Below are 71,544 nucleotides of genomic sequence, written 5' to 3'. Positions count from 1 at the left end.
GCGTGTGCCCCCTCCGCGTACGCGCGTCTCTGTGCACGCGCGCGCGCTGGGTGTTGGGTGTGTGGGATTTTTTTTTATCATTCCCCCCCCCTCCACCCCCCCCTCCCCCCCCCCCCGCCGCTTGCTCCAGGTTTTACTTCTGGTTGCCTGTAAGGGTTTTGCTCCTCCCTTCTGAAATCCTATATTAGCTGTGGCCAAAGCTGGGTAAGAAACACAGCTCATTGTTGGCAAGTGCCGATGAGCCTCGCCGAGGAGTGAAAAACAGCTCTGGGGCTGCGGCAGCGATCGCAGCGCCGGCACGTAAGCGGCGAGGAGAGAGCCGGGGAAGCCCTCTCTATGCGGGGTGACTTTTACTGACTGCTTTCACCGCCACCTTTGAAGCAAAAGAAGAAAGAAGCCGGGAGGTGAGTGCGGCGGTTCTCGGAGCCGGTGCCGGGTGTCTCTTTTGTGTGCAACGGGGAAAATGTGACTGTTTAAACGCGCGGGGAAAGGTATTCCTCAGCCGCCCGGCTTTACCTCCTCACCCGCCCCTTAGAGCGTTTATACCGAAATAATCGGGACTTGATGCCAAAAGTTGCTGACAGCGGCTAGGGTGGGACTTGCCAGTTCTTCGCGTGTTGCCCGCAAGTTAGCGGGAGCGCCGTGGAAACCCGCCGCTTCCCCGGCGGAGCCGGGGGGCTCGGGCGCCTTTTGAACGCGCGGGGAGGAGGCGGCTGCTGCCGTATGCAACACTTTCCGCTGATAGGTATGCACAAGTTGGGGTGGGAAGGCGTGTGCTGCTCGCCGGATTAGCGGAGGGGACAGGGATTTTCGTACCGCAGGCTCCCCTTTTATTTTTCCCTTTGTACTCCACGGTAGAGCCGCGGTTGGAGATAGATACATTTTATCTTTACCCCCCCTCCCCGCCCCGCCGTGCAAGAGTGAACGGCGGGACCAGCCAAGTCTTTTTCCCAGGGCCAGGCAGACGCAGCCGGTCCGGGAGAGGGCGGCTGGATGTCCGAGGGTGTTGTATTTTCTTAATGTATTCACACGCTAACTTTCCAGGTGGGCAATGGCAGACCACATGATGGCCATGAACCACGGGCGATTCCCCGACGGATCCGGCGGGCTTCACCACCACCCTGCGCATCGGATGGGCATGGGGCAGTTTCCCACCCCCCATCACCACCACCAGCAGCAGCAGGCGCCGCAGCAGCACGCCTTCAGCGCCCTGATGGGTGACCATATACATTACGGAGCTGGGAATATGAACGCGAGCAGCGGGGTGAGGCACGCCATGGGGCCGGGCAGCGTGAGCGGAGGGCACCCGGCCGGCAGCATGCCGCCCCCCGCCCGCTTCAGCGGCTCCCAGTTCATGGCTCCCCCCGTCGCCAGCCCGGGAGGGCAGCTGAGCGCCAGCATGCAGCTCCAGAAGCTGAACAACCAGTACTTCAGCCACCACCCCTACCCCCACAGCCACTACATGCCGGACTTGCACCCCGGCAGCCACCAGCTGAACGGCAGCAGCCAGCAGCATTTCAGGGACTGCAACCCCAAGCACGGCGGCAGCGGCGGCGGCAGCGGCTTGCCGCCCGCCGTCCCCCACGTCCCCGCGGCAATGCTGCCGCCCAATGTCATAGACACTGACTTCATCGACGAGGAGGTCCTCATGTCCTTAGTCATCGAAATGGGGCTGGATCGCATCAAGGAGCTTCCCGAGCTGTGGTTGGGACAGAACGAGTTTGACTTCATGACAGACTTCGTTTGCAAACAGCAGCCCAGCAGGGTGAGCTGCTGATTCATTTAAAACAAACAAAGGACTTTCTATCGGTGCGAATGAAAACATTCCCCTAGACACGGTGTCTCACTTTTCAGGGCTTGAAAAGGTGAGAATCTGGAAAGCAGAGTCAACTATGCGCTTGTATAAATTTTTTTCTTTTTTTTTTTTCCCTTCTTAAATCGCTGCCACTTTTTTTTTTTTTAATTTTTTTTTGGTAGCTTTGACATTCACGCCCCCTCCCGTAGTACCCATTTCTAGGGAACTCTGCCTTTTTGCCTTGGTTTCCCCCTCCCTCCCCTCGTCTTTAATTTCCTCGCAGTAACGTGCCCATAATTCCCACAGTGCTGAACTGTTAGATATTAATCTTGGCAAATTGCTTAATCTTGTGGATTTTGTAAACGATGATTTCCAGTGACTTGAACTGCATTCAAATTCTGAGTGAACAGGGAAAAAAAAAATAATAAATTGCATTAGTTGGTTGCATGAACTTTGAAGGGCAGATACAACTGCACAAATGCTGCCATCTTGCTTAATTTTTAACTATGCATTGCAGTGCAGACTAATTTTTTTTTTTTTCTTAAATATGCTAAACTGGAAGCTTAACAGATGTGGGCCAAACCTTTCCAGATCAGGAAAATTAATACTGTTACTTAAAAGTCTGCTACCCATTCTCCCTCCCCCATATGTACAGACAATAATATGGTGTGGATGGAATGTTGACTAGTGGCAAACATTTCACAGATTATTTTTTTTTTATATTATTATTATTTTGTTTCTGTCTTCAGCATTTTGACACTGTGCTAATATAGTTTATTCAGTACATGAAAAGATACTACTGTGTTGAAAGCTTTTCAGGAAATTTTGACAGTATTTTTGTACAAAACATTTTTTTGAGAAAATATTGTTAATTTATTCTATTTTAATTTGCCAATGTCAATAAAAAGTTAAGAAATGCTTTAGTTTTTCTAGAAGTCATTTACCAGTATTTTTCTTCAAATCTCTTCCCCACTGTCCTTGGTAAGTAGAACATCTATCTGTACAACCGTGTTGGTGTGCAAAAAGACATTCCAAAATAGAAAGTACACTACACCCATATATATGTCATGGTGAACTCAGTAGGTGAGCGGGATTTGAACATACTTACAGCATAAAGCCTCATACGTAACATTGTAATATGCCTGTCAGTGTGGTTTTATGAGAAATAAAGTTGCTGAGGCGCAACTTTTTTGTGACTTGCCAACATACTTGCTTTAAATGTAGTTGTCCAGAGTTATGATGCATAAAAGTATTTATTATATTTATCTATTAAACATGTAATTTTATAAATCTGCTTTCATTTATATAGTAGACTTTGTTCGTTTGTATATTTATTCTCTCACCTGCATGAGCGCTATGTAAAAAGACCCCAGGGCTTGTGACATGCAAGTATTTGTAACTTGGGAACCGAGGGTGGTGGGTGTCATCCCGTCCCTCTCACCTCGCAAGGTTGACACAGGAGCTTGCATCAATCCAGACCTGCATCTCACCAGAAACCGCTGTGTTCCATTTCCAGCGATTTAGGAGAAGGGGAATATCCTTAAGAACGTCCTTCAAATACTCCACCGTGGGACATCTCTGTCCCCTCTCTCCTAGAAACTGCTGCCTAAAGCCACTGAGGCATTTCCATAGAGGTCTACTTTAAATATTGGGAGAAAAATCCCCACTATTATAGAAGCAATTGATGTCTTGTCTTGCTCCTTCCGTGACAACTGTTGCAACCTTCTGCCCCCACTCAGCCTTTGGCAAAGCTCCTGCACAAGTTATTACTTCAGCGAGGACTGCTGGATTGGGACCCTAATAATACATGTAACCCCAGCTAGCCACGCTCCCCGAGTTCGATACGACAGCAATACCACCACGCTTCCCTTTTGCTTAATTGTTTTTTTTTAGCTGCTTCTTCTGAATTTACTAGGAAGAAAAGCAGTATGGTGGATGCAATTGCATTTTAAACCTGGGCACGTAAACAGGGGAGGATATGACCACACAATGGGAATGTAAATAGCAGTGTTTTGAAGCAAGCTGGGAAATTAAACTGATTACTATTGCTAAAATTGTCCCAGCTGGTGAGAAAAGTGATACTTGGCCTTCTTTGCCTTACAGACATGAAGCAGCTAATACGTTTTAGGAATGTAAAAAAAAAAACCCCACAAAACAAAACAAAAAAGAAAGAAAAAGCATGTATTAAAGTATTAGCAAAAGTAGAAAGATGGAAGCATACTCTTCTGGGAAAACCTGATGACAAAATGCTCTCTGCAGGCAGTAACAGCCCCTTCTTAGACAACTCTCAGCACCCAAGAATTTAAAAAAAGCCACCTTCTGGTTTCAGCCAGTGATCACTAATGTTTTGTCATTGCAAATTTAATAGCAAATGGCAGTGAATCATAATTTAACCAGTTCAGCAATAATGTAAAGGTGTTGAGAAGACTACAGCTGTAGTTTTAAGAGCCACTGCCCAACTTGCCACTATATAAATCCTTTTTCCATTTCAAAGCCGTTTGATCTGCACACATTGCATTGCCCTCTTCTGGAGTGTGGGAGGGTGATTTTTTCTGATTCTAATCAACTTCTTGTAAAACAGACTATCAAATTATGTGTATACCAAATTGCATAGATGTTTTAAAACCTCCACAATCTCCTAAAACAAAAGGGAATACTCTCACTTCACTTTAATGATAAGCACTTTTGCTTCATAAAGTTGGTTAAACCACAGCTTCTTCACAGTTGAGACATCACTGCTTAAAAGTCTGTCAACATTAAATCCTTCCATAGAAGCTCTTCCAAGAACAGGCAGTTTCACGGGCATGCTGGTAGAGTCTTATTTGTGCAGGACTACTTGCAGAACTGAGAGCTGCTGCCTCTAAACAACAGCAGCTGCAGAAAGCACTGGCTTTGGGCAAGGCATCAAGGACTTGTAGGAGTTCTTAAAAAAGCAGACCCTGGGGAAATCTGCAAAACAATCATATTGCCTACTTTGTCCCTTAATTTCTAATGAAGAGTCAGGTCCTGGTGGGTATCACAACTACGTTAGTTTCTCATTCATAACATCATCCACCAAGTAGTACCGGGGGCGTGACCCACACCTTCCTGACATGAACCCCATGGCAACCCTCCCACTGGCTCCCATGGCCAAAGCAGTAACGGGCCTTCAAGTAGATCCTCTCTAGCCCCCACACTGTTTAGAAATAGGCTGAAGTAATCTGTTATTTGAACCCAGCGACGAAGGAGGAACGCAGAGTGACCCAGTTTCCCAGCTTCCACCAGATCCTTGCGAAGGATGTTGCCGTCTTGCGTCCCATTAAGTTGCTGTCAGGACAGGAAACTTGACCTCTGTACTCTGGCGGTTTTTCAAGAACTTCCAACGCGGTACATGAGATCTGCGCCTCTCTAAGCTACGGCCATAAATAGACGCTGGGCTTTATTTGGAAGGGAGATCAGCCCTAAGCCGCCCCGCCACGCAAGACACGCTCGGTGGAAAATTAGGTGCCGATGAACGCAACGCTCTGCCTGGTTTCCCGGGAATAAAGAATTCAGGAGCGGGCGCTGGGACGGGCGATCGAGGCGGGCAGCTGCCCCCTCACCGGCGGGTATCCGCTGCTTCATGCCGGGGCCTGGGGCCTGCGGACTGCGCGGCCCGGCTGCCGCAGCCACCTGCGCGGCGCGGCCGGCGGCACCACGGCGCCCCCATGTGGGCGGCCGCCTTCCCTGCCGCCGCCCTCCCGCCGCCGGTCTTCGCGGAGGGGAGGGCTCGGGGATCCGCAGGGCTCGGGAGGCGCCCCTCAAGCTGGGGAGCTTCGTCTCCACCGCGGCGTTGGGCGTGGGGGGAGAGAGGGCCGCGCGGAGCCATGCGGGAGGGAGAGCAGGGGCACGGCCTGCGGCGGGGGGGAGCCGGCCGCGTGTCCTTGCGGCGCCGGTGCACGGCACAGCCCTGCGTGAGGCACCAGGGAGGACCCGCCGGGCGAGCGGTGCCCGCAGGCACCCGGCCGCCCGGCACGGCACGGAACAGCATGGCGGCCCGAGGGCGTGCGGGGCCCCCCGAAGTTTCGCGGCGTGGGTTGAGGGAACGAGCCAGGCAGCCCTGTGAAACGTGCCTGTCAGTCGCAGGGTTTGTTTAAAAAAAAAAGTTACATAAAAGAGGATTATCCCCTGCTTATCTTGTCTCGCTAGGGGGACCGGAAAGTTCCAACATCTGGATTTGCAGAGCTCTTTTCATTGGTTTCTTTTTTTATTCCCCCCTTTTCCCTCCAGGAGATGTTTTCCACACTCTGGAAGAAGTTGGCTACGAAGCCCCATGGATCACTGGTGTTTGGCCAAAGGCTATGGCATGTGTCAGTGGAGACACATGGTAATACTTCTTCAGGGCGTAGGCAACTTCTGCATCGGTGTCTTGCTGCAGGAACCATCCTGTTCCTGCCCTCTGCCTTTGCTCCCTCCCTCTGTGTGGCAGAGCAGGGTTTAATGTGTAAGCTAGTACCCAAAGGACGGATACCCCCTTACATGAGAGACCTCAGCAAAACTGGGGTGGGCATGGGCATAGAGGGAAGGGAAATGAAGTCTGGAAAAGCAGTTCTTGTGCCTGACCCTACAGCTATCCTTTTTGAAGTCTTCATTTCCTCCAAAATGCTCGCTGCAGGGCTACCACAGACAGGAATAAGAAATGCCAATGTTACAGATCTGGGCTACACACGCTGACCTTAACCTGAGCTATTTCTGTATCATCACTCATAGGGATAGCAGTGCGAACAAGGACTAAGTAACATTGACAAGAGCTGTTTAAATGATAAGACAAAATATTTTTTAAAATAGTCAGGCATGTATATTTGTCAGATAACACTGCGTGCGCAGTAAAACTAAGATGAAGAATCAAAGGAATTTGGAACCCAAGGCGGCAGCATTTTCTCAGGGTTTCATGTATTCTAAGTGCATCATTTTGTCAGTACAGAGGAGGTGTTTTACATAGTTTCCACAAATATATTTACACATTTCAATATGGTGCCACTATTGTGCTCACACACAAGATAAAGCTGAGTCTGAGTAAGTGCAACAATAATGAGATACGTCAAATGACTGAACAGATGAGCCACTGTTATGGGAGGTTCTCTGTTATTCTCTTTGCCTCATTTTAGAAAGAAATTTGCAACACAAAGTTTTTAATAGAGATGGATCAGGTATTGCTGTCCCTCTCCATCTGCTGTGGACCTTCCCTCTCTTAAAAAATTACAGAGGGGCAATTCAATCACAAGCCTGAAACAGATTTTGAAAGATATATTTGCCATGTTAAAAATAAGCAAAAGATTTTCCAGCTTATCAGGCTTTGTAAAATGCTGACCGCTTTTCTCACTGTTTTCTTTCGCCAGGCCATTTTGTTATCTCTGTCTATTGGCATGTTCCTATGGCAATATATTCTCTGCTTTACCAGCAATAAAGCAAAATAAAATAAACATTCAGAATGGCCAAGCTCTGAAAGCTGTGGCCAGAGTAGCAAGTGTGATTACCCAGCATTTCTTAAGCTCAAGACCTGAATATTTAGCAGATAATTGCCCCAGTAAGATGCTGAAGGTGCATCTACCTGCATTCAGTTTTGACCAAGAGCCTCCTAACAGTTGCACTGTGAGTTTTCTACTGCAGCCTCTTTTATTAACACACAGGAGAGGGTGAAGTTTCTTAAAGTGTATAAAATGTCTTATCTGCTGCTATTCAAACAGAAGTAGCACAGAGAATTTCAGATTTCACTCTCTATCTCCCTATGGGATAAGTATTCAAAGTTTTGTTACTCAAAATCTTTTGTGTTTTCTTCCAGCTACATTATTTGGTTTAATAATGGATATTATCCCTGTCTGAAAACCTTGTACAGCTCTATGTCCTCCATCAGTGTTATAGAGAGTATGTATTGAAGGTAGGAATGGATTCCTTGGATATTCCAGTGAAAGGAAATGACACAGAGCCTCTGCACATCTGCTTTGTACAGAAGCTAAGTAGTTATGCTGTGGCTTGCTTGTAGGATTACAAGGGTTGTATAGTTATATTTTGGGCTGCTTCTGGATTGCTTATCAGCAGGCTGCACTGAGGTTAACGTGGTCTGACAAGGAGATGAAGGGCAAGGTGTGACTACAGGTATGGAGATGAATATAAAGCTTTTCTAAGTAGTAGGAAAAAAAAAAAAGAATCAGTTATGATCATCACTCAGGTGGCTTTAGGGGATAGGTCTGAAAACCTGTTATCCCCAACTCACAAGCTCTAAGCAGATGCCTGTCTGTGGAGTGACGGGGACAGCTTGATTCTGTTTGCCGTGTCTGATGCAGCACAACACTGAACACCAGAGAATCTGAGAAAACATAAGGTGTTAACCTTCTTCACAGACTATTATTTCAATGTAAACCTGAATTTGTGGAGATAAGTGAGCAGAGCTGTCGTTGGATGGATCTGAAGAAGCCTGTGGTCCTATGTTCTGGCTGTTCTTCTCTTGAGCACGGACACAGGAACTGTGCCCTTGCTCTTGGAAGATGAGTAGGGAGCATTCCTGTGCTTAATCAGCTACCACACTGAAAACCGACACAGCCAAAACATGGATTTGAAGCCTGTGCTTAGTCCCGTTTCTGAAAAACCACCTTCTCTCTTTTTAAATCACCTGTAATCCATTATCTGAGCCTCATCTGGTGGGTTTCTTTTCAGTACCCAGGAAGCACCAAGGCATTGAAAGCTTTTGAGGCAGCAGCTTATTTGCTTTGGGATGTGTGGTCAGCCAGTGCAGTGGCTTCTTGCAGCCATGCCACAGGATGGTAGGGGATGGCGACAGCTGGTCTGTCACAAGTCACCTTGGGTGTGACTTTGCCCTATAAGGATGGGAACAACTTCTGACAGGTGTCTCGCTCCACCACCAGCTTCCCAGGCAGGGACCCGCTGAAGGGCAGCCCACCGTCCCTTGCGGGGCTGCTTCTTCCCTTCCTCAGCTCTCACCTTTTGAGGCAGCGTCCCCTTTCCCCACTTTTTAATCAAGTGCTTTGCGCGAAAGACAGCAGCGCACAGATACCCACACAGATTTTCGGAAGGAGCTGTTTAAGTGACTTGGGGGATGCTTAATGTCAGTTCAGAGTTTATTTATTTTTATATATGTCTGGAAAAAGAGCCGGAGTAATTGAACGTGAAGGACGAAGCCAGGCCGGGGCGGCCGCAGAGGCTGCATGCAGTACGGGCAGCTCGGCCACTAGGGGTAGCTGGAGGCCTGCGCGTCTCGCTGCTTAAAGGCTTTAGGAGAGCAGCGGCCTCTTCATTTGTTTTATTACCTACGTTTTAACCAAATGGAAGCTGTCCTGAGTGAACAGCGGTGGACGCTTACAGAGCACAGCCTTTGCCTAACGTGAGAGTTACATCTCAGCAATTCCACTGTGCCATGACAAAAACTGGTCGATAGGCACAGGGTTCCTCTCCTCCAGACCTTCCAGGCCCAGAGGTTTTTTTGACACGACTCATTTTACATGTAAATGTGACAAGCAATAAAGTCCCCTCCATAGAAAGGTGCTAGAAGAATTGGGTTTGGTCGCGTGTTTCCCCCCAGGTTCTGTTACCAAGAGCCCTGTTTAGAAGGGGAGCTTGGTTCTGCAGAAACCAGTGAGGCAGAGCACTTCTGTATTCCCAAGCTGAAGTCTCAGTATTTTGGCCTAAGGAAGAATGCTTTGCTTCCTTGCCTCTCTTACAGATCTCCCTAGCTCTTCCTGTACATTACAACCTTGCCCTGAACGGTATCCTCATAACTTTGATTGAAAATAAGGCAAAACAAGAAGACCTGGTGTGTAAGCTAAGTTCAAGAAGTCTGATCCCCATTTTACTTTTTTAATGGTTAGCTTTCAAAAAGCAGTGATCTTGATTTATAAATTGTGAAGACTAACAGGAATTAAGGTTATTATTTACCTTTTATTTCCCCAGATAAGCTTCATCATCAAGATCTAGATCAGTGATGCTCTGGGTCTAGTTCAGACCTAGGTAATTGCTTGACCAGTGGTGTCCCATAACAAAAATCAAGGTTTGACTGATGGTTTACCCAGTATAGCCATACCCTTGGGGTTCCTTTTGGAGTGCAAGAAGTACTTTATACCAAAACTGCATTGCACATCTCAGTCTAACACAGTTAATTCAGTTGCCCGTAAGTCATCCCACCAGCATCAGTCAGCCTAAAAGTGCTCTGAACACATTACTCATTTAGGAGGACTGCACATTGCTTGGCCAGGGTATGCTGTAGTGGTGTAAATCAGACTCAGGTCTTGTTAAGTCCCTCCTGAGACTCTGGGGTGGTGTTGCTGGGGTTCCTGCTTGAACAAGTTCAAGCATTGCAATAAGCACAGCACTGTAGCTGCAGACACAAAGCATCCACTGTAACTCCAACACCTTGTGTTATGATGATGATGTCAGATTGGAGTAAGTTGTAATTCACAATTACTATGATGAGCCGGAGCCTCTCTGAGGTCCTTATTAACTTAATTAAAACATAATGTCACATGTTTGAATATATTCTTAATGTGGTTTTTAGGCCAGGAATGGATTAGGGTATTTTTTGATTCATACTTTACTCTGACATTAGTTTATTTTATTTTTTCTTCAACAAAGATGAAATGAACTGAAAACATCTTCTTCCTTAGTTTTGGAGTTTTTTATCACCCTGGTAGCAAGTGGCCTTTAACTACTGAAAAGGAAAGAAAGGCAGATGGAAAGCTGAGTTACATGTGTTCTGCTAAATCTGATTAACTAACATTTTCATAGGTTTTTTTTTTCTTCCTCCACAAAAATGAAGACCTCCAAACTTGATTTGGTCAGTGACTTTTGCCAGCCTCTTTCATTGTGAGGAAATTGCATATTACTTTATAAGGAAACCTAACTACATGCATGCTGAGGTCTCTGCTTCCTTCCTTACTCTTTCTGGTTGTTCTCCTAAAACAGTGAAGAAATAGACATATATAGCATTTAATGTCCTGACCAATCCATGTTGCCAGTAAAGCATCCATTGTCAGGGGGTTTTCATACTTGCCTTTAGAAAAGCAAGTTGCCAGCTTATATCTGCTTGTGCCAGCAGTTATACAGTTCGTGATTCCTCAGCATTTGTTGCTTGAGATGGATGATCATGCCAAAATGCTGCGTATCTCTCTTCTTCCACTCTTTAATCAAGGTTACCTGGAAGATTGATGACCTGTGAGTATCCTTGACACCTCTCAGGCTAGGAAGGAACAAGATGACAGAGTAGGACTTTGAAATTGATAAAGTGTCAGAAGCACCCAGCTAGTCAAACATTAGTTGGTGACACAAAGGGAAAGACAAAACAGACCAAGCCAAAGAACTGTATCTTCTCCTTGTTTGCTGCTGGCTGGCACATAAGAGGTTCCTGCCAGTGTGCTCTCCAATAGCCTAGTCCTTTTTGGACAGATAAACAAGGACTAAAGACAGATTTTACTTTTTCCATTCCTGGGTTGGTGAAACGTTCCACAATCTTACAAGTGGTGACTGTCCTTTCTGCCTGCTCTGCTAGATGATCTCCTAGGGAGGAAAGGTTACAGCACAGAAGTGAACACTCAAGAGCCTGGAGGTCCAGCCAGAGAAAGGAGCCTTCTGTGCTGGGAGAGTGTAAGCTTGCAACAGAAAGGCAGCCCTGGGGGACTTGCACCCTGGCGGTCTTACAAGACAGGGAAGGCAGGTGAGAGACCAAGTGATGAGGAACATAAGAAAACAAAATGAAAAAAGATAATCTATACTAGCTATTAGAATGACAATATGACAGATCCAGGACTTAATTTACATTATCCTATGCCAGTTGTTGAAATGGCTCAGAGATCTCACAGATGTCTTATGAAGTTAATAAAAACTGGAATTTAAATTTCCCATGGTCATGTGAAGTACAGTTGCTTTGTGCAGGGAAGATTGCGTTATGTTGGCTAACATTTAGGCCCTACAGTTTACCTAACTTAGCCCACCTTTGTGCACATCAGTGCAGTTCGTAGGCCATCTTTATTCATGCTGACTAGCCGGATCCTGTGAATTTCACAGCTGATGCAAACCCTTTGCAGAAAGGGGAAGCACATAAAGAACATAAACACACTGTACATTTTTATGAGGTGGACCTCCCTTTCACTCTGAGCATGCAACTCCAGTCCTCGTGTGTAAAGCAAGCACGGCGCAATTAAAGCAGGAAAGAATCTGAGCACATCTTGTTCCCATCTGTATGACCTTGGGCAAGTCATTATTTATTGTGTATTAACATGTAACACTTTATGTCTCAGTTTAACCTTTCAGATAATGAGTACAATGTGCTTTTTGCAGTTCATTGCTGCTTGATGTTGAACTCGCTCAATAGATTATATTAGATCCTTGCATGCAAGGAACTACACGACTGGAAATCAGTGCCACAGGAATGTGTTCCTACATCTTTTCATTCTAAAAGTTTGATCTAAATATTTTAACCACAGAAAACAGAAATAACAGCCTAAGGAAAAAATCACAAGGTAAAGAGTAACTAGTGATGTTTCTTGCAATGCTGTAGGAACATGGACAATATTATAGATTATCTCAATATTACAGATTATCTAGTAATGATTTCAGAGTATCTGAGTGAAGTGGAATTGAATTGTTGTCTCTGATTCCAAGAGGGTTGAGAAATAGTTGATTTTTCCCTGGTTTAGCAATTCCCCATACTACAACGGGTTTGGGAGTCTCCAAATTATACACCCACTTTGAGGCTGTTGAGAAGCACTGCGATCTAATGCCCTGTCTTTCAGAGTGCCATTAGAGGAAAAATACTTACAAATTCATAGCAGTAGAGTTTTTGGAGACATGTCTGAAGATGACTAAGACTAAATGCTGTGCATATATCTGTCTGTATACTCCTATTCAAGTCCAGGATCTAAACTGGAGATGAATTTGCCTTTCACAATAACTGTGACTCACCTAGGCTTTTTATGTACACAAAATGAAGGTCTAATAAATGCTAACAAATTGGTGACATTGGTGCCACCTCTCATGTTTGTCTTTCAGCTTAGTAAAATATGAAAGATACTCTCACCTATCTTTTCTTTATTCGTCCTTTCATCTCTTGGGTTTTATTTTCTTCTTCACTCACTTGGTGCTCCAAACATTGTTATGTTTAATAAGGTGATTCTAGTTAGACAGCTAGAAAATGCTTATTAAAAAATCCAATTAACACCATTTCACAGTTTTGATCTGTTAATGCCAGTATACCTTTTGCATCCTTTTGTGTTTTCCACACAGTGTTTCCACGCATGTCTTAAAATAGGTCATTGGTGTTTACATCAGCAGTGGTTTCAGACATCACAGGGTAATGCTGCCAGCTCTGCAGATGACTGCCTGGTTCCTTCTGAGCTAACAGTTCATCAGCCACACTGTCATTATCCTATAAAATACGGTTCTCGTTAGGACTTAGTTCGCTATGACTGTCTCTATTGCTCCCCTCCCCCCCGCCCCTTTCTTTCTACACACCTTTATCTTTCAGCACAAATGTCCCCCTCATTTCCAAGGGTTTTTTTAAGTGTTATCTCAATCAGTGTTGTTCCCATTGGGTCAGTCCCTATTCCCTATTCTTTCCTCCTTAGAGAGGTTAGTCGCAACCTCAGTGCTGCTCAGCCCCTCCACCCCCCACCCCCCAGCTCAGTTACGATTGTCAGCAGAATCTGGACCTTGTTCTTTCCAGAGAAAAATGTTTGCCTCAAATTACAAGATGTTTTACCACTCGTGTGCAGCCCGTACAGCTGAGAGAGATAGCCTTCAATTTCTAATTTGCTTGATTCTTTGTGCTGCTCACCAGCAGGTGCTGCTTGGGAAATCAATGGCAGTTCCACGCCGAGCAGCTGCAGGACTGAGCCTTTACCAACTCTTTTCCATCTCTAATTTTTCCAAGCCAGCTAGCAGTAAGAAAAAAAAAAAAAAAAAAAAAAAAAAAGGTGCATATTGATGATGAAACTGATGCAAGTGAACATTACAACATTGCTGGCAAATGGAAGGGGCTGGGAAAAGGAGGGAAAGACGAAAAGCTACCTCATGCGGAGCAAATCAGTTTATCTTACTGGAATAGAGATAATTTTGTCTCTACAGCTCATCTTTGCCCACCGTAACACTGACATTTAAAAGACTTCTAAATGACACCTGATACATTATTTGCAGTGTGATCACACCTGAATTGGGCCCAGAGATTTCCCCTGGCACATTCACAAAATATCCAAGGTTGATGGTTGGCTTGGCCCAACTCTGTTCCCACACTCTGTCGGTAGGTAATTTTTAGCTAGAGAGGCACAATCTTTAAATTAAATTAGATTAAAATTAGTTGTGGAATTCAGTACTTTTCTGAAGTTTCACACTAGATTTCATATTAGCTTATAATGGTGTAAATCAGCAGTAACTTCATTGCAATACCAGAATAACTGGAAACAGCTAATGCCGCTCTGCTCCTTCCCAATGAATTACCTGTATAAATTGGAGAGGAGCTGTTTCCAAACTGCAGGGATGCAGTCAGATGTGGCTGCATGCCTCACCTGAGGGACTTTCTTACTTTATGTGTGAATTGTCAAGCAAAGCTATTCTCCACTTTGCCAAAGTCTTCAAATAGCACATAGCATAATGTATTTATGGAGAGTCTATCTCTTGGGCAAGCTGAAGCGGTGGAAATTGCCTGGAGAAAATTGAAACCCTGATAATTGATTTTGCTTGCTCTTAAGGTTTCAAAAGACTTGAATCTTTCCAAGAATAAATCAAAAGCTGTTCAGTAGCAAACCATGGGGAATTCCTCCAGATTCTTAGAGTGGTTTCCTTGCTAAATTTCAGAAATTATATTCTTACTGATGTAGATTAAGAATTAAATTATTTGCTTAAAATAGTTAAGTCTGTTGCCTACTGGGATTTTTCTGTGTCAGCTAATTTCACTGTGTTATTAACTGCCATTGGTAGCCAGGATCTTTGAGCTGTAGGAGAAAAAAACCTGGCAAACCACAGGTATATGACAAGCCCTTCGGGCCATAAAATCTTATTAGATGGCAAATTGTAACCTCCCAACCCTTTTGAGATTGATTTGAAGCTAGGAAATATGTAGAAAATTGATGCAGTGTGGAACACCTGCTTTGTGTATGCAAATAAATGCAAATATGTGGGGTTTTTTTCCTTTTTTTTTTTTCAGGGACACAGTACTAAGCAAGAGAGAAATGATTCCCAGGAGGTCACCGTGCAAAATGTCTGATTGGTCCAGATGTTTGTGACATTTCCATAGAAGTAAATTAAACCCAGTGGAGATCTGTCTTGGCAGATTTTGCCTGGGGACTTCGCAGGACCTGTTACAAGTATATTATATAATATGTAATGGCATAAGTATATTATGGTATGTATTGAAACAGAATGGATCTATTTTGTTTCCAATATAATTAACTGAATTAGTGTTTTTATAGGAATTTGTTCTGCCCAGGTACACTATTCTTGAAAGAATTGTATCTTTCCAAAAATAAACTAAAGAAAAGGTTCTGCAGGAAAGCTGTGAAGAACTCCTCCAGGTTTTTAGCAGGATTTCCTTGCTAGAATCCAACTGAAGTGACAGTCCATTATAGTCTGCCACATCCCCACGTGTGATGTGATCAGGAATGGTTGTCTCCAGATTTCCTTGTGTGCTGACAAGCAGCTCATGGAGCAGAGCAGCTACAATTTTCAGAAGGGTACAGAATGCCCTTTTCTGGCCCTTGCAGAAGGCAGGAGACCCTCTCCGGCCTTGTCACCTTCTGCAAGAGACTGACCTGCAGGCCAAATCAGGCTGTATGGCATCCAGGGGATGTTAGGGCTTCTTCAGAAATTAAGTTTCCGTTTAGATGGAAGAAGAAATAAAGGCTTGACATTGCTGGTGGTGAAAAAGAAAACCCAGAACCTTTTAAAGTGCCTTTAATCAACAGTTCAGGCAGAGTTTGCATTTTTTAAAGCCCTTGAGCATTTGAGAGGGGAAACTCTAAACTTGAGCTGCCAGTCTTACACTTTAACCCTCCCACGGCACACAAAAAGAATACCTAAAACTCCCCAAACTAACTATTTCAATGCCAGTAGCATTACTACTGGAGGGAGAAGGGAGAGCAGCAGCAGGTGAGAGCTGAATTTTGCAGTGGAGGAAAATGTTCCGGTGAAAGAAAATGCTACCCACATACTCAGTAATACTGACTTTATTTGACCCTTTCCAGTCCCTGACTGTACCAGAGACTCATAATGATTAGCTTTGGATTTCTTGTACCTAATTTTTACAGTGATGACCCCAACTAATTTTCTGTTATCAGTACACTCTGACATCCCAATGACATGGCCAGATTCCACACTGCCCAGTGAATCCTTACATGTCTTTTGAGATGTGGTAAGGGTCTGTGTGCATGTTGACTGGCTGTTGCAAAAGTGAGCTATCGAGTAATAGCTTTAACCCCAGTGAAAGAGAGCAAAGCTGAGTGTGTCTTGCTTTGTGTTTGCCAAGGAGTAAGCATATGCCGGAGTAACTTTCTGCAGCTCAGCTGTTGCTTCGCTCCTTCATAGCTCAGTTGTGCATTTTGATCTCAGAAACCCTGGAGCTGATTTTATTTCAAAAGAAAAAAAATGGAGAGAGGACTGGAACAGGAGAACTCTCCAGTCCAAAGAGAATAAGCACAAGGACACTGCACACTCTCATCTTCAGTATTCTGCTTGCTCACACTGCCCTGTCATAAGCAAACTCAGAGCTTTATCTTCTCTCAAAACACATGCAGAGGGTTTCCAACCCCCTCCAAAAGATTTGCAGCAGAAACCCCTGACCTTGCAAGCTCCCTTTCATTATCCTTAAATCTGTGAGTTCCTTCGGAGCACTGCCGAGCAACCACCATTGTCTGAAGAAGATTTGAAGAATTGATCTTTCCTTAAGCCACGATATCCATGCATCCCCAGGGAATATGAGCTGCCTTTTCCAAGTAGAGAAATAAGACTAATGAGAAACCACCTCAAGTATGTTCTTTCTGCCCACAGATACTGTCTCCACAAATTTAGCAGGCCCTTGATTCCTCTCCAGTGAAAGTCCAAGATGCTGCTAACACATGGACTATTTCTGAACCAGTACTTCTTGAAACTGTACCACCCAGCACCATTTTCTCTAATAACTCTCATAAATCAGGTGCAAAAAATTTCTGGTTCCTCTAGTGCTATTCATTGTAGCATCCATGCGTTTTTCCTCCTATTGTTGTTCTGAGCCTTATTTTTTTTCCACTGGAGCCACTTCCAGTACCAGCCTATCACTTATCACTTGTTTGCATATTTGTGCATTAAACTGACCTACATCTCTCTCTAGGGGAGTGGGCAGCAGATGGTCCTTGGGCCATCTGGCATCTCAAGATGCTGCCTGAGTGGCTTGTGGGTCACAGCAGTGGGAGCTAGTGGTTGCTGGATAAAGAGCATGTAGCTGAGCTCCCTGGGGAGTGCTCTGCTTGCTTGCATAAACAACTTTGGGCCAGTGTGAGCCAGCACCGTAAAGTGCACAAAGTAGGTCAGGTAGGTTACCTTGGCAGCAATGAGAACGTTTGTTTAAGAGCTTCTGGGATCAGGGGGACAGCTACACCAGCCATCTCCATTAGTGTTGCTGCCCCAGAGAAAAAAGCTGGTCAATTGACTGGAGGACACCACAGTGACTGGCACTGGAACACTTGTTCCATGAGGAAAGGTTGGGGAAAGAGGGATGTTCAGCCTGGAGAAGAGTCAGCTTTGGAGAGCCCTAACTGCAGCCCCACAGTACCTGTGAGATGATTATCAAGAAGACAGAGACAGGCTCTTAATTTTCTTCTTTTTCAGCATTAGAACAATCAAGAGGGAGAACAGGCTTCCCAGGGGGATTATACAGTCTCCACCCTTGGAGATTTTTAAGGCTGGCATAAAGCCATGAGAGACCTAGTCTGAGATCACAGCTGAACTTGCTTTGAGCAAGAGGTTGAACTAAAAAGACCTCCTGTGGTCCCTTCCAGCCAGTGGGTATGATTAAGAATCAGTCTGGTGTTTAACAAATACTGCCCAAATCCCACCCAAATCCCAGGTTGCAAAAGGCAGTCACAGCTGGGAGTTCACATTATGGAAACCCATCCCTGTCTTTCTGACACAGACAAAAAAGTTAGACTGAGTTTGACCAATCCATAGTCAATATAGACAAATTTCACCCAGCACAACGCATCAAGTCATTGAAGAATTAGGACTTCATTTTGAAGGGTAGCAGCTGTCTATAAATCCTTCCTTTATTTTCCCTTCCCGAGGGCCCAGGTCTCCAATTGCGGATGCTATCTATCTCTGTTGGAGCAGAGAATAGCCAACATATCTGGCTTACGCTGCCAGCTAGCAGGCAGCCTCCCTGCTCGCCTATCAGAGCCTGTCCCCTGCAAAGCATGCATTTGGTCTCCGCACTGTTTGCTCTTGCTGTGTCATTCTGTCCTTCCCCCCCCTCGCTTGGTCTTCCCGTCCCTCTTCCCTCTGTGGCAGGATTACAGTACCAGTGTCTTGCTGCTGGCGTACCCTTGTCTGAGCTTTCTGCCTGACACTTTTTCCCTGCTCAGCTCTTCTCTTTGCACTGGTAAGTCTGATGAACGGCTTTCTTGCTGTCACTACTTGGTGGCATGACACTTTAATCTAAGTACTTCCCTTTAGGACTGTCAGCCCACGTTTTCTAGGAATAGCCTTAAAAGCTTGGGCACCATGCAAGGAAAACAGGCGAATATCCAGGGCTGTTGTGAAAATAAAAAATGCTTCTCTAAAGAGTGGTCAAAAAGATTTAAGCTGACTTCGGTAGAGTTTGCCTTTGGGGCCATGGCTGCAACAAGAACTGATCAAGACTCAGGTGCCGTATCAGAGGTGGGGTGGGTGATTTCAGAAAGTCTCTGAGTCTGGGTTTTTTTCCATATCTGTATGGAAACTTGCCATGAAGTCTCCTAAGTTTTGTTTAGTTTTTACTAGAAAATTGTACATAAATCAAAGATCTCTTAAAATTTAGCATGTAGTTGATAAAACTGATTTTATCACTGCTTTCTGAAGTAATACACGGGGCAGGTCTAGGCTACAACTACGTACTTACATTTTTCTGGAGGGCAGTCAGAGCTACAGTCACACGGGCCATTCCAGAGCATAACGTCTGCTGGTTTGAGGGGTTGCTGTAGTTCAATCCAGCATTTGTTACGTCAAGATAAAAATTCAGGTTTTATCAGCATGGGGTTGTTGGTATAATTACGTGGAACGCTTTGTTTTAAAGCATTTGTGTGTATGTGTGTATGTGAATTTTGAGCATAAAGTGCTAAATACCGTTACCCAGTTTAGAAGTGCTTAAAATAGCTCCTGCCTGGCTGCAGAGCAGGTGCCATGTGTCCTTCTGCTGGATATATGGGCAAGCAAGAGCTAAATATAGACCAGTTTGTAAACCCTCTAGAACTTCAAGCTGCAAGAAGGGAAGAAGAAAGAAGTTCCTGTGAGAAGGAAGAGGATGGTCTCTGTTTAAAAAATATCAACAAAACTTTGTGGCAGTTTGAAAGTCTGCAAGAGAAGCCAAGAAGAGGATGTTTGCTTTGCTCTTTGTCCTTGGTGGGATGGCTCCTCAGCAGCAGCGTCTGCTCCAGCGGTGCAAGAGGCAGACTGACACCACACCCGGCATGGGAGACACTGCAGCTCTGCTAAATCAGGCACTGGCTCTTGCCAACTGGCCTTTCTCTTTGGAAGTACTGGCTGATTTCAAAGCACAGAGAAGGCAAATCATGCCATAAATGTGAAATGTGAAGAGGTAATGGTCAGAGACAAACTCAGCACGTTACCAGACTGAGCTTAGCAGTAGAGGGGCAGGGTCACCCTCTGGCTCTCGGGGGTGCTTCCCACTGAAGGAGAGGAGGATCATCTCTGGAGCCAGGCTCTGGGTCTTGTCCAGGCTGGGACAGCCAAGACCTGAGGCACAAGGAATAGCAGTGCCCAAGACACATCTCAGTGGTGACTTGCAATCCTGTTCCCACATTGACTCCAGCTTGGTTTGCTCTGGTGTTGTAGCTGACAGGGACAGGCTTGGAGCTTTAAACATGCTGGGAGTCAAGGTGGAACAAACTCCTAACATCAGGGCTTGAAATTCATTCTGTCTTGTTCTCAAGCAGCTCAAAACTCTGAGGCTGCTGTAGGAACAAGGCATATTAACTACATTTTCCCATTAAACTGAAATCACATTAGCCCTCTGAGTGACTATACATAAACAGCAACCACAAGTGTCTGAGATCAAGCTTCCATCCAAAACATGAGGGTCAAGAACAATACCGATTTCAGGGCTGTGGAACAGGTCTGGGATTTGAGTGTGCAGGAGAGAAAGAGTAGACAAGATCCAACATTCAGACTCAGTCAGCTGATTGGTCAGTCCTCACCTTCATCATAAAACAGGTAAGGCTCTGTTGGAAATTCAGGTCCTTGGAAACAACAGTAATGATAGTAGGAGTCACATAACTCAAGAAATGGATAGACTGAAATTGAGCAAATCTAAAATTCTTTGAAGAAGTAAGAAGGATTTTTCTCTTCTGGGTTCAATCACCTAATTTTCAGGCATTACTGTGTCTAAGATAGTATATAATGTAAATACTTTGGGTCTTGCTGAGATGGGTACCATAAGTCTTTTGTAGCCTGATAAGGAAAAATTCCTCATGTGCATCAAGGTTAAACTGGCTGGAAAACAGGGAGGACTGGGGCCAACTGCAGTAAAATCTCCCATCATCAAAGGCTGTAAGTGGGCTGCTTTCAGCAGATGAGAGTTGCCCTGTCTCCTGAAATATAAATTCTACAATACTGGGGAAGCTGTTAGGCAAAACGAAGTGCAAAAGTCTTAACAGGCACTGTGCTTTTGTTGAAAGTAGTTACCAGGCTGATTTAGCCTGAAGGAGAATGGAATAAGACATTAAAACATTTATTCATGTGTGAAAATCCCCAGCATGACACAGCAAGTGGGCACCCTTGGATTGAATGTTCATTGCTGGGTATTTCCATGGTTCCTGCCTGCTCGCCTTCACAGGTCTGAACCTCAGCAGATGTGAATTGTCATGTCTTCAGAGACTGATTATAACTAATCCCTGTCTACCCAGGAATGTATATAAGGGAAAATTTCCTGTCAGGCCAGCTTTTGAAGATCTCGTGTCCTTTGTTCTAAACTTCCCATTTCTCTTTAATTCACCTTTGTGCTTCACTTATTGCTGAGAAACACCATGCATAATTCAATCGCCGCTGTTGATTTAGAGCCTACTGTGTTTGCAGGCATGCTTCATGATTCATGTGGGAGGAAACTTTTAGCTGGTAGGTGCTGCTCCACGAGCAATGAAGTTGGGAGTTGGGAGGCAGACAAGGAAGGAAATCGGGGTGCAGTGAGGACTATGTCAACTTGTACCTTCTTACGAAGAGAGTGAGATAGGCAAAAGAGAAGTTAGTGTTTTGAAATAGAGCACTTAGTGATCCTGCCCTGCCTCTGTGATGAACATGTTATGAAAATATCTAGTTTAAATCGGGGATGTGCTTTGTGACCCTTTTGTTCTGTCTAGAAAAGAGCCGGTGACCCTGGGTTTTCTACCTGTTTGATTGCCAATTGCCAATTAGCTCAAATGAATGAATACAGTTGTGAACACTAGTCTGAACATGTCAGAAATAGATACGTATTTCATGGAGTTTCTAGCTTAGCATTAACAATAATCTTACTGACCTTGAATTCATTGGCAGTCAATTAACTCTAGTTAAAGCAAGCTCACAAACTGCAGTCTAGCATCCATGCGATCTGGAATTATTTACCCAAATTGCACATGCAGGGTCTAAGCTTTCAGTGTAAATGAAATTCAGTCTGAATCCAAATCAGACACGTAACATTTTACAGTCATTTTGGAGTCATGTAATGACTGTGCCACAAGCAGGGTGGAAAGAACGGGAGGCATCTGTGTGACAGGGTCCATGAGTCCAAGTCCAGACACCTTCCCAAGCCGTTCCTGCCTGTGAGTTGTACCTGTGGGAGGACTGCAGAGACATGGATTTGTAGCTTAGTTTTCAAGCACATACCAAGCCCTGCTCTGAGCTTTCAATTGTAGGCCCACAATTAATTGCTTGAGAGATGATAAACCACAATATTTTGCTATCTTATCTGTCAAATAGCTAGACAATCAAATCTTGAAAAATACTGCCTTAGCAATGGCCTTCACTGCACTATCAAATATCACTTTGGGGAGAGTTTAACTCTGGTGGGTTGACCTTGGCAGAAGGCCAGGTACCCACCAATCTGTTATGTCACTCCCCGCCTCAGCAGCACAGGGAGGGGAGAAAAATAAGAAGGAAAACAACTTGTGAGTCAATATAAAGGAGGTTTAATAAAGTAAAAGGCCATGCATGGAAGCAAAGGAAAAAAACCCAAAGGTTTATTCTCTGTTTCCCAACATAGGTGATGTCCGGCCACTTCCTGGGAAACAGAGCTTCAGTATGTATAGCAGTTGCTCTGGAAGACAGATGTTGTAAAAAACAAATTCTCCCTCTTCCTCCTTCATTCTCTCAACTTCTTATTATTGAGCACATGTCATATGTTGTGGACTATCCCTGTGCTTGGTTTGGGTCAGCTGTCCTGGCTGTGTTCCCCCTCAAGATCTTGCCCACCCCCAGGCTACTGGTGAGGGAGGGAGAAAACATCTGGGAATCAGCCTTGATGCTGTGCCACCACTGCTCAGCAGTAGCCAAAACCCTGGTGTGTTACCAACACCTTGCTCAGTACCTATACACAGCACTGAGGGCTGCTGGGGGGAAAGTTAACACCATTTCAGCCAGCCCTGATGAAATAACAAACACTGAGTCGTGTGTTACAGTAAATTACATCTTTCTTACCATATACTGCCTTTGGACAAGATACTTCATGTTTTTGAAAGCTGTAGAAAACTAGTCACCATTACAGTCAACTGAAGAGGGGACCAAATGCTTCCCAATTAGATCCATGTTTTCAGAGCAAGTTGTCTTTTAAAAAATAAGAAAGTAACCATTTCAGATGCTGGAACAGAACCAAGAAAACAATCTTCTTCCTCTCTTCATTCCCCACTGGCACCACTGTTAAATCATATTGTAAACCACAAGCGGATACGGAACTGATGCCACAGTCCAGGGTTCAGCCATGGGACTCGCTTTGAGAAACCTGGTCTTCTGGGGGGTGGTGGGGTCCATTTGTCAGAGAAGGGGGAGAGCATTTTTGGTCATAGGCTTATAAGATGCTGAAGAGGACTATAAAGTTGCTGTGGGACGGGAACCTGAATCCCTCCCACTCCTACCAGTTTGATGCCAATGCCAACAATAGATGCCCAGACCCAGGAGAAGAATCAGAGATCAGCAGGAGAGCAGGTGAAGTGCAGCACAAAGGAACTCCAGCCACTCCAGCCAGTCAGGGCATAACTGGAATCCCTCTTTGCAAATGCACATAGTATGGGGAATAAACAGCAGAAGTTAGAGACCTGCACATGCCTGCAGGGCTGTGATTTTATTGGCATCCAGGAAATATGGTTTGATGGCTCCTATAGTGTTGGAATGGAAGGATACAGAAAGGAAAGACAGACAAGGGGAGACAAAGTGGGAGCATCACCCTCTATGTCAATGGCTAGCTGGAGGACTGGGGATGGATGATGGGCTGACTGAGAGCTTATGGATCAGGATTAAAGGGAGGGCAGGGACAGGTAACATTATAGTGGGGGTTTGCTACAGGTCACCCAACAAGGAAGGCCAAGTGGATGATGCCTGATATAGACAGATAGGAGCAGCCTCACATTCAGAAGCCCATGTCCTCATGGCAGATTTCAACCACTGCAGTATCTGTTGGAGAGACAACACAGCAGGGCATAAGCAATACAGGGGATCCCTGGAATGCACTGATGATAACTTCCTCCTCCAAGTGATAGAGGAGTCAATGAGAAGAGGTGCCATCCTGGACCTTGTTCTCACCAATAAGGTGGGGTTTGTGAAGGATGAGAAGCTCAAGGGCAGCCTCGGCTGCAGTAACCATGAAACGTTGGAGTTCAGGATCCTCAGGACAGTGAGGTGGGTGCACAGCTAGCTTGCTACTTTGAACTTCAGGAGAACAGACTTCGGCCTCTTCAGGGGTCTGCTTGTAGAGTATCATGGGAGGGAAACCCTGGAGGCAAGAGGAGTCCCAGAAAGCTTGCTAGCATTCAAGGATCACCTCCAAGCTCAGGAGTGATGCAGCCCAACAAAGAGGAAGTCAGGTATAAACACTGGGAGGCCTGCATGGATGAACAATGAGCTCCTGGACAAACTCAAACACAAAAAAAGAAGCCTACAGAGGGTGGAAGAAAGGAGATATAGCCTGGGAGGAACACAGAGAAATTTTCCAAGAGTCCAGGAATCAGGTTAGAAAAGCTAAAGCCCTGATAGATTTAAATCTGGCTGCGGGTGTCAAGGGTAGAAGGAAAAGCTTCTATAGATGTGTCAGTGATAAAAGGAAGACTGCAGAAAATATTGTCACTCTCTGGAAAGAAATGAGAGACTCAGGTTACACAGGTCTATGGTAAAGGCTGTGGTTCTCAATGACTTTTTGCCTCAGCCTTCACCAGCAAGTGCTCTAGCCACAGCACCCAAGTCGCAGAAGCCAAAGGCAGGGACTAGGAGAATGAAGAACTGCCCACCATAGAAGAAGATCAGGTTCAATAACATCTAAGGAGCCTGAAGGCGCACAAGTCCATGAGACCTGATGAGATGCATCCCTGGATCTTGAGGGAATGGGCGGATGGAGTTGCTAAGCTACTTTCTATCATATTTGAGAAGTTGTAGCAGTCTGGTGAGGTTCCTGCTGACTAGAAAAGGGGAAACAAAATCCGCATTTTTAAAAAGGGGGGGAAAAAAAGACCAGGGGCCCTACAGCCTGGCCAGTCTCACCTCTGTACATGGTGAGATCATGGAGCAGATCCTCCTGGAAACTATATTAAGGCTCGTGGAAAATAAGCGATCAGTGACAGCCAACATGTCTTCACTAAGAGCAACCTGTGCCTGAAAAATTTGGTGGCCTTCTACAGTGGGTTTACAGCATTGGTGGATAAGGGAAGAGTGATAGATGTCATCTACTTGGATTTGTGCAAAGTATTTAACACTGTCCTGCACAACATCCTTGTCTCTAAATTGGAGAGACATGGCTTTGACAGATGGACCATTTGGTGGATAATGAATTGTCTGGATGGTCACAGTCAAAGACTTGTGACGAATAGCTCGAAGTTCAAATTGAGACCAGTGATGAGTGGCGTTCCGCAGGGGTCAGTGTTGGAACCAGCACTGTTTAAGATCTTTGTCAGCAGCATGGACAGTGGTCTCAAATGGACTCTCAGCAAGTTTGCTGACGACACTAAGTTGTGTGGTGCAGTGGACATGCTGGTGGAGGGACCTTTACAGGCTGAAGAGGTGGGTCCATGTGAACTGCATGAAGTTCAACAAGGCCCAGTGCAAGTTCCTGCACATGGTTTGGGGCAATCCCAAGCACAACTACAGTCTGGGCAGAAAATCAATTGAGAGCAGCTCTGAGGAGAAGGTATTGGGGGTGTTGGCTGATGAGATTCATAGAATCATAGAATATACTGAGTTGGAAGGGAGCCATAAGGATCATTGAGTCCAGCTCCTAAAAAAAGAAGAAAAGAAGCTCATAAGGACCCAGCAATGCATGCTTGAAGCTTAGAAAGCCATCAAAAGCAGCATGACCAGCAGGTAGAGGGAGGGGATTCTGCTCCTCTGCTCTGGTGACACCCCACCTGAAGTACTGCATCCGGCTCTGGGGGGCCCAGTACAAGGGGAGGGGAGATTAAATATGATGTTAGACAGAAATTCTTCCCTGTGAGGGCAGTGAGGTCCTGGCACAGGCTGCCCAGAATAGCTGTGGCTGCCCCCTCCCTGGCAGTGTTCAAGGCCAGGTTGGAGGGGGCTTTGGGCACCCAGGTCTAGCAGAGGATGTCCTTTCCCATGGCAGGGAGTTGGAACTAGATGAGCTTTGAGGTTCCTTACAACTCAATCCAGTCTGTGATTCCATGAGTGTATAATACTATGATATCATTAAAGGGAGGAACAAAAACCATCCTGAAAAAGAGAGAGAAAGGTTTCATGGCTATGAAGAGTACAGAGTCTGTAGTCAGGCAGGAATGGAGGCTGGTTGCAGGGTGAGACCCAGCCATGTACCCTGTACCTCTATGCTCATGAGTGCAATGTGGTGGTGGCAGAAGCTCTGCTGTTGCTTTGAGAAGGAAGGAACCTTCTCTACACTCCAGTGACACACAGTCAGAGATGCTGTTTCTGCTGGCCCACACCTTGCAGGAGCTCTGGAACAGGTGCCTAGGACTCTCCTGCTGATACCTTCATCGTCAGGTCCTGGGTAAATCGGAGCAGCGTCCAGAGGAGCACAGGTACTCAACAGAGGCTCTGGATTCACCTGTCTGAGAGCAGATGCTCAAAAATTCAGGAAAGCAAAAGCTTCCCCTTGCAAACTGGGAGAAAATTATGCATAATTCACCCCAGAAAATACCACGGACTACCAACCCATGTTACACCCTGTCGGTTTTACTTACCTGTGATTTATTCCGTATTTGTACCTTGCCAAGCAAGCCATCAGCAGCACATGGCAAGTGCAAGAGAAGAGTGGTTTATAGCTGTTTGTCTTACACTTTGCTGTTCCTGTGAGGGTACCAAGCCTGGCCACTCGCAGATCAAGCACCACGATGGGCTCTCCAAGAGTAGGGTACAATTTTGAGTTTGCTGATTTCATTTAAAGGATTCCTTTCTCCTGAATATTGACTTAAGATGTGGGGACAGAGGAGAAATAGGAAACGAAACTGATGCGGCTCTGAAGTGAAGCTGCCTGTACTGGTGGCCAGCATCATAGGCAAACAAATCAAGAGAAGTAAACATGTGGCAAATACTATGTTCAGGGAGAGAAGTGGTGTAAATGTCTCAGGAATAATTTTCTGTGCTACCACTGGCAACACGAATAAGAGGGTTTGGGATTTAAGTATTAGGTTTGTGTAGGCTTTTCCTTTTGAAAAGTATGTAATTTGCTTTTCTCCCTGCAGGAAAATCACCTTGGCTGTTTTTTCAACTCTGATATATTTATTAAGTCAGACCCAACAGATGAGCTGCCACCCCAAACCACTCCGTCCCCACAAAATCACTCACATGCCGGCTAAGCTTTGGGAACAGTTAGATGACTAATCCCATGTACTTTTAAATTAACCTTCTGTTTCTTTGCTGTCAGGTACCACATCAAGCATGGAGAACAACCAGTCTCCCACCTTGCCTGGGCAGGATATCCCGGGGCAGAGTGGGGATAAAGCATCCCCTGGCTCACAACCCCCAGCTCCAGCCCTTGCAGAGCAGCTGAGTACCTGTCCCAAAGCTACCGTGTGTGACATCTCAGAGGAGCTCAGCAGGCAGCTGGAGGACATTATTAAAACCTATGGGTCTGCTGTGAGCCTGATGGAGAAGGAAAGTGCTGCTACAGGAACTGACAGGCCTGAGAAGGGAGAGTCAGGCAGCGTGGAGGATGCAGAGTATGAAGATGTGAATGAGGAGAGTGAGAAAGAGAAGGTGGCTCCTGGGGATGCTTCCAGAGCAAAGGAGCCCAGCAGCAGCAAGGAGCAAAAGCTGGAGAAGAAAATCCTGAAAGGACTAGGCAAGTACTATGTACTCACATAGCCCTTCTTCAAAGAGACATAAAACCTCCCTGGTCTTTGTTCTTTCCCATGTTGAATCTCTGCCATGGATGGTAGGGACCTCTAGTTACCACTGAAAATTATGATTGCTACAGCTTTTCTCTAACTAATAATTATTTTTAACAATTACCTGACAGATACATTTAGGCTGTATCAGATAATAGTCCTTATAAAGTCAAAAGCTTAGGATTATATCACACAATTCTGATGTATTTTTGGGACACACAAACTCTTTAGTTCTAGCTGTGAGTCTGATCATAGAATCATAAGGTCATAGAATCATTAAGGTTGGAAATGACCTCCAAGATCATCTAGTCCAACCATTCCCCTACCACCTATACTACTTACTAAACTATGTCCCCAAGTACCTTAACCAACCTCTCCTTAAACACCCCAAGAGACGGAGAATCCACCATCACCCTGGGCAACACATTCCAATGCCTAATCACTCTTTTGGAGAAGAATTTTCTGCTATTTCTAACTTGAACCTCCCCTGGCACAACTTGCAGCCATTCCCCCTTGTTCTGTCACTAGGTATCTGTGAGAAGAGGCTGACCACCAGCTCACCACAACCTTCTTTCAGGTAGTTGTAGAGAGCAATAAGGTCTCCCCTGAGCCTCCTCTTCTCCATACTAAGCAGTCCCAGTTCTCTCAGCCACTCCTTGTAAGACTTGTGTTCCAGACCTTTCATCAGATTCATTGCCCTTCTCTGGTCATGTTCCAGTGCCTCAATGTCTGTCTTGTAGTGAGGAGCCCAAAACTGAACACAGTACTAAAGGTGCAGCCTCAGCAGAGCTGAGTATGGGGGATGATCACCTCCCAGGTCCTGCTGGCTATGCTATTCCTGACACAAACCAGGATGCCGTTGGCCTTCTTGGCAACCTGGGCACACTGCTGGCTCATGTTCAGGAGAGTGTCAGCCAACACTTCCAGATCCTTTTCCTCTGTACAGCTTTCCAGCCACTCTGCCCCAAGCCTGCAGCGTTGCCTGGGGTTGTTATGACTAAAGTGCAGGACCTGGCACTTTGCCATGTTGAACTTCTTCCCACTGGCCTCTGCCCATCGATTCAACCTGTCAAGGTCTCTGTCCAGGGCCTTCCTAGCATCCGGCAGATCAACAATTACCCCCAACTTGGTGTCGTCTGCAAACTTACAGAGGGTGCAGTCAATTCCATCATCCAAATCATCAATAAAGATAATAAAGAGGATAGGCCCCAGTGCAGACCCCTGGTGACCACCACTTATGACCAGTCACCAGTTGGGTTTAACTCCATTCACCACCACTCTCTGGACCTGGCCATCCAGACACTTTTTAACCCAAAATGAAACACCACAGAAAGCTGCCTCTTAGACAAAGGAGAACCTGGCCTCTTGTTTGTGCCTCAGCAAATTCTTTCTTCCCCTGCTTCCTCAGGTACCACTTCTCAGTGGTTGTAAGGGAGCTGAAGGTGCTACTGTGTGGTGTAGCAATCTGCACAACAAATTGACTGTTTTTCATCTAGCAGACTGCCGGGCTCATCGCAGGCCATGTGAAACCAGCCAGCGTGCTGCATCAGTGCTAAGAGCACACCTTGGCAGGGCTCTGTTAGCCTGAGAGCTGGAAAGAAGTCGCCGGGAGCTTTTGTGAAGCGTGTCCTTTCTGCTGGGCAGCCGCTAGAGAGCATTGTAGCTACGTCCCAGGCTAGCAAGCATGGCATGCCCTTCCCTTCCTACAGTCACCTCCGGCCGATCTTTAAGCCTTTCCTTCGCATGAGAACCCAAACCCAAGCGCAGATTAAGCCTACGGAAAAATCTCTGCAGGACACGCTGACAGATAAAGGGCTGAGCATCGGACAGATGCAGAGTTTTTTCCCAAAAAAATGCCTTACATGCCCAGGAGAAAGGTTGTCAGTTCTGTTGCCTCGGCTTTGGTGCAGTTACTGGTCCCTCTCCGAGATCGCAGCAGATACTACCAAAGTGTGTTTCAGCAGCTGCACTCCCAACAGTTTCCACTCCAGGATTCGATTTTACCTCTCTTCAACTAATCTATGCTGGTGCTGTATAGAGACCTTAGTGTGGAATAGTGTATTTTCTCCGCAGGTCGAACTCCCAGACTGCGCTGCACTTGAAATAGAAAACATCCAGCCTAAATCAGAAAGCAAATTTCCTCTTGCACTCTGGGGAAACAGGAGCATTTGGAAAAGCACAGCCAAGCCCCTGGCACCACAGCCATCCTTATCTTCAGGGACGCCAGGGACATTTTGTATTCAACAAACAAGTGGTGTTAAAGCTCCAGCTGATACTCAGGGCTGAAATGAATACCCAGAGGTACCAGTAGAGAAGCAATACATAAATGGCTACACAGTGATTTAGCTATGCACGCCAAGATAGTTATTAGACTGTGAAAACATTGTCTCATGTATCCATACTCACTCCACCAAGTTGGGGAGCTGATTTACATGCCGATCATGTAGCCCAGACCTGCCTGGCAGTACCTGCTGCTCTCTGCTTCCATCCACACCATGATTTCCATACCTAACTTACCCTCCCTTATGTCCTGTATGGGCAGAACAACATAGGAGCTGAGAACACCAGTTTTGACCAGTTTTTGCCTACAAAGAGATCTGGCTTCTGTGCTTTTGGTGTCCAGGACCTTTCCATCTTATTTCAGTCAACTGTACCATATATATGATTTAGTCATGTTGCTAAAACATTAAGTGAAAATCAGTTTATGCAGGAGTATAGCATCTCACAGCCAGTGCTTTTGCTAAAAGATAGTATGTTTCTGAAACAGATGAAAAAACAAGCACGTTTATTCTTACAGTGGCGGCCAGAAACCCATAGACAAATAATTCCCTTCCTTCCAAAATCCCTCATTTCTCCTCGAGTTTTTATATATTCCTGCATCAAACAACCTATTTCATAAGAGTACATCAGCTATAAACTACCTCTACTATCAAATCTCTGATGCTTCTTTTTTAAAGGGAAGGAAGCCACCTTACTGATGCAAAGCTTGAACAAGCTGAATACTCCGGAGGAGAAGCTGGACTTGCTATTTAAGAAGTATGCTGAGCTGGTTAGTACAGTATTGGTTCTTTTCTGTGCAAACTGTATACACAGGAAGGTAAAAAACCCCACATACCATGTAGCATGGTCAAACCTTATGTAGTAGTAATGCCCTTCCTGTTAAGTGAATCTCAATGCAATTGTCAGGGTTAAATGATCAATTGTGGGTGAGAAGGAGAAAAAAAAGTAAAAAAGTGAGGGAAACCAGCTGGACTTTGGGTTAAGAAGTGGATGAGGCAGAATATTTGTACTTAAAGTTGAATCCTACCAAACCAATCCATACTGGAGACAAGTGTCTAGGCTCCTGCCTTCACCTTCTGCAAGGACTTTTGCATGCCTCTGTATGCAGGTATTGCTTTAAATTATGCATCAGTGATTTGATCTGAATTAAAATAATACAGGACTTAGTGAAGAACTTTAGGAAGCAGAAAAAAACCAGCAACTAGAGAACCAAGGCTAACTGTGAGAGATAATGCAACATAGTGAAATGAAGAGTCGAAGCCCCTGACCCCATAGCAACACCAGCTACCCGACTCTGTTCTTTCCACACTTACAATAGGTTATTTTCAGATCAAGTATGTTCTTCTAAGCAGTTAAAGGTGTGTGTGTGTGTGTGTGTGTGTGTGTGTGTGTGTTAAAGAATTTCCCTATAGTTTGGGTTACTCTAGGCTTGCTTTTAACAACAACTCAGAGTTGGGCCATTACCTCTGTGAGTGGCAACCCCAATGTTATGTTTATGATCTTATATACTCTTTTAACACAATTACATAATAGACATAGTCCCCTATTCTGAATAGACACAGTCCCCCATTTTGGTTGGCTGAAAGCCTGTAAATTTCCTTTGTCTTCTTGTGGTATCACTGATTACTCAGTCTCGGTTCTGCTTCAGATCTTAGCTTCTGCTGATCCGTCTCAGAGGTCACTGTCTTCTCTTCTTCTTTCCCAAGGTCTCGGTGTTCTATGTTAAACATCTAAATTCTTAAAACTCTACTTAACCATAAAATAACCTTATTCTTCTCTTAAACTAAAATACTCAGTCATTTCAATTATACTTGTGCACCTACCCTAGTCAACCCTTCATTTATAACTATCTACTGATTAACTCGGCTGAGGACTAACTCCCCCATGGAAAGAGCTATACACAGGACACAGAAGCAACTTAGTATGGCCAGAACTTACTGTTTAAAAAACCACCTGCGATTACACAGCTGTAAATACCTCATCATCAATCCTATTCCTTCATATTAATAACTAACTCTAACATACTGTTTGTACTAGATTCTATTTTACAACAGTGTGGCCATAAGCTTTGGAAATCTTACAAACAAAAAGGCCACAGAATTTTATAGTTTGTGGAGTGCTGAAAAATGTGCCAGGCAGAACACTGACTTTATAATTGCTTTTATGCACAGATGTGTCCGTGTCTCATCATAACATGAAGTTCAGCTTTTCCTTTTTTTCATGTAAAGTCTTCTGATTTCATAAATTGGGCTCAGACTGTTTATGGTTTAGCTTGTGCTTAAAGGAACTTCATGCCCATGGATTAACTGAAATAGATTTTCTTTTTCCTCGATGATGTAGTCCCCTCTGTACTCACACATCACTGGAGAACTGTATAAAACAGGTCATATCACCACTAATCCGTGCCAAAGCCCAGATGCAGAACGTTCAGTTTTGATATTCCGTGCAATGTCACAAAAATAAATCTTTTAATAAATACAACTAAAAGCTTGTTGGAGAAAGCTTTACATTGGTCACTCAGCATGGCTAGAGGTGGAGTGCGAATGATAGCTTGTCAGCAGCCGTCTGTAGCAGCTGACACTCCTTCTGTATTGCACACTCCAGGTCCATTTCTGCTTTTCCCAAGTTTTTTCCAGCCAGATCTCGGCTCCCTGAGATGCAGGGACATGCGGTGACACAAGCAGTTGTTGCAACACAGCCCAGGGGATGGTGCAGTCGTGTGCCATGCTGAGCCGGGTGCCAGCAATGGCTTCAGCCACATTAAAGAGTGCTGCTGCTGCTGCTGTTGTCCCAAAAGTGGGATGGTTCCCCAGTGTGCAGCACCCCAATACACACACAGAGCAGAGGCATCAGATTTATTCCATGTCTATGCAGAGATGGGAGCTCGGTGGTACTTCCACAAAGCTGGCACACCCCACACACAATCCTCAACAGATTTGTCTCCTTACAGGATTAGAAAAACACACCTAAAGTTACAGTAAGTGGTATCATCTCCTGTTGGTCAAGTGTATTTAAATGCTCCTTGAAGGTGTGTGGGGGGGATTTGCATAGTTCTTTAATTGGGTGGGTGGTCACAAACTCCCACCACCATCTTTCCCTTCCCCAAGTCACTGCCAATTTTGGTCGACTCGGGGCCTCTCTGGTAACTCCCCAGCTCTGAGCACCTTCTGGGTCAGGGTGTCTCCTCTCTATCAGTCTGTCAGCTCTTCTCCAAGGATACTTGTTAGCACAGCAGTTTTTTATCAGCCTTGGGCTCTTCTGCAGCGGTACAGCCACTACCAAAGCAAGATACATTTAACCCTAAGCTAAACAGCATCTGAGCACTAACCCAAACATGCTCCTGTCCCCATAAAGTGGGAAGTTAGGCTTTATAGGTATCAGCGCTGTCTGTACTGGGGTACCCTACACAGCACCAGCTGTATGCTATTTAACTGTAAGCACAGTCTAGAGCAAAGGGTACAAGATGGAAGGCGTCAAGGAAGAGCACAGGGAGACAGTTTAGCCATTTGGACACAGGCTGTGCCAGGCTACTCACTATCAAAGAACATTTTATTCACTAATACTGGTGTAGGCAGAGTGGTTGGGGTTAGGAAAGCAGGCTGTGCTTTGCTTCAGCTTTTGCCTTCAAAGAGTTGCTGAGGAACTGTTTGTGGCCGGTTTATTTTCAGAGGTCCTGAGGGTCTTGAAAGTGCTAGGTGCCAAAATTATACACTAATAAATAAAGATTATTGTTGTCATTGCCTGCAGTGGGGTCAAGATAAAACTTTTTCCCTAAATTGAGAGTTTATGTCTCTAGGTCAAGCTTCTAAAATCATAATTCCTTCTATTTGTAGTTAATTTTAGCTAATATTTTGCTAACTATTCATAAAAAGTTATCACTGGTGGCCCTTTTGTCAGTCTTATTTACCAGTGAATGCCCTTCCTTCACCGCAAAAGTAACACCATGTCTTAGACATTCCTGATACCTTGAAACACAGGTTTCTAGCACAAGTCATTTGTAGGGGGGAGAGTGGGAAGAGAGATAGAAAATAATGTTTGGAAGACTTCTCATATCACCATTAAGACCTATTTTATTCTAAGCCCCCTATCTCAAGCACAGCTTGAGTGAATCATCTAAAATTTGGATAAATCATTATCCGCTCAGCACAGGCTTCGCATGCAAAACACGAAGCAAAAAGAACCCTTTTTGTCTTTTCAAAAGGAAAGGGGAAGGGGCCAAAATCAAGCTTATAAAGGAAAACAAATCACAGCTTTAATTACAGAGAAGCTAATTTTTTCCCCTACAATACTAGAAAAATTATTTTAGCTGGTGCAGCTTGATTAGATGCCAAAGCCCCTATTCTGATCCACGGGGGTAAAAACACACAACGCACATGCGGAAAGTCGAGCAGCAACTGTAGATATCCAGTTGAAGCTGGTGGTTGCATTGTTTTGTGGTGTGCTTCACTGTGATGTGATTGATAATGCACAGAGCTCTGTACTGTAAGCATAAATTACAGAACATCTGCGCAAAACAGACCCTCGGGCAGAGCGAGTGTAAAGCATGATGCCTGTTAACTGTCTTGTTCGAGCCGCATGTCATTCCCCTGCACTCACAAACTTTCCCAGTCATATTTGGGTTAATAATTAATGCAAGTGGTGCCATATTATTAGATAATGCAATCTTAATAGCAACTGTTATTATTAAAGTTTGCATGTTGCAGCTCATGGCTTTCAACCAGAAACCATCTGGACTTCAGGAGTGTCTCACAGTGTATACACATCTGTAATGCACTGAGAAAGGGTGCTGTGCATTGGAACAGGAGAAGAAATCTTTAAAACCTCCAGAGGTGAAAATGCTGCCTTGACATGTCTGCCACAGTGTTAATTTGCGGTGCAGGAAGGTTGTTTTTTCCCCCAAACAGACAGTAATAGGCACATGTCAGGAGAAATGACCGGTTTGGGATTTCAGTAAGGCTTTCAATACTGTGTCTCACAGTATCTTGCTGGACAAACTGTCCAGCACACAACTAGACAAAGCCATAATGTGTTGGGAGGGCAGTTGGCTGAAGGGTCGGGCTCAGAGTGTGATAGTAAATGGGGTTACATCTGGCTGGCAGCCAGTCACTAGTGGGGTTCCATTTTAAGTCCGTGTCTTTTTAGTATTTTCGTAAACGACCTGGACCCAGGACTAGAGACTGTCTTAAGTAAATCTGCAGATGACACCGAATTGGGAGAACCTGTTGACTCTGTTCAGTGTGGAGAAGCCTTACAGAGGGACCTGGACAGGTTGGAGAGCTGGGCAATCACCAACAGCATGAAGTTTAACAAGGGCAAGTGGCGGATTCTGCACCTGGGAAGGGGCAACTCTGGATATGCGTACAGACTGGGGGATCAAACGCTGAAGGCCAGCTGTGCTGAGAGGGAACTGGGGGTCTTGGTCAACAGCAAATTAAACATGAGCCAGCAATGTGCCCAGGCAGCCAGGAGGGACAACTGTGTCCTGGGGTGCATCAAGCGTGGCACTGCCAGCCAGTCCAGGGAGGGGATTGTCCCGCTCTGCACTGCGCTGGTGCAGCCTCACCTCAAGCACTGTGTGCAGTTTTGGGTGTCACAGTACAAGAGGACACAAAAATATTGGAGAGTGTCCAGAGGAGAGCAACAGGGATGATGAAGGGTCTGGAGGGGAAGTCTTATGAGGAGAGACTGAAGTCCCTTGGTTTGTGCAGCCTGAAGAAAAGGAGGCTGAGGGGAGACCTCATTGTGGTCTGTGGCTTCCTGATGAGGGGGAGCAAAGGGGCAGGTGCCAATCTCCTCTCTTAGGTGACCAGTGATAGAACCCGAGGGAATGGCATGAAGCTGTGACAGGAGAGGTTTAGGCTGGATATTAGGAAGAGGTTCTTTACTGAGAGGGTGGTTGGGCACTGGAACAGGCTCCCCAGGGAAGTGGTCACAGCACCGAGCTTTACTGGGATCAAGAAGCATCTGGACGATGCACTCAGTCCCATGCTCTGACTTGGCTGGCGCTGTGTGGAGTCAGGACTTGATGATCCTTATGGGCCGCTTACAACTCAGGATATTCTATGATTCTGCATGTGAACTGCTGTCAGCAATTGTGTTGCTGACCTTCATCCCCTTCCAGATGCACCCTCCTTCCATCTAGCCCTCTGGAGAAGGCAGGAGCCGCGCAGCTACAGCAACAGCAAGTTCCAAGGGAGCATCAGGATTGTCCATGTTTTCTTCAGTAGTTACATGGCTCCGAAGAACACAAAAGAGGTTTGATTCCATGCAATCCACCCCTGTTGATGGTGGGACCTTCAGAAACATAACTGACAGACAGTCCCATGTGTGCCTGTGCACCAGAGGAGCATAACAAGAGGAGGTGTCCATGCACTGTTTTGGGGAACTCCTCCCTCAAGAGCATTCTCCTTCATCAGCAGAAAAGCCCCCACACAAACAGGAACTCTTTTGCCATTGTTTCTTCCAGCAGGTTCCTGGGTATCTAGGAAGCCACTTCTTTTTTTCATAAGCCACAAAGCAGAATGAGCAACTGTTGCGTTATCTCATGATCTGGAGAAATCTCACCTCATAAAGCTCCAGCTCCTTCAGGTCCTAGTGCTGAAACAAAAATAAAACCTCACAGCTGCCCTTCAAAGAGATTCCAGTCCAAGAGGGAAGGGATGAAATGGTGTGACAAGAGTATTAAAAATCACGTTCTCTTACACCCAGTACAGCACACTTGGGGCTGTTGCAGCGAACAGGCTTGGGGCTCCCTCCAGGTTGCTCACTCCTCTTTCTTTAGCACTGATAAATACAAAACATTTCCTAAAAGTGCAAGAAAGTATGAACACTTCCCCAAAAGTAAAAGAGTTCATTTTCTTTCCTTTTTTTTTCTTTTCCTCTCCATTTTGTTTTAATCCCTGTTCCCCACCCAGCTTGAAGAACATCGTGCTGAGCAGAAGCAGCTCAAGTACCTGCAGAAGAGACAGGCCCAGATCACCAAGGAGAAGGACCAGCTGCAGAGTGAGCACAGCCGAGCCATCCTCGCCCGCAGCAAGCTCGAGAGCCTGTGCCGGGAGCTCCAGCGGCACAACAAAAACCTCAAGGTGAGTGGTGGCCTTATCAAGGTACCTGGCAGTGGGGAGGAAGAAGGTGCCAATGCCTTCCCATCTTGCCATGGTACCAAATCAAAGGGATGTTTGCAGCTGCACATGGAATATATTGTTATATACATATGCTGTAATGTACATACCCATTTACAGCAAGACCCCTTTATGCATTGTTTGGAAATATCCAAGCACTTTTGGATTTTGGGTTTGCTGACATTATCTGTAAGCCTTCTTTGCATTATCAGGAAGCTCAGAGCAGAGAAAAAACAGTGGTGGTAACAGATTGTGTCCTTGAGACTGCAGGTGCGAATGCATGCGGGTGGACAGAGTAACAGGAGCACCAGCTTTGCTCCAGGGGATTCCCAGGAGGCTGGAGGGTGTTCTCATGTCATTTGAGCACTTGGGAATTTTCAAGTGGTCTGTGAGGGTGAGTCAATCAGGACAGTTGTCTCAAGTCATCAAGCCTCAAGACAGGAAGAATGCCAGCACTGTTTGTGGAAGTCATTTGGATTGCAAGCATCAGTTCAAAGAGGCGGTTTCCAGGAGTGCCAGAAGCCTGGGATCCATGCGCCAGGCCGGCCTGTTGCTTGGTGCATCATGCCATTTAAATGTGAAATTTATAATACGGTTATGCTTGAAAAATTTTAGGTTCAAGAAGTGTATTTCTTTTGTTATCCTCCTTATTTCTTTCCAAGTATGTGTTAGTGATGGTGGTGTTATTATCACACAAAAAGCCTCTGCTTTGATCTATTCAAAATCCTTCTTTATGGGGATATAGTTATGTACAGAATTATACATATGAATTCTCAGCAGCAAGAACTTCCCCTGATATAACCTCTATTAACTGCAACAGATTTTTATTCATTTTCAGCAGCTCAGGAGCAGACCTTCAGGGTCCAGCTCTGAGTATCACTGTACTTTGTTAAGAACATATCTGGGAGGGAGAAGGGCCACCCGTAAACTCAAACTGTGAACGAGCAGAAGGACAAAAGCAGTTTAACTGGTAGTTAGGAAAACTGGAAGCAAATCTCTGTGTGCTGAGTCATAGCAGTGCAAAACTGGCAGTGTCAATTACATTTATGCCTGTCATTTGCATGAAACCCAGTGCATATTGAGCTGTACCTCAATATTAATCCACACTGATTTACCAGACCGTCTTCGGGGAAAATCTTTCAGCAGAAAAACAAGTCAATTTTAAAGTGATGGAAGAGTACAGTGTAGAGTGCTTTGCATAGGCTTAAGTGAGGTTTCTAAGCCAAACAAATCATATCGGCAGAACAAATCAGTAGAAACTGGGGTATAAAGAACTAATTAGATTTGGAAAATGTATTTGGAACAGATTTTGTTGAATTCCTCACACGATTTCCCAGCTATCATATGCTTATTAATCTCGCTAGCAGAAAGCATGGTTTTTCTTTTCTCTTTGCATGTAAATACTTCATTACACATTTCATCTTCACATTCAGCAAAGCCTCTTTTCAACATCTTTCCACTTGTTGTACTGCTTTACCCTGGGATAGGTCCCTTCAATATACCTATCCATGTCAGTCTTGATTCTGATTTTTATCCTCTACCTATGCCAGGTGAGCTGCTTTTGTAGTACAAAGAAATGTTAAAAATTTTGGCTGTGTCATCCTTAGAATTTGGAGACCTTTTGAGAAACCCAGAGTACTAACTTTTCTCTGATGCCTGTGCTTTCAGTGTAAAAGTGACAAAGTTAAGCAAGACAATAAGACAAAATAGACTTGCAGAATGAATGAGGATTAAATCAATGAACACAGGAATTCAGTATCTTTATCCAACTATGTTTTGCTAATAAATTTTTATATAAATCTTGGAATATTGGCCTTTAAGCTTTAGCTTCTGGACACCTGTGAATCTCCAGAATCGCCTGTTTATTTAAATGAATGAAATTTTCTTTCAGTTGTGGCTGCACTGAGAGAGCCCAAACCAGGAGAATCCATCAAGCGTAATTTAAAAAAATCTCATGTTTAAGTCATTTTTATTTTGGTTTTGGCAGGACAGAGCAGCTGATTCATAGTTTTTAACATTTGGGACTAGCACTTCTGGTTACGTTCCAAAGAATGGGAAATAAAAATTCATAGGACATTGTGTCATTTCAACAGCAAAGGAGAAACCTGGGCTATCCAGATCACGAACCTCCTCTGACTTGCCATGTGGTACATTGTCTGCACATCACGTCATGTAAATGTCTTTGCTCATCTGGTGTGTGGAATTCCCATTAACTGGAGATTGGTGCAGCCAAGTGGTGATGAATATGTAATGTGGAGCTGTGCTGAAAATCCACAGTGCAGAGCAGAGGAAAAAAAATTCTGGTTAGTTTTGGATACTGGCCTCAAAATCTGATTTTCTTACAGTCCAGCTATTCAGATTATTTCCTTGCAGTTACACTTCACAGCAGAAAACAGATGTTTAGTTTTCCCTCCAAGAAAAGCAGAATAAACGTTCATGAAATAGCAGAATGCATTCCCACTTGACCCAGAGAGAGGAGGACCAGAGGCAATCCTGCCCTTCTATTTGCAAATTAGCTCACATTCTGGACATAAATTCCAAACTGCAAAATATCCTCGTCTTCATTTTATGAGGTTTTATTCAACGTATTCTTACACTTTGAGCAGTACAACACAGGAGACTGACAGCAGTACTGTGGTGGGACATAGGAGTATATTTATGATCGGTTAGATCAAGATTAAGAAAGGGCAGAGGAAAGGGAACAGTATTTTATCACTGGGCTTTAGTCTTCCACAACTGGAAATCTAAAAAGACTTTACAATGCTTTATTTTATTTATTTTTTTCTTTCTTAAGCTAAGAATTTAATTTAAAATTATTAGAAGGATAAGCACAGAGTAAAGCAGCTGACAAAGCCAGCATGATTTGCACATAGCAAATGATGATGCTGAGGAGTCACCTCCCTAAACACCCTCTGCTCTGTTCCTGGAAATGAAGCAGACCAGGAGCTCTGGACTCCCCACAGCTACTTCAGCTGCCACAGCAGTGGCAGAAAGAAGTCAGTCTTCAAGCTTCTGATTTGGGGGAAAGCTTAAGGACCTTACTTTACACCGTGAGTCCTGAAATAGGGAGGACTAAGAAACCTATTGGAAAAAGGTGCATCTTCTGAGGTTATGGGGACAGGTACAAACAAAGAGTTGAGGCTGTAGCCTTGTGAAAATAGAACTGTGTGATGCCAGTGATTTGAGGTTTGCCAAACTCTGCCTTCCCAGGCGAGGTGGGTGAAGGGAACCCACCCCTAGAGCAGAGCTGTCAGCTATGCAAGGCTGTGCTGGTGGCACTGCAGGCAGCCAGCCCCTCCCTGGCTCCAGCGTGGGTGCAGGCTCTGCTGTGGGCTTCTACAGCTCATAAAGGCTCAGGTCTAATGCAGGCAATTCCAAAGACCAGTCATCGGTGGCACATACAGATTTAAAATGTATTAGCTTAGGAACCAGGCACCTCCATAGCACATTGGAGCACTGAGGTGCCGGGAAGTTTGTTTCCTCAGCGTTGGGAAGAGGCAATGCCCACAGCTCCCGACACAGTGCTGTGGCCACACAGTTACCTCTCTGTTCAGCCAGCTCCTCCCTCCCACACCCCACCCTTCACCTGTACCCGGGGCACCAAGGATTTAACAGCCCACTGCTCTTTTATGAGGGACCCTGAGGAGCTCTCTGGGACACACCCCAAGCAAATATCCTCCTCAGGTATCAGAAGAGGTCAAGAGAAATAGCACGCCCTGCAACTAAGTGCTTCTTGGCTCAGTGTCTTTAACCGTGAATCTTTGCATTGTCTCTGTGCTCCTTCTGTATAATTGTTCTACCTCAGAAGAGAGGGCGAGCAGGAAATAAGATCCTCTGAGTAACACATCACTGGGTTGGGTTTGGTTTGTTGGGTTTTCTTTTTTTACATCTGCATGATCACTACTCTCAGGATGTCTTGTTTCACCTTGTAACAGGACAGTTCACTGCAAACATATGCACAAACCTCCGGCATTTTGGCGGTGTGTGTGTGTGTGTGTGTGTGTTATTCAGCTGGATTTACTACTCCAGAGAGCTGTAAATCACAGCAGTGCCATGTTATAACACCAAAGTATTTTTGATGCTTTGAAACCATAGAAAAAGAACTCAGGACATGCAAGTTCTTTTTTTTTTCACCCTGTCTTTGACTAGTGAAAGCACCTGGTCACTCTTCTCCCTCCTCAGGGCTGCACCTGTACAGTGGAGAACTAAGAAGCATGAGCAGTTTTTTAAACTGTATACCAGAGGTAAAAATGGAGTTCTGACTTGAACAAAACTATCTAGGAATTCAAGTGAAATTTGCCAAAGTTGCGAACAAAACCAAAAAAGGACCATGATGCTCATAAACATCCCTTTTCAAAAGAAATGGAAATGTTTCATTTTGGGAATCTAAAGCAGTTGATTTAAAACACCTTCTGAGTAGCATTTTAAACTCTACTTTGGAACGGCATTTCTGTTTCAAATTTGTCCTAGAAAGAGTTAAGCAAAAAGCAATTGCAAATAGAACACAGCTCAATTTCTGTCTCGGGTAACTCAAAATTATTCTCACCAATTAAAAAGAAAAGTAATTAGACAGCTTTTCCTTCATCTTGCTGAAAATTTTTCATGTGTCCAATTTCCAACCCAGGTAGTGAACCAGGGCACCTTCCCACCCCCCCTCAAATCATTTGACCAGCTCCATCTGTAATTCTTTCCTCCTCTTCGGAGTGAGAGTCCCTCTAGGCTCACACTTTGTTTTACTCTGTGAGTACACATGCATATTCTTGTGTAAACTGTGGAGCACGGCAGGGCTTCATGGTGATCTCTGTGCACTACAGCATTATTAGCACTAATGACTCCAATACTTTCCTCCTGTCACTCAAGGCGTTGTCGTCTCTATCGCTCCCCGGTCAGTGAAAGGACAAACATCCCTTACCTGGAACAGCAGTTGTCAAAGATCAAGCTTGTGTTGTGCATGCTAAGTAGAAATTGGGTCATTTGGTATTCATCTTACTTTAAGAGCAGGGCCTGAATCAACACCTTTTATGTCACATTAATGATATAAATTATACCTCATTAAAGTCAGCTAAAGTTTTATTCAGGTATATTTATAGAAAATATCCATGTGCAGTGTTATCAGAGTTGGGTTTTTTTTAAATGTAAATGACTATGCTAGTTGAAGCCTTATTAGACTATGCCATTTGCATGCTGTGAAGTGGGTTCTTAATGTGGTTCTGGCTTGATTTGTAACTACAGCAGATACGGTCCTAGCCATTGTACATCAGGATTACGTTCCCCAGAAGGGCAGACTGCCCTGGAAGCAAGAGAGTAGGAAATAAATGTAGTCCATATTTCTTGATTCAAAGCAATGAATCCAGATTCTTTCTGCACTCTTTGTTTTTTGGCGTTATTTTATATATATAAACAAATCAAAACCAGAATTTCAATAATTGGTAAAAAAATTCAATCTATTGATGGTTCTCTAGGCAAAATTTTGATTCTTTTGCTTTGATTCTGTAAGAAACAGCCAACAAGCACTCCTTGATTCCACCACCTTACAAATTAGTCCAAATGTTGATGTCAGTTATAAAAGGAAGGAAAAGTGACTCTACAGAAAGTGATGGATTTCTCTTAAAATTAAAATCCCAAAGACCATAAATTTGATCTGTGGATTCCTAGTTAAAAGGAGGCACTTTTAAAGGGTGATTTTTTTAATTCAATCAAAAAGAATTTCAGTAAAAGAGCTTTCAACTACTTCCACTAAGTATCTTCTTCCAAAGCAAAGGTGGCAGCGCAGTATCATCAATCAAGACATGCATGCATGTCCCCTTTTCCAGGCTTGCTTTGATCTGAAACTCTACTCTACATCCATCTTTATAAATGCAAATCCTTAGTTCTCTAATTTTTTCAAGGCCACTGTGTAATTTGCTCCGTAAGTTTAAAGTCGTGCCTAATGCTGAAGCAGATGAAAGCAAGAAAATCTCCAAAGAGGAACGCAAACACGTGTAATCCTTCAAAGGGAAGCCGTATGCTACTCTGAAACAGTATCTTTCCAGAACCGCTTATTATGCGCCTTTCATGACTGCCTTCTCCCCTGTTTAACTGCAGGAGGAAACAATCCAGCGAGCACGGGAGGAAGATGAGAAGAGGAAAGAAATAACTAATCATTTCCAGGGCACGCTGAGCGAAATCCAGGCTCAGATCGAGCAGCAAAGCGAGAGGAACATGAAGCTCTGCCAGGAGAACACAGAGCTGGCAGAGAAGCTGAAAAGCATCATCGACCAGTACGAGCTGCGGGAAGAGGTGAGAGCAATGCCCTGGCTTCCCCAGCAGAGCACAGTGCCAGCCTGTCCTCCCCACGGGTTATCGTTTGGGTGTCCGTGGAGGCAATGAGGGTAGGTAGCCTCATGCAGCATGCAGCAAGCCTGACGGACTCTGCACAGCAAACTCTGCGCGCAAGGAGCTGTGTGCCTGCCAGCACCCTGCCTTGTGGCACCCACAGCAGCCCTGTCACTGTGGGGAGATGGGCCAAGCAGCAAAGTGTGCCAGGTGCCTGCTGAGCTGCACACACACACCCCCCCCCCCCAAACCCCTTCATTAGCTCCCCCAAATCCCCAGGTAGCCCCCCAGCACCCCTTCTTTCCTCCCCCCACACTGCCAAGTCCCCACTGAGCAGCTCCCAGCTCCAGTCTTTTTGGACAGCCTGCTCTGCTGGTGACACCAAAGATACTTTGCTCTGGTATAAATGCTTTGACCCTTTCCCAGAAGCAGAAAATTAAGATGACAGATAAAGGAGGCCCTTTGCATTGGAATAGATTTCTCTTTGCAGGCACAATGCTCACAATGATCTAGCAGATAAATGACAGATAGGAAATTACTCTTTCTGCAAACATTAGAGCTGGTCAGAAATTTTTGACACAAAAAACCCTCCAGTAAAAACCTAAACTACTATTTTTTTTATTATATGAAAAAGCTAACAAATACCACAATGGGTTTTTTTATAGTTTCTAAATATACTTGTTGTGAGCCTCAATGCAACCAGACAACATTATCATACTGAATAAAACATAAGTAATCTGTCCTTACAATCTGGAATGCCCGATACAATACATGCATTTCCAAATCTGTTGCATCATGTATGAAGCCTTATGTTGAATGAAGGAAATGCACATTCCTGTCTTAAGGAGGGTGAAAAAGAGAAGAAAAGGTAAAGCAGTGGCATGCACTCAGAATATTTTCTCATGTGAGTTTTATCTAAATGAAGCCAGAGTGAAGAGGGCTATCAGGAAGTTTTACCCCCCAAAGGTCACCATGAAGCCAGATTTTCTACAGGCCAGAGGAGGCCTCTGCTTCATCTAGTCTGGTCTCCTCCACATCCCCACTCATGTACTTTGACCCAAGCTCTCCAAGCCCACGTTGTGCATGTGCCACTGGAGCAAAAGGAATGCACAGGGCTTGTGTTTATAGAGGATGGTGTTAGTTGTGCCCACGCTCCTGAGTACTGCAGGTGCAATGTATCGTTACTCAGTGGCGTAGATCTACTGGCCACTTAACAGATCCCCCAAAAAAGTATCTCCCCTTTGTAGTTATTATTGATGAACAATTATTTGGTTTTCAGTCATATTGGCTTATGCTGATCACTTGACATACAGACCATAAAACTGGCAAAGATGCTAACGTGCTTCTTAAATATTATATTTCCTATAATAAATGAAAGTAGGTAACACAAACAGGTGTCCCTTCCCATGCAAATTCAGGCACAGTTTGTTCTTATCAGCACTGTAGTTTTTAACTAATTGCAATAGGTTGTGAGTCTTCCCATTTTGCAATATTTCTGTGTTAGGAGCGCTCCAGCAGATAGCTGTACAAGCATGAGCATGAAGGTCTGTGTACACAATGAAACCTGCACGCTCAGCAGAATTATTTTTTTTTCCTTACAGCACCTTGATAAAATATTTAAGCACAGAGAACTTCAGCAGAAACTGGTGGATGCCAAGTTGGAGCAGTCTCAGGAAATGATGAAGGAAGCTGAGGAGCGACATCAGAAAGAAAAGGAATACGTACCTATCCTTCTATTCTGTCTGCCTTTTATCTAACTTTAGTCCAAAACAAGCCCTGCATGCTATTTCACTCATATACTGGTTCTTCAGGTCCAAGCTGGGACACGGTAGCAGGGATGTTTTATTGCTACTGTCAATGCTCAATGTGAAGGAGCAGTCCCCATGGGGCTGCTTTCATTGGCATTTACAGCTTTTGAGACAAACTGCAGAGCAGTAGGTGTTCCCTGTGGGCACAGCTGGGGATGGGAGGGGAAGGGCATTCCTTCATGGGCTCACACATTTTGCGATTCAATCAGACCAAAATGAATTTTCTCAGGCTGCCTGGTATCTTTACAGGAAGCCTCATGTCTACAAAGGATCAGAGTTCAACACTGACACCTGGTCCCTCTTCTCAGCAGTGGCAGCAGCTGAAGCTGCTCAGGGAGAGTAACAGGGTGTCAGCAGCTGGAAGAAAGCTTTAGTTTCCACCAGTCCTGTAGCTAACTGGAGCTGCATGAGAGAGCTCTAAAGAGAGGATATTTATCCCCTCCCTGTCTCTGGAAACAGATACATTGGCACATGAGTGGCCAAAGCATCATAAAATATGGATGAAAATGTGGGGCTCTAAACCCAGTGGGTAGAGCCCAAGGGAAGCACAGCAAACACCCCTCACCAAAAATTGCCCATTTTCCCTCTTTGTCTGCACTGACCTTGTGGCTGGCAGAGCTGTCCCCTCCCAGCTTTACTCCCACCTAAAGACTGAGGGAGAAGAGGAGCTGGGGCTTCTCCATGTGTACATCCACATGTCACTGCATCACAGTTTGTGGTCCAACTAAGTTACTCCTTTTCAACATGGGGCCTAAGTGAAGCCAAGCCCCAAAATTTCATTCACGATCATTGATTCTTGGCAGATTCAAACCCCAGGAAACATTTGCAAGAAATTCCTTACAACAACAAAGCAGATTTGGGCTTGACTACTGTCACTGTGAGCTTTGCTACTGAGTACCAGATTTCGGGCGCTGGGAAAGAAAAACAGAAGATATAAAAGGCAGGGCATTGGCTCTGTGCAAAACTGAGATCATGCAGCCTTGCATCAATGACCTGCCTTGCTGTGCCTCACAGAATATGAGTTTTGGTTAGCCTGTTGCCTGTCACTGACCTTGTTTCTAGTCAAACCTTTTTTGCCTGTTTTATCCAGTACTGATATGCAGAGTTTTGGTATTTTTATTTCCTTTAAAGCAGCAAAAGTCGTGATCACCCTTTACATTTGGGAGTGGTAGATTCTGCAGCTTTGTATGACTAGCACCTATGAAATAACGGTTCAAAAACAAGCTACAAAGCCTTCAAGCAGTGGGTGTATAATGATATGCACCCTGTACAAGGAATATTTTTCACACTGTCCAAACTGATGTTTAAAACCTGCCTTTGAGGTAGGCTGGTGATGTATGCCTAACACCACCTCAGAGCAAGGTGGATGTAGCTGAAGAACTTAAGTGACCGGCCCAAGGCCATGCAATGAGTCAAAGCACAATTAACATGTCATGATTCATCCCAGGTAGCCCAGCACTCAGAGAGATGGCCTACACTTATCTCCCACCTCAATCCTATTGCTTAGCTCCTAGTCCCACCCACCCAGCTATTGTGCTAGTGTCTGTGGGAGTCATGTATATATATATATATATGTATATATGAAATCAAGGTGGTTTTGATGGAGTCCTCTTATTTAGCTGTATCTCTCTCCAGCTCAGTAATGTGCAAAGTCAGAGCCTTACTGCATTTCAGCATCCTGTTACTTGACTGAACAGCTTTCAGAACTCTACACCAATTCTCTCTATACCATTTTTCACATCCCTGTACATGATTTTATTTGCAAAACCCTGCAGCAGCCTTTAATTAAAAGTTTTGCATTCTTGTATCTATTTGGTTACTCCTGGAAGGGTCACTGCACTGGGATGTCTTCCTAGGCAGTCTTTTTTTGCCCCTGTACAAGTCTTCTTTACCTCAGCCAAGGAGAGGTGCTCCCTCTTGCAGCCTCTGCACCTCACATCTCAACAGGCAGATCATCTCACTGCTTCCACAAATCACTCTACATGAGCAATGAATAATGCAGTACCCTGTATAAGCAACAGTGGTTCATACTGTGTGGCCTTCCCAAAGGGTCAGCTTGACCTAAGGATACAATTTCACTATCATCCCATAACTGGTCAGTACTACTTGGACTTCTTCCACATCCCACACATTTTTAGCACTCGTAATACAAATTTTGATGTGCAATTGATTGCACTTTAAAGACTCCGTGGCTTTCAAGTATTTGACTGGAAGGTATTGATCAGATTTCTACATAATTGGAATTTGCAGAGTCTGGCAGCAAAAAGGGAAGCTTCATTTTCACTAAGCCAGTCCCTAGATCAGTGTCATTAAATGGGAATGCGTGTTCCTGGGGACTGTTTCTTTTAGTCCTGAGCACGATGTGACTGTCTGCACCTCCAGCGGCTATCGCAGCTCTAAAAATATGGTGAAACACACCACACCTCACTGAAGTACGAAACACCACATGCAGTGTTTGTTCACTTCTTTATACTTCAACCTCCTTGTTACCACTTCATAGCCTATTAATAAATGTATCAGTTCTCCCAATCCATTTTCTCCCAGCTCGGTGTTTGCAGATGACCTCAGGTTGCATACAAGTGTGTACTAATTTGAGCAAGCCTCTCTGTGGCTTCCTTCCATTGCAGGAGAATTTATTAACTCTTGGATTTCTACTGGCTGCAGAAGCTATGTGGGTCAATAAGAGAGAAGGATTTAATTATCAGGCAAAAGAAGCAACTTTTCTTTGCCTTCTCTGTCCATCTCCTGTGCTGTGGCAGAAGACATGGCGCAGCAGCTGGGACTTGTTCATTATCTCAGACACACTGGGTGTGAAGGTATCCCTAGCTGAGATTTAAGCAGTGCAGAGAAAAGCCCAGTTCTTGTTTGTAACGACTGGCCTAGAGACTGCATAGCACTGGATGTTTTCAAAGCACTTTTCATGAAACCATTCAAACCAGACATCCTAAAAAACCTAAAAAAACCCCAAACCCAACCCAAAAAAACCCTCCAACCCCAAAACAAGTAGATATTGAAGAAACATAAAATTTTAATATCCAGATTTCATCCAAACTGAAAAATAAAATAAATAACATTTACACATGTAAAGCATACCCTCTCCCAAGAAAACACATGCATGAACTGAGGCTCATTTAAGCCAGACCTACACATACCATCTCTTTTTACTAGTTACAACAGTGAAAGTTTAGTCAACAAGGCCAACATTCAAGAAATTGACAATTCTCCATTGAACCAAGCATAAAATAAATTCTCAAAATAAATATTAAGAGGCAGGTATAAAACAAGCAGAATATGGTATTTCTTCATATGCTGCATGAGTGAGCTGTAAAGCATTCTTGTCTAGGAAACTGTAGGTGGTAAAAAGTTAGTGGGTCCGAATCTAAAGGCCAAATTGATTGAAGAAATATTTTTCTATATATTATGTGTGTGTATATATATATATATATAGGCAGCAAGTTAATTCAGGTACTCCCTGTGCCACAAATAGTTGGAGACAGAGAGGGAATTCATTACGTTGTTCAGTCAGCATTTGTAGGGTACATCCTTGGCTATTTTGCCAGGTTGTATTCAAGTAGTTTACATGTGTTATTTTGAACAAAATTATTAGAATAAAAGTTTTTACTAGGGATAAAGTAAGTTTTCTGCGTATGGTTCTACTCACATTTCACTTCCAATTATGTGAGTAGGATTTATTGCCTTACACAGCATTTTTATTTTCAATGTATTTTCAGAGCCCAACAGTGCTACTTTAAACAGTACTATTTAATCCAACAGAAGGAACTCCTGTGGTAAACTGACTTGTTTATATCTCATTTCTCAAGCTATCATTAGCATTATTTTTCTAAAACACATTTGGCCTCACCAGTAAAATGTTTTATACATGTTTGATAGGCAAAAGGCACGTTTCTTTAACACGTCAGTAAATATTTCCCCCTTTTAGATTAAAGCAATTGCTATGATATTACTGGGGGCTTTGAAGTGCTGACTCAGAGCTGCAGCCTGGAGAAATCTGTGTCCTCCTCATTCCTACAAATCACACGGCCTCAACCGACCCTCCCACCTGCAGCCTGCACATAACAATGACATTTTGCCAAATACCTTGAAGTAGGGAATCCCATCTTCTCAGGAGCAGCAAGGGATGAAACTGCAGTCAAGCTCTTCCTGGGCTGCCTCCTTGAGCTAAGTGAGGCATTGATCACCCTGTGCTGGGATTCTCCGCTGACAGCATGTCAGCACAAACAGAGCCCAAAGGTAACAGGCACCAGTAAATGTGTGACGTTCACTAGGCATTCCCTTTCTGAAAGCTTGCAGATTTTTTGAGGCAGGTCTGGCTGTGCTGATCATTAATGTACAAGGCAGTTTGTCATCCACCAGAGAAGGAATTTGGCCAGAGCTGTGCTGAACCCAAAGTGCCAGAAGGTATCATAACCGCTCTCCAGAAATCTGGTGCAGATACAGTTAAATACCACACTTATTAGAGCCTGCTGTACAGCACACTTTATTCCAACTAAGTTTTGAATTCCTATTTAAATATGCCTTTGGAAACCAAACATCCTGTCCCACGTCTAAGGATAGCACTAAATACTCTAACTCACCTGAAAGTTAGATCACTCCTGATCAAGGTAGCAGGGGCAGAAGCACAGGTAGTTGGAGGATGAAGATTTCTAACTGACAAAGACATAACAATTTTCTCTCTGTTCCCCAAAACACAGCTCCTGAATCAAGCTGCAGAATGGAAGCTCCAGGCCAAAATGTTAAAGGAACAAGAGACTGTCCTGCAGGCACAGGTGATGTGGGAGAGGTGATTGCATGGTGTGCCTTAGTTTCCCAGGTTTTAGCCCATGAGGTGCATTCCAGGTAAAGTATCCAAACTACTTTCTATGTATTCCTTCTAGCCTCGTTCTACATCCCATAGACTATAGCAAAGAAAACAGGTTATTTTCAAGCCAACTGTAAGGTAACACCCATACTACAAATCATCCTGTGGCACCTGCCTTGGTTTGTCTGGAGAAGAGAAGGCCCCAGGGAGACCTTCTTGCAGACTTTCAATACTTAAAGGGAGCTTATGATAAAGATGGAGAGAGACTTTTTACCAGGGCATATAGGTAAACATAGGACAAAAGGTAACTGTTTTAAATTAAAAGAGGGTAGATTTAGATGAGATATTAGACAGAAATTCTTCCCTGTGAGGACGGTAAAGCCCTGGCACAAGCTGTCAAGAGAAGCTGTGGCTGCTCCCTCCCTGGCAGTCTTCAGATCCAGGTTGGATAGGGCTTTGGGCAACCTGGTCTAGTGGAGGGTGTCCCTGCACATGGTGTGTATGTGGGGAACCATATAATCTTTAAAGGACCCTTCCAACCCAAACCATTCTAGTGTGCGATGATTTATGAATTTTTACAGTCCTGAACCACGCATGCCTCGGATTGATTATTCAGCATAGCTGCCCTTCAGGCAGGTTTCTAATCCAGCAGAGCACTGGAGTACATACACATCATGAAACATGTTTAACAAACTGCAGCTCATGTGCTCATGTGTGGACTGGGGTGTGAAGACTGTTTTCCTTAACTTCAGCAGGAATTCTGCCTACTAAGGGCTTATAAAAAGGGCCTCTAGGAGTTCAGTGTTTAGTTGGAATTCAAACCATTCAATAAAATACTTGTCAAAATTACACTAAGAGTCATGCTGTAGTGAAACACAATAAAAACAAGAAACAGACAGCGTATTCTATACTTTAAGAGCAATAGAGTAATCAGCTTTGAATACAAGTGAGAACACTAGAAGGCATGCTGGACTTTCACATAAAAAAAAGACAGCATCAGTAGATTTTCTCAGACTTACAGAAACAGTCACATATCTTATTTGACGGCCACTTATCTTCTTTGACCTGTCCACGAGAAAGATATCCTCCAGCAGAGATTTGGGGGGTGGGGGATGTCAGTCCCTCAGACCGCCTGCAGCTGTCCATCTCCACATCCTTGGGGAAGCTCTCTCTTAAACCTTTGCTCACAGTTAATCCTACTGGTAAGTTGTCCTAGCTTTGCCCTTGCAGATGGTCTAATTCTACCTGTTGAGCAGTCAAAAAAGGCTAATGTTAATCTGGAAACACAGTAAGAGGGGCTTGGTGCTTTATAAGTCTTTTCAAAGAGTAAGATAAGCTGGTAGCACACTGAAGAATATCATATTAACTGCTGCTGACACCAGTTTGACAGGTTCTGCAATCGAACCTCAAAGGCCTCCAGCTGAGTCTGTCCTGATGGCAAACCTGCTCCCGGTTTTCTCAGAGTGGTTTTAATTAAACTTTTATGTTCAACCAAAAAGAGTTTTGCATGCAGGCAGACCTCTGTAGCCAGTTTAATGAAACTGAAGGTGTTGATAAAAGCTAGAATATATTAAGCATGCATTTGAAATGGTAAAACTGTTTTTAGAAAAATCCAGTCAAGCAAGCCTGCAAAGGCATTGATAAAACACATGCCCCTTGCAGACCTGAGCAAGTGATTCACTTGCTGGAATGAAACATGCAGTTTGGTATTCTGCTCAAGCATGAGAGCTCTGTCACACAGCATCCTCCTTTTAAAATTACTGGGATTATTATTAGTAGTAGTATTTTATATTTTGAGTACGGTAGCACTAAAGGATCCCCCCCCTCATGGACCAGATGCTATCATGCAAGGTGCTGTGCAAGCACAGAACAGAAAGAGCATAAAGAGCTCCTTGATGCAAACAGCACAAAGCAAGTAGAGGGACAACTGCATGGAAATTGTGTGAAGACATTGGTCAATGAGATAGGGAGAAGCCATAATATAGCCCTCACTGCCACAGAGAGTGAGACATCACTCCATTTTAGAGGTGATGAACACCCACTGATTCCTCAGGCTGGAGGGAATCAGGGGCTAACAGCCCCATACCAGCTTGCCTCTGGGTGGCACAGCATACCTGAGACAGCCAAAACCAGCCCTCCAAATGGTGACAGGGATCTGGCATTGGCTGAGGGAATGCATCCAAACTGCAGTGATGCTTCCCAGCTCACTGCACACCCTCCCCAGGCATATTGCTTAGATGGACTTTTTTAGCGTTGTGCTTTGGAACAAAGTGGGAAGATGCATCAGCTGAGACCTTTAACTTTCAGTAGCCAGCTTAGTGCAACCACCTGGCCATGGTGTGACAGAGCCAAAGGGCCATCCTCATAGTAGCACCCTGACAGCATGACGATGCCAAGATGCCCCCACTTCCCAAAGCCTTGCACTTAAAAGTTCTCCCCTGGAGCAGTGCTGCCTCCACTCTCTCTGCCCATGCTGTCTGGATGGGTGCTGGATGGGTGCCGGGCAGCAGTGAGGGGGCCTCATCTCCCTAACTGAGGAGCACAAGACAGCTCTCACAGCCAGTTCCCAGCCACTATGAAAACATTCATTTATTATTAAAATTTAAATTGCAGAAGCTATTCTTGGTGCTACGGTACTGCCTAGGGCCCCAGCTGAGAGCAGAGCTTGCCCTGTTCAAAGCTGAAAGGTTTTTAATCTAATTAAACAACAGGCAAAAGTTGGAAGGAGAAGCAGACACAGAGAATTGAGGTGAAGTTTTTTAAAACAAAGGCTCTGGGCTAGCAGCCCCAGTTTGGTGGCTCCCAACCCTGCTCCCTCACCAGGCTTTTGGGATGCTCAGGCATTTGTCCTTAGAGCCATTAGGCGTGTTCCAAACCTCTCACTTGGTATCAGTGCCCAGTGTCTGTGGCACTCGGGCTGCTGAAGCACATCCCTCTGAATTTCTGTCTGTGCATCCGTCATAGCTCTGGCTACAGCCTAGTGTAGCTACACATATGCAAGCTTCATGTCAGCTGGCCCTGAAATCGGCAGCACACAGCTCTGCACAGATTAACCTCCCATGCCCTCATCCAGCTTGTCAGGGAAGGGCTTCAGCCAGTACCCTCCTCGCAGCCACCGAGACCCTAACTACCTAGCAGAAAACAAGAAAACAAGAAAATCTTACAGAAAACCTAACCTCAGATCACAGAATCAGATCTTCAGGTTTTGTTTTGGGTTTTTTTTCTTCAAAAACTTCCACAGATTTTAGATATAAAAATACAAATTACTGACAAAATACAGCCACAGATGAACTTTCCTGTGGCTACCAGATGGAATCTGATAGCAAAATATGGATCCCTAATAGTCTCAAATGCTGGCACATTGCAACAGCTTTCTTCCGTTCTGCTTCACAAAGTGAAGTGCAACTGGCAGAAAAGGTTGGAATTATTTTCTCTGCCTTTGTTGGACTTGCCTGCAACTCAAGTCCACATGTGGTCTACAAACCAGAGCTGACAAGGTGCCCCCTCAACTCACTTGAGTCGTGGTGCAGGGATGCAGCCTGAAGGAATCCAGCACAGGATTACATCAGTGTAAAGCGAAGGGTGGGCTTCACTCAGTGTTGGGGCTACCCTGCATGCCAGGTAACTTAGGGAAGGAGCAGCAACACTCCTCTTCAATGGTGGAGTCCAGTAAACTGCACCAAATACTGCCTGGTGCAGCTCCTGGCCACAGTCTGTGCCCTTGGGAAGATGGAAGAGGGGAAAATGCAGACGCTGCGTGATGCAGGGGTATCTGTCCCACAGCTCACTTTGACATCAGAAGCAGTGTATCCAAGGTAGCACCCAGCCCCCTGCCTGGCTGTTCAGTAATCAGAGTGGTAGGTGAGAGCTGGGCAGCCAGGCTGTATGGACCTTCTCCGCTAAAGCCTTCCAGAGCTTACGCCCTTGGGTTGGAGTTTGGCGATGCCTGCATGGTGAAGCAAGGCTTAGAGCTCAGGCACAGCTCTGATCGTGCTGGTTCTCACACTGACTTAATCCCACTGCCTGGTCCTGCACAGCATCAATGGTCGGACCAGCTCAGGTTAGTCCCTGCCCATGGAGATGGCCCAGGGACCACATTATCATTGTCCATTCTGTAGGTCATCCTAGGAGTCCTTTCCTGTAGACATCAACTGTGACTGGACACAGAAAAGAAGTGTGCAGGGCTAGTGAGGAGAGGCAGGGCCTGGACATCTTTGCAGACTTTAATGTGTTCCACTCAAGGTCTCCACAAGGGAAATGTTTTCAAAAGTCTCCACTTCTAGGAAATGCTTCTGCTTCTGGGCATTCTGTGTAGAGACACCAGAGCCGCAGCATTCAGATGCCCATAATTCCCAGGTCTTTTTAAAATCACTGGCCTGGGTCCTTCTCTTCTTCCTCTGTTTAACTTTCAGCAACAGCAGAATTGTCATACTTTGCAACCTTAAAAATATGCAAAGAGTTTCATTTGCCTGATATTTGTGCTTCACAGTGTCCAAACAGAAGATAATTTCCATGTCCAAACATAATACTTTTTATTTTCTACCGAAGTAGAAGTTCACTGTCCTGGAGACTCTGAAATTACTGTGGTGGTTTTTCCCTGTTAATGCAGATCACTCTCTACTCTGAAAGGTTTGAAGAATTTCAGAAAACATTGACTAAAAGCAACGAAGTGTTTGCCACGTTCAAACAGGAGATGGAGAAAGTGAGTATAAGCTCATACCTGACCTCTGCTTCAGACTCTCCTTTTAGATTTTGATATTTCTCACCAGAAAAAAATTTATCATTTCTGCACATCTTGGAGAACAATGTCATCAACATCCAAATAAGATCTGGGCACACTCAGTCATGAAGCACAGCAGCTTGGACTTCGGTGCTGCAAGCTGAACATTTCACTCTCCCTCTCTCAGCTAAAGCCAAAATTGCCTGGGAGAATACACATTTTACCTCAAACCTGATGTGGTGATTGGGTGCAGACCTCTCAGAGATACCAAAGCTGTATTTGTCAGCCCATGTCTCAAGGAGTGCCCAGAGCCTCCTGGGTGATTGACAGGGCAAAGGTGACACAGGCTGCACATCTTCCCAGTGGAGTGTGTAGACAGAGCTCAAGCCCACCACCTCCTTCCCACCATTAAGCCCAAGTGACTGTTTCCTTGCAGCTGGTGTACTTATTTCCTGTAATGAATGGCAGACAGAAAACACAGACTGCCCACATGTTGTACTCACTTTAATGATAAATAGAGTTCTGCTCTGCTCTGCTCTGCTCTGCTCTGCCAGCAGGGCCCAAAATCCTGGTGCCCTGATACAGGCAACCTTTCATGATCTTCACAGAAAGTTCAGTCTGCAGAAAATCAAAGGGAAAGATAGATGGTGCTTGTTTGCTAGTAGTGTGTTTTGGAGGTAGGAGAGAGGTGACTAATCCAGAGGGAACTTCCTTGGCAGTGCTGGTTCAGAAGATACAAGCCCTTCTTTAATTTCCCAGCAATCTAACACTGGCCTGGTAAAGAGACAAACAGAATAATTTCACCTTCTTTTAGACTTTTGTTTTTGTCATAGTTTGTTCTCTGGGAGTTGGCTGTACTTTTACCCACATAATCTACTGGTCCTACTTTAGGACCAAAGACTGGAGGCTGAAAGTTATATGGCAGCTACATAAAACTAAATCCATCCCTTAACATAAATGATTACTTAGCACAGCCACTGTAGCTGCTGAAAGCAGAGTTCTCAGTATAGCCAAAGACCTGAATAAAAGGGCTACCCTAACTTCATCTACAGCATGCAATTCCTGTTATGATTCAGCTTTTTCTCCTGCTTCTGTAGATGACAAAGAAAATGAAGAAGTTGGAAAAGGATACTGCTACGTGGAAATCCAGGTTTGAGAACTGTAACAGAGCGTTGCTGGACATGATTGAAGAGGTGAGCAGCCTTTTTGTTCCCAGGATATGCTTCTGTCTCCACATAAAGCCTTAACTAGGAGATGAGATGACTTGAAACCACCAGAATTCAATGAAAATCTTCTTGAATCTAAGGGTCTTTTTTTAAAAGCTACCTTGATAATTAGATGTCATTAAATAAAAAGACAATCCTAACTGCTGGAGCTTTTAGATTGTGCAGAGACATTCATTATGTCCACGAGAAGCTGAATTATGTAACTGTGAATATTAAGTGCTCTAAAAATGTGTGATTGTTAATGCTCTCACACAGAATCAAATTGGCATTAGTTCCCTTCATGCTACTTACTTTCTGCATAAGAACACCACCCAAGGAATTAATGTGCTCTAGCTAATGAACTCCAAATTCACACCTTTCATTAACTTCATGTGTAGGCAAATGCTAAGAACCAAAAGTGCTGTGGCTCACCATAGTTTCAAACAGGCTGTCACGGGGGCATTGCAGAGGAAATTGATAAGCATGTTGGAACTCATTCAAATAAGATAAGAGGCTGCCTGAAGTTTCACCCCAAACTTACAATGAACTTGGACTGGGCCTTTCTGGTTGGCTTTGTGGCTCTGTGCTATAGCTTTTTCTATGGCTTTCTGTATCTCTTGTTTTCTCACTGTGTGTAGAAGCAAGAAAATGTTCCAATTCAGGATATTCTCACAGAACCTAAAAGCAAAGTAAACAAAAAATACAATACAGCTTGTTTTACCCCAAATTCACACCCACACCCACCAGAAGTCCAGTCAGGCTTTTGGATGCTTACCTGTATGGACATCCACTATATTTTTCCATCTCTACAGATCATCAACAGGTATTCCTGCAAATATTTTTGGAGGGACTTGATCTCAGTTTGTATGGAGAATGCTAATACACTGCAATAATGAGTGAATTTCCTCTTGAAGCTTCAGTACAAAAGACCACAGTTACTGTAGAGCAGCTGGTGAAAGCCAGAAACCTGGCAGAGTTCTGTGTGGGCTTCCTAGATCCTTAATTGTTTCTTAACTGCCAATTCCACCAATTATTTGCATGCACCCAAACTCAGTCCGCACCTTCTTCTGATGTCTTTGACCACAGAAAGCCATGAGGTCCAAGGAGTATGAGTGCTTCGTGCTGAAAATCCAGAGGCTAGAGAACCTTTGCCGAGCTCTGCAGGAAGAGAGGAATGAATTGTACAAAAAGATAAAGCAAGCACAGTTCCCTGAAGAGGTGAATGGAAATGGCATCTTGGAAGAAGAAGATGACGCTGATACGAGCCCTTCCTCCTCTGAGCAGGCGAGCATCGAACTGCGCGCTACTGACGGGACCGTGCTGAAGGAGCTGGCTGAAGCTTTCAGGGTGTCCCACAAGGCAGAGGACTCCCTCCCAAGCAAAAGCAGCAATCCTGAGACCTGTGAGGCTCAAACATGTAATGCCAACCTGGTGCCAGAGCTCCCTGCTCCTCTCACCCCATGGTCAGAGCCCGGGAATTGTGAGCAGCCCAGCACCGTCACCCCAACGCCCACTGAACATGTGCCAGCACCCATGGAGAGAACGCAAATGCTCACTGAAAATATGACACCGCCCACTGAGAATGTGCCAAAGCCCGCCAAAAGCATGCCTGTGCTCCCAGAACCGCTGCCAGCACCCACAGAAAGTGTGCCAATCCCTCCTGAGAGTGTGCCAGCACCCACTGAGAATATGCCAAAACCCACTGAAAACATGCCAGCAACCCCTGAAAACGTGCCAACAACCACACAAAACATGCCCCCTCCCCTTGGGAATATGCCAGTGCCCACCCAAAGTCCACCAAAAGCTGCAGAACATGTGGATGGCCCAGCAGAGCAGTCTGTCCAAGGTCAGTCAACAGAGCAAACAGGAGAGACAGACATGGAAGCAGTGGATTGAAGACACTGGTATGTCCAGGTTTGTCTTCTACAAACCACAGCTCTACTTTGTCCTCCAAATTGATACTTTTTTTTTTTCTTTAAAGAAACAAAAGGTGGGTGCCAAAATACTCTCATATATCTGCAGGCAAATGTAACATACTTCTCCTTGCTACCACTATCCAGTAATAATGTGTCTGCAAATTCTGCTATCCTTCATCTTCTTGAAGCATAATATTTTCTTAATGGCAGGAAAATACAACGAAATTACAGGATCTTTTTTCCCAGGCATAATGAGTCATCCCATTTAGCAACATAATTTTGAAATGCTAAAGTTTCATGTTTCAAAAACCATTGCAATTCACATACATATATTTAAGGACTCATCATTAATTGTATCTTTTTTGTTATGATGTTGCATGAAAGATGGCCTACTCGGACACGTAGTGATTTTAATAGATGAGGTGAAAGGAATCTGTAATTACAAAGTAAAATAGTAAAACCATCAATGTGCTCAGCCGTATCCAAGGAGTGGTGCAAGGACAAAAAGTGAATTTTTGTACAAGTAAACTACCACTAAGCTCTGTGGCCTGAACACCCACGAGCTCTTAGCCTTACCCTGAGTTTGTCTTTTCTGCTCAGTATTCTAAAAGAGGTTTTGTTTTCAACAGAACCACAGGGGAGGGGAAAAGATCTTTTCTAGATTCCTCATAAAAGGACTGAAAACAACAGCAATTTCTAAATTGGTGGCAATTCCCAAGGTAGAGGGTCACAACCCTCTTTCTGCATACAACAGAAACTTGCTAGTTTGTCATACTATTTGGGATCATGAGCCCAACAGAGGGGGTCACAGCTGTTTCCAGCTCACAAATGAGGTCAGAAGTTCAGAAGCTAGTTGCAGGTCCCAGCTTCCAGGCCAAGAGCAGAAAGCAGAGCGGACCTACACTAGAAGCTACACTAGAAGGTACAAGGATGTATTTCGGAAGTTACCCCTGAGATCATGCTTACGGGCAGTGCCATCTCTTCCAGTCACAAACACAGGAACCTCTTCACCAGAGCTTCCTCCTGGCCCTGATGCAAGTGCTGATGCTCCCAGGAAAAGGGTGAGCTCAGTCACCTGTCACCCCACTCACTGTAATGGAGCACAATAGCCCAGAAGCAAATAGGTACCAGGAAAGCAGGAATCCCCTAAGAGACACCTTCGGGCAACTGCCTACGTTCTCAGGTCCTCTCTTGTCTAACCAGCTCTTGTCTAACACACCTGCCAACACACCTAATGAAGCCACCTTGTCAGAAACTGGTCAATTCTGGCACCAAGAACAAAGATGAAGAAGGAAGGGGGCAAGAGAAGGTACCTACCCAGACAGATGTACAGTCTCAAGTAAGGAGAGTAAGAAGGCTTTTTGGAAGAAGGTTAAAAATTCCCGTTGGCACATGTCTTGCTTTTCATCCCCTTCCTCTGAATTCAGCCCAGGCCTTTCGGAGTTTGAGATGGACAGCTTAAGGATTTGAAAAGGGCAATTAAACAAGCTGTCCAAAGGTTGGAGAAAGAAATGTTACAATCAAACAAAGCTGTGTTTATAGACAAATCTCAAGAAGACCCTGAAGACAAAGTGACTCATTCAAGCCAGAGTTGAAATACAGGTGAACCAAGAGAGAGGATGCCATCTTTGGCAGGCCACGGGAAACTGTGGTCACAGTCTTTCCAGCATGCTGCCCTCCAAAAGTGGAGTTTGAATCTACCTGCTACCAACATGGTCCACAGCCTGGTTAAGTATGTCTGTGCCTGAACTGCTTGGTCCAGCCTTTTTGAGAGGTAACAGTTAGAGTATACAGTGTGATTTGCAACCATTTGTTTTGATATTGCTCCGATTGCTACAGTTTTTATACGCTAGATACCAGCACTGACAGGATTTATTTCACATCTTTAATCACCTGAAAGTAGATCATTCAAGTCTTAGTTATCTTAAGCTCCTTTTATAAGCAGTGGAGAAGAATAAGCATCTTTTGAGGACAAGGCATCTTACGCTAAGACTGGCATCCAAGACAGAAGAAATTACTTTCTCTCTGAAGACACCATTTCTCTTCACTGCCAGCCTAAGACAACTAGCTTAAATTTAAAATGTCTATTATTAGGTGTCTAACCTAGGCAAGATGAGTCCTATCAAACGTTCAGATTCAAAGTCCTAAGGGTATGACCAAGCCAGTTATGTGCCTGTGAGCATGTTAACCTACAACAAATTCTTATCCTATGATAAAAAGTTGTACTCACCTGATTTACTTTTTTTTTAGTTTCCATTGACTTAAGCCTGTAGAAATATAATCTCCATTTTAAGTTTTGTTTGCTGTTAGGGTGACTTCTAAAATGAATGCAATTTATATGCTCATTAGTGTGGGGTTTGTTTTTTTTTCCTTTCTTGGTCTTGTTTGATTCTGTTTCCATTTTAGTAATTACCTGCATGAAACCAATTTCTTTTTCAAGTAGGCCTACCTCTAATTGTTGAAGTTTTCTTATACATTCAAATATGCAATTATATTATAATAATAATGATCAACATGGCCTTGCAACTTTAACTCGGTTCCATTTTCCATAATCATTATGGTCACATCTTTAATTATATAATTGTTGCCTCATACCTTCCAACCTCAGCAGGCAGGGAGACAAGGATACTACAGATGAAAACTTCCTACATAGTTATCATTCTTACAGTATCATCCCTCATGAATAATTACACAGCCTTCTGGGAAAATCACTCCCACTCTATTCCGCCTTCCTCATTTTCACCCTTTTAATTTTTGCACCTAAAACTGCACCCACATGCTTGCAATTCCTATTACTCTGGGAGTTTCTACCCACATACCTGTTGCTTCTCTTCTTCCACACCATCTACCAACCACATTTTATCCCAGGAGTTTCCTCCTTGTTTTCACTGCATGAAGACAATGCTGAGTGCAGAGGGGAGTGACCCTCCTGGTTTTCATTCCAGGATTTGGCCTCGGGTGTTTGCATGAGACAGCAGAAAAAAATTGGCTGATCCCAGGCTGGGTAGAGCACTTAAAGTCAAACTTCGGGGATGGTTTATGTGTGATCTCATGGTCTATAGACCTGTGGGAGGTTGGAGTACCATCAACAGAGGCAAGAAAATCTTTAAAATTTAATCATATACCTGATTGTCATTCATTGTATCACTGTCACCACCACAGACTTCTGTGTGTTAACCCACTGCTTCTCATTCTTCTTTAACATTAATTGCCAGTCTCTCCTTTTCTCTTGCCTTGACACCCAATACAAAACTGCCTCTGCATGGTAGCAGTGTCCTCCTCAGAAGCCTTTGGGATTGCAGTCTGCACGTCAGCTCCGCTGCGCTTCCCTCAGGTACCTCTGCACCAGGACACAGAAGCCCACCCCACTTCTGTGATCATTCGGAGGCAGCAAGTAGCAGTGAGGCCTGTGTCTTCCCTGCTGTTCATCCTCATCATCATTCTCCTGCTGATACTACCACTCTCATCAGTCCTGGTGTGTGCTGTGGTTGCCTCCTTCAGTCTTGCTTTTACTTCACACAGTTATTCCTGTACCGCCAGGCACAGATTTGGGGTGGGGAGGAAGGTGGTGATGGTAGCTATATCCTCCTTCCTAAAACCATCCAACCACCAATTGCTGCTCTGCTTCCGAACCAGCAACATCCTTTATTTGCAGAAGTTGCAAGGAAAGCACAAAAATATTTTCCTTCTCTGCATGTCTGGCCTTTGTCACCTCAAAAATTTATCAGGTCCCCTGCTGAACATGTAAAACACAACATTTTTCAGTAACCCAGAGTTTATCCAAATGTGAAAGGATTTTCATGGTGACAACTAAAATCACAGCCATCGTGTTGACATAACCCTCTCACCTGATTTCTGATCCCTGTGGCAGACCACGGTAATGATAAAGCTTGTTGATGGGAGACTAGTAAGAACCAGCTGATCTCTTTCAGCTCAACTTTTCCCACAAAGCTGTATAGAAGGAGGCACAGGCACGGGATGATACACAACCCAGATGCCAGAACTCCAGCAGTAGTGCAAGTGGCCCAGAACAGGGACGTACGGCAAAACCGAGTGAAACATTCATTCCAGGCTTCCCTATTAACATCATCATTAAATTCACCTTGCTAATCAGATTGCAGTCAAGCACACATGCAGTCGCTGCTGGATTCCCACTGCCCCTCTCTCTTTGCCCCCGTGACTGCACTCATCTATGCAGAATTCAGAGCTTGCTTTTTACTTCATTCAGAAATGGGCAACGCCAAGGGGCAAGCACAAGGAGCAGGGATGACCCTGCCTTCGAGCCAACCTGCCCAGCATTGCAGCACATGCCAACTGGACAAGGGAGGCAGGAGGAGAGGGAAAGGCAGGCATGGAGAAAGGGTGTTTGTTGCGCTGGTGGACTCCTCTTGCCCTGAATCTCTTACACTAACATGGCTCACTCCTGTGCAATGCTGATTTTTCTACTTAGAAAAGACTTACCACATCCATTTTAATGATGCAGGAGGAGATGATGGTGGTGGCTGTGACAGGACAGTGCTGGGCCACCATGCAAAGACCAGGGAAACCCAAAAACATCAACATGCACAGTGCCCACAGGCTCACAGCTTCACATGGCTGACAGCTGGAGTCACCTTGCAGCCCCAGACATTCATCACACTTGACCCAACACAGCAAGTCAAGCAGCAATTGCTTGTGACCTGCAGAGGGTTGAACAAATCATGGGCCAGCTCCCTCTCTGCAGCACAGCAAGGAGCAGAGGAGGTTCCTACATTTTGGTCCTGACCTTGGGAAAGGGGTGGCAAAGGAAGATGCCAGTCTATATGCCATTTGTGAGCAATTTTCTACATCAGCAAAGTAGCTTCCATGCTTCTTATATGTGTGAGATGTTCTGAAAGAAAGGGTGTATGAAGAGCCAAAAGAGGTAATGGTTCAGAAATAAGCCCAGAAAAGTCTGTTTTATAGTGTCTACATCACATGTGTATGGACAAGGGTCTAAAGGGAATGCTCTCTGCTCATTGACCCTACTCAAGGGTGCGACATAATGTATGCATGCCCAGACAGAGCAAATGAAGTCACACATCCAGCTAGGGCAGTCCTGGATTCACCCTGAGGATGCACGGGACAAAGGCATGCACACACCCTCATTCATGTTGCCTAACAGGGCATGTGCTCTATGTCCCATAAGGATGCCCCATTAAGGAGGGAACAGCCACATCATCCTCCCTCCCCACCACAGCTGCCTGCGGCCCTGACTCGAAGGCTGGGGCAAGCTTTACATTTCCCTGTCTTTGGATCATAGCTTTTTTTTTTCCTTTACTCCATACACCCCTGCTTTGAGGTTACTTTCTTTGCTTACCCCACTGAAAATAGTATTATGCTTAAAAGAAAAAAAGGGAGATGCTAAAGTACCAGCTTCTCTCTGTCAAAGTTAGTAGAATTCAGCTTTGAGGTGCAAATGAAACACTTGTAATCTAGCCTGAGAGAAAGGCTGCCTTAGCAACACACTCCATGCTCAGCAGGGAAAAAATACAGGATTCTAAAGTTGGGCTAAGATGTCGCTCCCTGTGGCCACAAGCCATGAGACAAAAATGAAGAAGATATCTCATGTTCACTGATCAAAAAAAATTTCTACATTAGTAGAATATTCCTCCTTTTTTTTTTTTTTTTTTGGTGTGGGGGGAGTGGAGTGAGGGAGAGGGAGGAAAAAAAAAGACGTTCAGGAAGTCCTCTTATTTGCATGAATAATTTTATACACTGATTACCAAAATACACCACAGAGAATGCCTTCAGAGGACCCCCAAGATGCTTTCCAAGCTGTAATTGTTAAGGAACCACTTCACTTTAGGCTGAGGACCACCTGCTCAGGGTCGTAACACAGCAGCCCAGCACTGCAGAAATACTGAGCTAGTAGAGAGGCTTTCACTGGGCATAAACTTTTAGAACAGAATCCAACCACTAACTGTCTGATAATAGAAAAACACCTTTTCAGGACCAATTTCTTCCCTAATTGCTTATTTTTTGTGCCTTGCCTTGACAATTCTGGTGCTGCCATCAGCAGAAAATAATGTCAAGGTCTTTGCAGGTGTAGATCAAAGTAGCTCGACTGGAGCCAGCTGAGCTCCACACATTGACATCCAATGAGAAGCCCATCCAGAGGGCTGAATTACTGGGCAGTTAGAAACTCCTCTGTTCCTATGAAGCGAATATTTTACCCAGCTGATACTTCAGGGGCCCAGAGAGAGACAGAATGGATTTACTCAATTAGAATTTAGCCAACATATAGCATTTAATGAAGCTACTTTTAGGAAAAGTGCCAAAAAAGCAATCTTTATTACCACAAATGACCACAGTCTCTGCTTTGCAGCTCATCCAAACACTGAGTGCTACAATGCTCCAGCTCACATCCTCTCCTCAGAAAGGATGAAAGGCTGAGCACCATTTCTTCAACCACTTCACCCACTTCCTGCAGCTCTTGATTTTCTCACGCTCCTTCCACCCAAAGATGGGTCTAAACCTATTCTTCTTGCTGCAACTTGCTGGATGGACCTTGTTAAAAATAGAACAAAATATGATTATGTTCAGCTTTTACACTGTACAAGATCTAGGTCAGGGCTGACACCACCATTTGAACTGCTGCAACACCTCCCTGTGACCACAACAAGGGAGGTCCTGCTCCTCTCACCAGCTTACGGCTCTGCAGATCCTCCTATGTGCTCAGCCCAGCACCTGTCAGGCTCTCTGATGAACTGATCTAACTCACTATAGTGCAGCAGCAGAGAAGTAATCCAACTAAGGAAAAAAGGATTATTTTTGGCATGTTAGAGGGCTGACAGATAAAGTGGGAATCGTTCTTCTGGCAGTAGCAAGCGACTAGGTCAGCTCAGGTGCCCTGAAATCCTGCACACCTACTATTTAATCACAGTGGGTTTGTATGGCAAGGTTTTGGTAGCAGGGAGGTTGTAGGGGTGGCTTCTGTGAGAAGCTGCCAGCTTTCCCTAGGTGCGATAGAATAAATTCCAGCTGGCTCAAGGATGGACCTGCCACTGACCAAGGCTGAGCCCGTCAGCAACAGTGGTAGTGCCTCTGTGATAACGTATTTAAGAAGAAAAAAAAAACCCAAGCAGTTGCTTTTTTGCAGAGAGAGGAATGAGAAGATATGAGAAACTCTGCAGACCTCAAGGTCAGTGAAGAAGTAGGGGAGGAGGCACCTCAGACTCTGGAGGAGAGATTCCCCTGCAGCCCATGGAGTAGACCACAGAGAAGCAGGTTGTACCCCTGCAATCCATAGGTGTTGATGGTGGAGCAGAGATCCCACATGCAGCCCGTGGAGGACCCCACACTGGAGCAGGTGGAGACACATGAAGGAGGATGTGACCTGATGGGAAGCCCATACAGGAGCAAGCTCCTGGCAGGACCTGCAGCCCATGGAGAGAGAGGCCCACACCAGAGCAGGTTTGCTGTGTGTGACTTGTGTCTCTGTGGGAAACCAGGCTGGAGCAGTCTGTTCCTGAAGGTCTGCACATCATAGAAGTGACCCACTCTGGGGCAGATGGTGAAGAGCTGGAGCCCTGTGGGAAAGGACTCATGTTGGAAAAGTTTATGGAGGACTGTCTCCCATGGGTGTGACCCCATGCTGGAGCAGGGGAAGAGTTTGAGGAGTCCTCCCCCCCGAGGAGGAAGGACCAGCAGAGAACTGACTACAACCCCCATTCCCCATCCCTCTGTGCTGCTGGAGGGAAAAAGAGAGAGAAATCAGGAGTGAAGTTGAGCCTGGGGAGAAGGAATGGGTAGGGGGAAGTGTTTTGAGATTTGGGTTTATTTCTCTTTGCTCAGATTAATTTTTTTCTACAATGAGTCTGTTTTGCCTTGGGTTGGAGTACTAGTGTTTTACCCAGTGTGGGAGCTGTGGGGACCAAAGGGCTTTTGAGCATCCATGTGCCTTCACACATCAGTAACAGTCAGGCCACAAATTGCTCCTCTGGCTGCTCATTCGTATTTCACATCACTTCCAGTATGCAAAGGTGGCACCTCGAATAGCAGGCTGTGGCAGCATCTGCCTTCACAGACCAGAGGGGGAAGGTGTGGTATATGACCCTGTGGGCCCCTTAAAGAAAGGGTTATACTCTAGGTGCCAGGGGACTGGAGAGGTCTCTCAGTTCCCATTGCCATGGGCCAGCTCAGCAAGCTCTACTGTGGACACCAGGCAGGCACCTTACCAAAATGGTAACAGGGCTGGGCGATCTGGCTTGTGCAACTTGGTGCACAGAACATGCCAGACCTTGCCCAGGCAGGGAATCTTACAAGGTCCCTCCTAGAGTTATTGTTACATGGTTTTACAGGTGTTGCAGCATTAAAGTTGGGCACTGTGATGCTCAGTCTCTTTTCCAATCCATCCTTCAGGAGGGTATTACGAAACACCATCAACAACAAGAATCAATGGCTTTTTTTAAGTCAGCATTTGCTGAGATTCATCGGGTTTCTGGAATTTCTGTTTTCTCGGTCTGGGTGGTCCCAGTGCCCTGCTGCTAAGACCAGAAAGCTTCAGCCTGCAAACTGCCAGCTAATTCAGCTTCCAAAAACCAAGTCACAAGCTGAACACCCCCAGTGTCGAGGCAGCCTTACACAGAAAAACACCTTAAGCAAATCCCAAGGGGAGCGTCAAGTTGTGCGAGTCATCCCGTTACTCAGCTGCCTCTTCCTGGGTGTTTCCACCAGTTCCCACAGAAGTAAAAATAAAGTGCCAGCTCCAGCAGTAACACCACTTACAGCTCCTTCCTTCCCCCACTCCCCGCTGAAGGCGTCGCTCCCACCCACGTGCTGCACCCACTGCCCTCGCCAGCGTGCTGCTGTGTGGCTGCTCTTGAACTGGGTCACTCAAGCGATGCAGATTAAAAATAACCCACCACCACCACCAAGAAGAACTAATTTTAACTCAGATCACTGCAGTGATGCGGTTGGGTTTTTTTATTTTATGACAGCATCTCATGAAACTACGACCTGAATTCTGGTCACAGTAACTGGTAGTGGAACTTCACCCATCCTTTGCTCCTAAAGGGATCCACATATCAGAGGGACGAACAGACATAGCTGCAGGATGAGAACCCCTTCATTTTAATTTGGCTGTTAACTCTGGAGCATAATGCCATTCCCCTAGTTAACAGTAGCCTTTCCACTGACTATTTTAGCAGAAAACTCCTGGACTGAAACCAGAATTTGAAAAAGTTGTATTTTAAACCGCAGTCTGACCCTCTCCACAAAAGCTGGGGAAGACATAATGCCTGACACATGATGACAATGACCAGCTCTGGTGTTTGGAACTGCACATGTCTGGTCACACAGAGAATAAAAGCTCTCACTTCCTCACACACATGAGAACAGGTTGTGTGCCAGCAGCAAGGCAACTGCCCGGACTTCAAGGATCATCTCTCTGCTCCCAGCCATTCCAGTAGGTCCTAATTGGCAAAGTCCCTCGGCAGTATGAAGGTACTGAATTTCTTTCTTTCTTTGTTTATTGCACTACAAAATGTTATCAAATCAATGTCTACAGACCACAACATCCCAGAAATACAAAAGACTCATCTTGCTGCTACACAGGAGGCTGAACGTAATGCAAAGAAAATGAGGCTTTTGTTTCAAAGAAAGGAAAAACCCCAATGTGGTCCATGTCCTTTTTATTAGAAGCAGACTTTTTTTGTGGGTTGGTAACCTAGTGTTAACCCCCTGAAATTCAGGGTCATGGCTGAATTACGTCAACTGAAGAGAGGTTTGGCTTTCAGTTTGTACTTCTAGACCTTTGCTAGCTACCCGACCATTGCACACAGCCACCCTTGTGACTGGGGCTATTCAGTACAGCTAGAAAAGTCTGTTCAGGAAAGTCTCAACGACAGAAGTAGCAGCTTGACATAGGGTCAGGAAGCGACGGACCTGCCACCACAAGAGATGTCTTAGCAGCAGTTCTCAGCACCTGCCTAAGCCATCCCATTCCTCTTCAACTGTAATTTTCTGTATCACCAAATATGCACACAGCACCTTAAATATAGATTAAAATAATTGCAATTTACAAGAGTGGTACCCAACAAGGTGGTATGTTCAGCTGGCTCCCCAAAAAGACTGAACTTCTTCTATAAAAGACCACATTTCCTTTGTGTGTGCAGAACAGTGGCTGCCATTAACATTCCCAGGCCTTCCTGGCATCTTCAGTGATTACGTTTGCCATTACCTAGTTCTCTATGGCTCTTTTATACACAAGCCAACAGAGGTTCTTGATGGAACACAGCTTCATCTGCAGTTACTGGTGAATTAGCAAATGCCAACCTAATATCTTAATTATATATTATTGTAGCATATCATAGGATGTACCATGTTCTACTGTAGCTATGAAGCACACAGACCTGCAGAGCTGTAATAAAACACTTCAACAGTGTAAGCTTTGTAATACTGCAGCTGCAGGGGCACACTGCAACATCCTTACTCTGCATGGTCCCCTTCATTGGATTCACCAAGGGGAGATGGTGCTCGACCAATCTCATAGCCTTCTATGATCTCATCACTGGCTGGGTCGATGGAGGGAGAGCAGTGGATGTCATCTACCTTGACTTCAGCAAGGCTTTCGATACTGTCTCCCATGACATCCTGGTAGCAAAGCTGAGAGAGCATGGAATAGATGAGTGGACAGTGAGGTGGGTTGAGAATTGGCTGTCAGACCAAGCTCAGAGAGTGGTGATCAGTGGAGCAGAATCTGACTGGAAACCTGTGACTAGCAGTGTTCCCCAGGGCTTGGTGTTGGGTCCAGTCCTGTTCAGTATCTTCATTGATGACCTTGATGAGGGAATAGCATCCACCCTCAGCAAGCACGCCGATGATACACAGCTGGGAGGAGTGGCTGACACACAGGAACACTGCGCTGCCATCCAGAGAGACCTGGACAGGCTGGAGAGCTGGGCAGGGAGAAACCAGATGGAATTCAACAAAAGCAAGTGTGGAGTCTTGCACCTGGGAAGGAACAACCATTTGTATCAGTACAGGCTGGGGGATGACCTGCTGGAGAAGAGCTCTGTGGAGAAGGACCTGGGGGTCCTGGTGGATGACAGGTTGGCCATGAGCCAGGAGTGTGCCCTGGTGGCTAAGAGAGCCAATGGGATACTGGGGTGCATCAGGAGGAGTGTGGCCAGCAGGTCGAAGGAGGTGATCTTCCCCCTCTACTCTGCCCTGATCAGGCCCCACCTGGAGTATTGTGTCCAGTTCTGGGCTCTCTAGGATAAAAAAGACAGGGATCTCCTGGAGAGAGTCCAGAGAAGGGCTACAAAGATGATTAAGGGCCTGGAGCATCTCCCCTATGAGGAAAGGCTGAGTGAGCTGGGACTGTTCAGCCTAGAGAAAAGAAGACTAAGGGGGGACCTTATTAATTTTTATAAATATCTTAAGTATGGGATGCAGGGGGAAATGGCCAGCCCCTTTTCAGTGGTCTGTGGAGACAGGATAAGGGGCAATGGCTGCAAGTTGGAGCACAGGAAGTTCCGCACCAACATGCGGAAGAACTTTTTCACAGTGAGGGTGACAGAGCCCTGGGACAGGCTGCCCAGGGAGGTGGTGGAGTCTCCATCTCTGGAAATATTCCAGATCCATCAGGAAGCCTATCTGTGCAATATGAGCTGGGGAGCTGCTTTGGCAGGGGGGTTGGACCCGATGATCTCTCGAGGCCCCTTCCAACCCCTATGATTCTATGATTCTGCCCTGGGGAGGAGCTGGGATCCTCACTGTGCCCTGGAGAATCCCACTGACACTGGTAGATGGCAGGGGAGGTGTACAATGCAGACAGCAGGTCGTGCACCTGAAATCCCTGCAGGTTTTGTGTTACAATCCCTGCTCTTGGAAACTTGTACCTCAGACAAGTGGATGACCTTTCTGTCTCATCTTCCTGCATGTAATGCAATGCGAGTTATTTTGAGTACAAGCTTGCATATCAACATTTACTTCTCAGAAAAATTAATTGACTTAGTTTAAAATGCCATAAAAATTATAATCATAGAATATTTCATGCTGGCAGGGACCTCTAGAGGTCACCTCACCTTCCTAAGGGAAGCAGGGCCAATTTTGAAGTTACATCAGGTTGCTCAGGTCCTGTCAGTTCTGAATAATTCCAAGGATAGAGATTGCCCATCTCTGAGTACTTCTTCTCACACTTTATTACCTGCAGAATGAGATTTTTTTCCTTCCATCTAACACACCTTGGTGCAGATTTTGCCCTTGGCCTCTCACCTTGCCACTGTGCAACACTTTCTCCTCCAGAGATTGCCACTGCTAGTTGAATATGGCAGTTCATATGTCCCTGGGAGACAAGGAAAAAACCCAGCTCCCTCAGCTCATCTTTTGTTGAGATGACACCCTTACTCCATGACAAGAGACCCCATGTACATGCTTAACTGTAGCAGTGAACCCCCTGCCTGCTCAAGCTGATACTATCCAAGCGAAGCAGCACCCACTCCCCATTCATTGACCAGTCTTCCCGGTACTTTACCATGAACACCACAGTTTAACCCCTCACTGGTTTTGCCAGCATAGCAGCTGGTGTGATCACTTCCTAAGCCAGACTAGGGAAAACTCATCAGGCAGCTTCAGGTTTAGTTAGGAAAACACCCAAGCAAACCAGATCAGTTTGAGCAGGGGATGACTATGAAGGCAGCTGTGCCGGCTGAGGAACAACCACTGGCGACCAGGTGGCTTCATCCAGGTCTGCTGGGAATATAAAACCATCATCCCTTGCAGCTGCAGCTCTAAGGAGATCTGGGATGCAGCACCAGTTATTTGGGCCCTACCTCCCACAAGCTCAGGTTCCTATGCTTGATAAAGTTCTCCTGGGGCTTTGGCAAATCTTCCCAAATCCTCAGCAGAGTAGTAATTGTTAACAATAACATTTACACAGGTGTGTGAACTTTCCATGTGTTCTGTTCCTACTTGCCAGGCAAAACATTACAAGGATTAGTAAGAAAAATGCAGCACCACAAGAGCTGTGTTAAAGCACACCCCTGTGTGTTACATTCAACCAGAGAAAACAAACAAGCAGAAGTCTTTTCTGATCCTTAAAGGTTAAGAAGCTTAAGTCACTCTTGTAAAGACATTTTATCTTGTCATACCAGCCTACCGCTGAAAAGCCACTCTATGGAGCATGCACTACAGGGCATCTCCCAGGGGTACTCCAACCAGCAAAGTCTCAACAATAAATGCCCATCTCTTGGATATGTACTTTTGTTTTAAACACTTCCACTGAAACAACTTGGCTAAGGGTCACAGCTGATGATTAACTACTCAACTGCTAAGACTTGTGAGGTATCTATTCCTTGGCCCCAAAAGCCAAGGGCAAGGTTAAGACACCACAATGAAGTTCACATCCTTTATGCCACTGTTGACTCCAGGGCTCAAAAGCCTGTCTGAAGTATCTTCCACAGTGCAGATGCAGTGTGCACCTACAGCAGTCAGAGGGAGCAATAGTACTGCGGGGGAAAGTCAGGCTTATTTTGGGGTCCTCACTGCCCCACTACAGGTTTTCAAAAGTGCAATACCGAGGTTTCTGGGTCTTGTTCATGCCTGTCCCTTTTCAAATGGATGCAGATACACCAGTGCGAGTTCTCGCTTCTGTGTCTATTGTGCCCTGACCTCCATCAAAACAATCAGAGAAAATGAGAGTTCACAGTTACACAATGTTTTTTCTGGAGATGATACACACCCACTTCAAAATCTGGACTGCTCTCTCTCTGGCTTGGCTCACAAAACTACATCTCTACTCGCCAGCAGCTGAGCACAGCGGGGAGAGAGGATTCAATAGTAACCTGGCTGGGAAGGTCTGGCTGCTTTGG

At 45.0% G+C, this 71,544-nt stretch overlaps 2 protein-coding genes across 2 annotated transcripts; both read left to right on the top strand.

Annotated features, from left to right (window-relative positions):
- The first annotated feature begins 292 nt into the window (after nt 1-292).
- Nucleotides 293-3,106, top strand: CITED2 (Cbp/p300 interacting transactivator with Glu/Asp rich carboxy-terminal domain 2). The gene is made up of 2 exons (XM_084262106.1): nt 293-404; nt 1,045-3,106. Exon 2 carries the CDS (start codon nt 1,052-1,054, stop codon nt 1,775-1,777), a length of 726 nt encoding a protein of 241 aa, XP_084118232.1. The 5' UTR covers nt 293-404; nt 1,045-1,051; the 3' UTR covers nt 1,778-3,106.
- A 15,138-nt stretch (nt 3,107-18,244) lies between these two features.
- Nucleotides 18,245-60,054, top strand: TXLNB (taxilin beta). Its single transcript, XM_084261342.1, has 10 exons — nt 18,245-18,377; nt 27,063-27,479; nt 30,483-30,574; nt 36,720-36,890; nt 43,011-43,205; nt 44,843-44,962; nt 49,762-49,836; nt 54,478-54,570; nt 55,686-55,781; nt 56,880-60,054. Exons 2-10 carry the CDS (start codon nt 27,077-27,079, stop codon nt 57,687-57,689), a joined length of 2,055 nt encoding a protein of 684 aa, XP_084117468.1. The 5' UTR covers nt 18,245-18,377; nt 27,063-27,076; the 3' UTR covers nt 57,690-60,054.
- The last annotated feature ends 11,490 nt before the right edge of the window (nt 60,055-71,544 follow it).

This window comes from Gallinula chloropus (assembly GCF_964237585.1).
Source record: "Gallinula chloropus genome assembly, chromosome: 3".
NCBI classification, from domain to species: Eukaryota; Metazoa; Chordata; class Aves; order Gruiformes; family Rallidae; genus Gallinula; species Gallinula chloropus.
This window is presented reverse-complemented; position numbering and strand designations above follow the sequence as displayed.

What these genes read in the sequence shown, in the direction of transcription:
- TXLNB (XM_084261342.1), top strand. Translation starts at nt 27,077, where the DNA reads ATGGAGAACAACCAGTCTCCCACCTTGCCTGGGCAGGATATCCCGGGG. An exon ending in TTAAGAAGTATGCTGAGCTG is followed by an intron (nt 30,575 to 36,719) that starts GTTAGTACAGTA and finishes TTCCCCACCCAG; the next exon opens with CTTGAAGAACATCGTGCTGA. An exon ending in ATCAGAAAGAAAAGGAATAC is followed by an intron (nt 44,963 to 49,761) that starts GTACCTATCCTT and finishes CCCAAAACACAG; the next exon opens with CTCCTGAATCAAGCTGCAGA.
- CITED2 (XM_084262106.1), top strand. Translation starts at nt 1,052, where the DNA reads ATGGCAGACCACATGATGGCCATGAACCACGGGCGATTCCCCGACGGA.